We start from the raw sequence: 69,591 nt of genomic DNA on the forward strand, positions 1-69,591 counted from the left end.
TTTGCAGGAGCATAGGAAAAGCTGAAGGTGGGAGAGCAGGGGGTGAGGGCTCAGACTGACAGCAGCACATTCACCTGTGGGTAAGCAGCAAAGCTGGGCCCCGTGCATTTGGCATTGTGTCCCAGGATCCCTCGTGCAATTAGCTGTGCTATCCACAGGCAATGAGTTATTCCATTAATTATACACCCAACATTTTGCAGCCCTTAAACAAGGGCTGCCAGGGCTGTGCCTCTTTCACATTGTGCTTCCGAGGGCGCTGCAGGAAGGGAAGGATGGCTGCTTTTCTCTCTGCTAAAAATACCTTTTCCTCCCTCCATGGCCACATGCTTCCAGCCCACAATGCTTCTCGGCCCCTGCAGAAGCACTGAGCAGGGGCAAAGCTTGCAAACCCCAGCCAGGAGCGAGCCTGGGGAGTACTAAAGCTGGCATGGGAACAAACACACAGGCAGGGCTGGTGTTCTGGGATGACCCAGACGCACAGACAGCAGATTTTGTTGCTTTAAACCAAACCTAGGCAGGGAGAGGTTTTCCAGCCAGGCGTGATCTCATCTGACCCATGGCCAAGTTTTGCTTCATGGGCTCAGCCACCACCCTGCAAAGCCCAGGGCATGGATGTGTACTGCTGTGGCATTGGTTGAGCAACCCACGGCTGTTCATCAGCCCCTCACACACAGCAGAGGGAGCAGAACATTGTGGTGCAGCCACAAATCCCTGCTCACAGCACAAGAAAAGTGCAGAAAAGTGCACTGGTGCTCACAACTGTGCATTGCTGGGACACCCCACACAGTGAGGGTCACTGCCATGACCCAACACAGCCCAGTCCCACGTAACCCAGCGAGGCTTTCCCAGCAGCAACTGCCATGCTGACCCATAGGGAATATTTACCTGCATTTCTTTTGTGTTTAAAGAATATTTCTTCAACATAAGGAGAGAGGGAGAAAATTCACCCCCAAGCAGAACTTTCTGGCCATGGGATGAGTGAGAGCAGCGCCTGCTCCTCTTGCACACATCCCATGGCCTGTGTGCCCTCCCTGGGCTCCTACTTGCTAAGCTGGCACGGAGCAAACCAGCTCATTTAGGAAACCAGCTCATTAGCACCAGCCCAGGGTGGGAAGATGTGCAGCCACCCCAACTACAAGCCCTACTTTCAGCTTCCAAAATGGGGATGACGGTTGTGGCAGGATGCATAGTGAGCGGGGCACTGCCAAAACAGGATATGGTTTTGCTCCCAAATGTGGCTTTGAAATAAAAACCTTATCTGTACAGTAAGTGCTGCCCAAACATGGGCCATGCTTTCTTATAAACAGACCAGCTTCTGCGGAAATGAAAGTGTAAAGCAAAGCATCCATCACACAGCTGAGCAGGAAACAAAAGAAATACCATTTTTGGAGCCCAGGTGCTGTTTAGGTATGAGGGTTTTTTTGGTGCTGCCCCCATTCCCAGCACTTTGTTGAGTTTGAAAGCAGCACCCGAACCCACAGGATGGGGGAGTGAAACACCCTGAGCTGCAGAGCATACCAGGCAGACATGCACATGGCTGCAGGCTGGTGCTCAACCTGCCCCATTTTGGGGGTCATTTGGCAAGTCCTGGGGTCAAGAAGCCTGAGGACTGCCAGATATTGTATTGCATGGATTTAGGAAGGAGGGGATAGAAGAAAAGGGCTTTCTTACAATCGCTTGGCTGAACTCACCCTGCAGAGAGCACAGGCAGCTGCCAGGAGGCGCAGTGCACTCAGGGACATTCCTCATCACTAAAAGCAATGATGGAAACATTGTGGGACCAACAAGACCAAGGGAGCAGCTCCCCAGGGCCCCCCCAGGGCCACAGAAGCAGCAGAACCCAACCCCAGCGCTTTGATTCCAAAAGCAGTAGCAGATTGATCCAACCCTCAGCCCAAGGGACAGCACTGCGGTGAACACTCCACAGTGCTGACAGCTCCCACACAAGATTAATTATCTTGCATTAAGTAATCATCGGGCTTCAAAAGCAATGCCTGTGAGCTCTGTATATTAGGACATAGCTCTCAAGCAGCCAAGTGCCATTATGCTTTGGGAGATGCCAGCCCTGCACAGGGCTGTGCCATCACAGGGACCAGAGCGTGTCCCTGTGTCCACCAAAATGAACCTGAAGCAGTCCTCAACCCTTCAACAACCCTCAGTCCTTATTGATCTCACAGAATCACAGAATGGCAGGGTTGGAAGGAACTTTAAAGCACACTCAGCCCTAAGCCCTGCACTGTGGGCTGGGTGCCCCCCAGCTCTGGCTGCACAGGGTCCATCTGTGGCCATGGGTACTTCACAGATGGGGCACCCACACCTTCCCAAGAGATAACTGGTACAACTGCTCACCAAAATCATGACATCACGAAGCACCAGAGTAAAGCCCTCGTCCTGGTGAAGCCTTCCCAATTGATTCCAGAGAATCCACTTCTAAGGAGATGTCAATTAATGCACATGTTCGTTTTTCCACACCACTCTTCAGATCTTCCATTTCTGTATTTGCCCTCAACAGGAGGAAAGAATGCTTGAAGAAACAGAATTGAGCAAATGCTTCTGCATTTGGTATTGGAAATGTGTGAACACTCATCACCACAGGGCAGGTCTGTGCCAGGCAGTGGTGAGCAGGGAGAGCAGCCCTAACCCCCATTCCTGTGGCAGGGAGGGAATAAAGAGCAAAATCATCTCACATGAAACAGAGGGGGCACTAGTATCCCCAGTTAAAGTGCAGCCCACCCCACCATGCCCATCACTGCATCCTGCAGGGCCACATCCCCAGGGATCTGGGACACCTTGGGGACAGTGACTCCACCACTCCCTGCACAGCTTTACATACAACTCTGAGAATGATTTCTTCCTCATATCCAATGAGAACAGAGGAGAGAACGCAGCTCCCAGCCTCATTAGCCCCTTGCCCTTGCAACGAGGGGCTTTGCAAAGAGGCAACAACTCACTGCCTCCACACGGCACCGGGCAGGAACCGCTGCTTCCAAAACCCACCGAAAGCAGCAGCATTTCCGTAGAGCTTTTGACCACATACAGAAATGAGGGGAAAAAGGGGCAAAAAAAAAGACAACCACCCACCCACCATGCTGGGCTCTGCCCTGCCACCACGAGCAGCAATGAGGCGAGCCCTATGGGGAGGGCCCTGCACCGACACAGCCTCCACGCCTGCAGCAGTGGTTGCGCTTTTGCTTTGAGAATCGAGAGCGGTGAGGGCGCAGCCGGGCACTGCGGGTCTGCCAAGGTAGGAAGGCACTTGGGTCAGCCTCATTGCTGGGGTAGGTTGCGCTTTTCTTAGTGCCAGGTAGACCATGGAATGGCTTGGGTTGGAAAGGGCCTTAAAGATCAGCTAGTTCCAACCTGTGATCAAGGCAATTTTGTGCCGCTTGCAATAGGAGAGGACAGGGGACGCTGAGCAGAGGGGCACCATCAGAAATCTCCGAAGTCAAGTGACTAAAAGCAAGTAGACTGAATGGCAAAACTTAGGGGAAAAGAAGGTTTTTCTGTGCTCGCTGTGCCTCAGGGAGGCCGCTATGGGGATGGGGAGGAGTGCGCCTTGTGGGAAACCCCAGATCTGCTCAGCCAGGGGGCACACGACTGTGCCCCAACACTGTGTGCCAGCAGTTTGGGTGGAAAACTCGTGGCTCTGGTGACCAGTTAACCACTGCACATGAGGGAACTGAGACAGCACGGCTCCAGGCTGAACCCCAACACTCCCTCAACATGCATTTTCCACTTCAGATGTGGATAATTATCAACAAGGGAGGAAAAGAGCTTGGGCAAATGGCTAAGAGGCAAAAGCAGAGTATCTCATCAGGAATTGAAGTGTTTACATTTTCGTGCACATCGGTGGGATTTACCCAGCTGAAATCCCCCTGCCTACCCAGCTGCTGCTCCTGGGGCAGCCCCAGCCAGTGCTGATGGGATGGAATGTCCTGATCCACCCCAGAAGCAGTCCCGGGGGTGATGGTGGGGTTACGGTCACCCATGGGGACTCCTCACTGCTTGAATTGGCAGCCCAACCACTCCCAGCACCACAGGGATTGGGCTGGCAGCACTCACACACCTGGGGTGTGAGCAAACGAGAGGTTCATGAGGAACAGTGGAAGGAAACCTCATTCAGCTGTGCCAATGCCCCCCAGCCCTAACCTGTACAGTCTTGGCTCTCACTGCTCTTCTGTAATGAGAACTCAGCACTTGAGTGACTCATGTTTCAAGCAACCACAGTCAATGATGAACGGGCAGCTGCTCCAGAGCTCAACAACTGAATCAAACCAGAACAGCTGTATCTGCCTTGGAAACAGTTAGCAAATATTTTATGACAGCCCAAAGCAGGGTGGATGCACAGCTCAGAAGAGATGCTGCATGGGATGGGTGCTCTGGAGGCTGCTTTACCTGGGGCTGGGGCAAAAGCTCTGCTCCCAACACAACTCTGGGGTGGGGGCACAGAGGTCAGGGCTCACCTGGCTCCAAGCACAGCAACATCACCATGATGGCCAAACACATGAGGAGCTGTGGATGATGGCCAGCAAAAACACACTGGCTTCTTTGGTAGCACCTACTCACAGAAGAAGGGAAGAGAAGCATCTGCACAGCTAACACAGCGAGGTGCAGAACTGCCCTTGGAGAAGATGTAAACCCAAACAACTGCCAACAAACTGATTCCAGAGAGAGAGAACTTTTTAATTTCCAAAACCTTGAAGCAGTCTTACATAATTAGGAGATTATATTTCAATAACTTCTGCTTGTTACTCACTGAGTACCAACAAGAAGCCTCCATCCAGCACCCTAAAGTGTCCGACTGTGGGGACTGCTGGCAAAACGAAGAGGGGGCAGAAGCTTGGGAGGAAGAAGGAAGTCATGCTTCACCCCCACCACTGCCTGAGCTACTGTGAAACAGAATTTCCCCTTTCTTCAGCTCTTTTTTTTAGCCTCTGGCTGATTTGTATGCAGTGCTCTGTCTGAAGCACTGTGCTCAGCTGCTGGGATTTCCGAGGAGCAGTTTCTCACTGCATCAGGATCCCGTGGCTGTAGAGAATCTCCCCCAACTCTGGGTGGGCAGCAGGAAAATCCCTGGGCACCCACAGGGATGTGGGGGAGGGGACAAAGGGGGACAAAGCTGTTTGTCCCCTTGGCTGTCTATCCCTCTTCCACATGATGCTGAACCCCACAGGTGCTGCTGAAGCCTGGTCCTATCACCCCGCCACTACAGCAAAAAGCAACGGGAGTCCCCAGCTCCCCACCCATGGTGAGACACCTCTGTATCTCTCAGATTACTATGCTTCTGGAATTAATTGCGGCTGATGGTCAACCTCAGAGCTAATAAAATAATTGGGAAGTCTTTGCAAAACGAGCCCTCAACTCAGTGCTGGTTGCTCCTGGAGTTCATGTGAATATTGCCCATGGTTACACTGGATGTTGGATCCCTGGAAAAAAAAAAAACACCTCCATCACACTGGGCTCATTGCTTCATGGTACAAACAAAAGCGAGGCAGAAAGCTGCCCCTGGAACTGTTTCCTTTTGCAGGTTTTCTCATTTCATCACCCTACATGTCAGCTTTGTTAGCAGACATGTATTTTAGCACAGGAAGAAGCACTGCACGGCACAGCAGGATGTAGTTCTACAGCCATGTCTGCTGCACCCACATGGCACCCACACTGTTCCCAATTCAGTCCTTCACACTGAAGCAAAAGCCAAACCAGAGCAATATTGGTCAAAGGGCTGAACTCCCCCTGTATTTATAAGATTGGCTTGTTGGGGTTTTTCTGTGGTCTGATATATTTAGGTAAGTTCAGCTGCTCATCATGCAAACAAGTTTTAAATTAAGCCCACCTACTTGCTTGATGCGGAACCAATACCTGGGATTTCCAGTGGTGATGCTCACCAAGTGGCTGAAGGAAAGACTCAAAAAAGCCACAGGGAAAAAAATCAGATTCGCTGCCCTGAGTGCACTCAGGTGGCAGAAAGCACCTGATGGGGCTGTAGAACCAGCTCACACAGCCTGAATCTGTCCTGCAACACCAGGAGCTGCTGCTACCCGTGCCCCCCCCAGCAACTGAACCCCTGTTCTGCTCATTCCTCAGGGGTTTGGCACATGGTTGTGCACAGAGCTGGGTGGGTGGTGAGGGGCTGCCACCAGATGCCACTCGTTGGATTTCTGTTATGGGCAGAGATCTTCCCTGTTTTCTGCACAACCTTGCAGTGCTCTAACCACATCTCTTTGTCTTTCAGCTTCATTGAAGGAGGGTCTGCAGTGCCACCCAGTGTGAGTGCTGGGCACTGGGCTGCCCACTGCTTCAGCTGGTGATGATGAGTTTCCATGTGGGATCACACCTCGTTGAGCACTGCCAGCATCTGCAGTGACATTGGGCAGCTTCTGAGAACACAGCAGCACAGCTCAGACCAATGCACAAAGCTCCTGGCCAAGGGCATTGGGCAGTCAGGTCTCTGAGCCTCTGACACCAACACCGGTGCAGGAGGGTCTTAAACATTCTGATTTCAGCCTCAGGTCAACCTGGTGAGGATGGTGTCACCACACTGGAACATCAACCCCACACACCTACACGGCCACAGCAGTAAAATTCATGAAGAACAAAGGCAGACGGTGCCTAGTAGGAGGGGAAGCAAAGCTTTGGGGCAGGGGCAACACTGAGCTTGCAGCCCCCGACACACACTAGGATTGGGGCACCGGGGCCATGGAGAACAGCTCCAGCTGCTCCACCAGCACTGACCTGAAGCCCTACTACGCCATCACATATGCATTCATCCTCATCCCTGGACTCATAGGAAACGTGTTGGCTTTGTGGGTTTTCTATGGCTACATGAAAGAGACAAAAAGGGCCGTGATATTTATGATCAACTTGGCCATCGCCGACTTATCACAAGTGTTATCCTTACCCCTGAGGATTTTCTACTACTTGACCGGGACGTGGGAATTTGGAGGAGGCCTCTGCATGCTCTGCTTCTACCTGAAGTACGTCAACATGTACGCCAGCATCTACTTCTTGGTGTGCATCAGCGTCCGCCGCTTCTTGTTCCTGATGTACCCCTTCCGATTCAGCGACTGTAAGCGCGTCTGCGACGTGTACATCAGCATTGTGGGCTGGGTGGTGGTGTGTGTTGGCTGCCTGCCCTTCCCCTTGCTGAGGCTCACTCAGAACACTACCAATGCGTGCTTTGCAGACCTGCCCGTGCAGGAGGTGGACCTTCCCACCTCCATCATCATGATGACCATCGGGGAGCTGGCGGGCTTCGTGACACCCCTGCTGATCATCCTGTACTGCTCCTGGAAGACGGTCTTATCGCTGAAGGAAAGGAATTCTGCTTCACCTGATCTCGGGGAGAAAAAAAAGGCTCTGAAGATGATTCTCACCTGCGCTCTGGTGTTTCTGATTTGCTTTGCGCCTTACCACATCAGCTTCCCCCTGGATTTCTTCGTCAAAACCAAGAAGATTAAGAACTGCTGCATCCAGGAGGTGATCTCGGTGTTCCACGCTGTTGCCCTGTGTCTCGCCAGCCTCAACTCCTGCGTGGACCCAATCCTCTATTACTTCACCACAGATGAGTTCCGCAGGCGGCTGTCTCGGCAAGAGCTGCAGGACAGTGCCCCACTGCACAGCCATGGCCAGCAGCACGTGCAGGACACACTGCAGGACAACGTCCCTCTGAATGCTCCTGGCCAGCAGCACACCCAGGGCAGAGTGCAGGACAAGCCCACTGATGGTTAGCACAGTGCCCGTGGTTTTGGGGTTTCGCCACTGATTGCAGAAAGGATTTGAGCTTTGAGAAAGAAAAAAGACAAACTTGAAAAAGCCATTGTGCTTTAATGTTTTGGCTGAAGATTTTCCCTTGTATAAATAACTCCCTGTAGTTCCCCATTCCTGAGCTGGGCAGCCAGGAGCAGGGCAGAGAGTTATGCTGTCACCTGGCCAAATCACGGTCACGCCAGCACCACACAAGGGGCTGCAGAGATTTGGGGCATTTCCCTATGCAGAATTTGGTCCTAAAAGTGAGCGTACGGTCCAGCAGTGTATTCTCCTGTAAAAGGAGTAAAAGGCCACGGAGCAATACAACTCATTTCCGTAGGGTGCCCAGAGCCCACCTTGTGCCATGCTGACCACATCCAGGAGCCTAATGGCCTTGCTTTGCCAACAGTTACCCTGGCATCCCCCTCCTGAGGGTGCAGCAGATGACAATTCCCCAAACCACAATACCACTCGAGTGCCCAGACACTATTTCTCCACCCTCACTTTGCTTTACCACTAGTTATTTTTCTACCATCAATTTAATTTCTGGATCAGGGTAAGAAATAGCAGAACACCAACAAGCAAAGCCTGAAGTCCTCTTTGCTGCCTGTGATAAGCTTTGAGCAAAGGTTCCTGCTTTGAGGGTATTCATTCAGGCTCCAGCAAGCCTCCTGGGTCCCTTTTTTACCCCAAAGAGTGGCTCTGCAGCACTGCACTACCATCAACACAGCACTGAGCATCCAACAACTGCAATATTTGAGCAACTTCCTGTAACCTTACAGAGGCCACTCGTGAAGTTCAGGCCCTTAACCCCAGCTTGGCTGAGATGCTGTCAGAGGAACCAAAGCTGTCTGAAGCTTAAAGCAATAGGAACCCACTCTTTGCTGAGCCACATAAGAGGCACAGAGAGACTTCTAAAGAAATACTCAAGGCTGGGTGGATTTCTAACAGTCTTGCTTCCAACAAAAATCAAGCAACAGCAGCTTTGCGCTCATCTGGTGCCTTGTTTGCACCTTCTTGTCAAACTGTTATGGGAACATTTGAAATGTTACGTTTCCAAAACATAAAAATACTGTGACAATATGAAGACTTTATTTAATGGTAACGCTGTTTTGTAGATTTAACTTATGAAAACATAAATATTTTGTAGGAAAAAATGACATGAATCCCATTTTCCTTTGTCAGTTTAGAACCCTTCCATTTAATAAAAAGAGAACCCCACCGCCAGCCTGTGCACTTGCATTCACCACAAATTCACAGAGACCAACAGCAATTTGCTCGTGGCAATAAAAACAGCTCTTTATTTTCCACTACCTACTTGCATTCCCTGCAGCACGCAGTGAACACTTCCCTTTTTCCCAGCTTTCAGCACAGCCCTTGGGCTGCTCTCAGCCCAGTATGCGTCACCAGCTCACATGGCAGGGCAACACCTGCAGCACTGACACCTCACCTGCACCTGCAGAAACCCAGCTGGGTATGCAGAGCATCCCCCAGAGGATCCAGAGGCATCAGACGCACTTCACTGCAGCATTCGTGTTTTAAGCTAATGCAGACTTTAAGCTTTTTCTCCATCTTACGAACACCTACGTGTTTCAGAACAGCCCCAAATAGGTCTCTTGGCCCTAGGTCCATCAGACTCTGATTGGGCTAGTCCCATTTCAAGATGAGAATGAAAACCCCACTACTGGAAGGGATGAGCCCCTGACCCACACTGGCCGACATCAACAGCTCCGGATGTGTGGGAGGCAGGCGACGGGTATCAAAAGTTCAGAAACAGATGAGAAAAACTCACTGTGCTTTGGTTTTCCCACCTAGGAAATACCGTAGGTGGGACAGCAACCGCTCCCCTGCTGCCAGATTGGTGTGGGTTATTCATGTTAGCACCAACAGTCTCTTCAGACAGGAAGTGCTGCAATGGCCTCAGCACTCATGTGAGCTGGGTTCAGGGCTCTGCATGTTCAGTTGCCCCAGCAGTGCTCTCTGTCACGGAATCACAGAGTGATTAGGATCAGAAAAGCCCTCTCAGGTCCCCACGCACACCCCACCTTCTCATCACTGTGTCCCTCAGTGCCACATCCCCACAGTCCTGGAACGCCCCTGGGCAGCCCATGCCAGTGTATCATGGTTCTTTTGGACAGTAAGTTGTTCCTAATGTCCAGCCTGAGCCATGAGATCTCACCTTACCATCTCACCACCTCTTTATCTGATGTAGACACCCAGAGAACCGAGACACTGCCTTGTGTGGGCAAACAGCAGTGAGGCCTGTGCCCAGAGGAGAGCTCTGCACCAGCTTAGAGGGGCGCTCTGGGTTTCTTCAAGCATCCTCTGCACAGTGCATTTCTCCTGCAGTCCCCATAGAGCTGGGCTGACACCATCCCTAAGCAACACCCAGTTCAGTGCAACTGCTGCTGTGCCAAAAGGAAAGGTCTGTCCCCTTCTTATTTGCAGCGTCACATTTTAGCAGAGCTCCCCTTCATGGAGCAATGGAAGGCTCCTTTGTATTTTCCTTGCAGGGACATGCAGTTCCAGCTGCAATTGAGCCAAAGCTCCCACAGGGTAAGCTCTATTTCTGCTTCCCCACACTATATTATTTTCATATTGCTGCACAAAGTTTATTTTCAACTTTGCAGCTCTCACCATCACCCTAAAACACTTCAAACCTCAGAGGAACAGGGATTGCTTCCTGGAAAGTTCTGATCTTATCAAAAAGCCAGTTTTCCATTAATTAAGAGTCCAAATCAAGCATTTTGCCTGACCTCATTCCAACACCCCTTTTGCAGACTGACACCCATGTCACTTCCCTGATGCTGCACAGCATCTCCTCTCAGCAGCTGCATCCCACCCAATCCCATTTGTGGTGATAGCACAGAACCGAGGAAAAACAGATTATGTGGAGACCATGAGCTGCACAGCAGCAGCACCAAGGTGGGTTCTGTTTTAGGAAACAGGGGGCATGGTTGGACTGCAGGTAACAGCAAGGCTCTCAACTCACAGCCCCATTCCCAACCCCACACAGCACTGCACGCTGCCTGCCCCAGTTGCAGGTTCCATCACCAGTTCTGTCTTGCTCGGCTTCCCCTGTGTCAGGCACCAGGGCACAGGCACAGCAGGGCATGCACAGCAAGGCCTGAAGCTGCAATGGCTGCAGGAAATGGGGGAGCAGGCAGCTGGGCTATCAATAGCAGGGCTGTCATCCTCCCCATCAGAGGGCAATCCTCAGCCCAGTCCAGACGTACCCATCTGGTTACTAAGGGCTAGATCCAAAGCAGGATTGGGGTTTCAGCAGCACATAAATCTTGCTGTCGTAAAACACAGGGAAAGGATAAAGTTGTCACTGCTCCTCCCTGTAAGTATAAGACAGGAAATGGTTAAGATTACTCCTTCATCCAAGAGGGGATTTGAAACCCTGCTACCTCATGCTCTGAAAATGCCTTTGGCTATTCTTTATGAGGACTCTGCTCCTCCCATCAAAGCAGTGGAGAAATAGAAAAGCTGAGTAGCTGGTGCTGGGACCAGGAAGACACAGAAACAGCTTGTAGTAGTGGGTGCCCTCTGCTCAAAGGGGAAGGCACTTGTTCCTGCTGCAAGCTCTATTTCTGTACCTGACGTCAAACCAACACTGGTTATGACCCATGGATATCAGCAGCTGCTGGGCACAGGGCTTTTGGTAGCAGGAGATACACCCTGTTAAGGGATCTCCATCCTGCCCATGGGAAGCCAGTTTGGCACCACACACAGATGGTCCAGAGAGCCTGTGCAGCCTGCAGTGCATTTGGACGTCAAAACAGTTCTCAACCCTAAAAAGGAAAACGCCCTTAGTTGGGTGAAAGCTCGTGTTCACACAGAGAGGTGTCAGCACAAAGCCTAAGAGAGGGGAAATGAAGCCTCTTAGAGGCTGCATACCTCTAGTTTGAAACTGGTTGAGCAGTGGCTGTCGAGATTACAATTCTCGATGCAGCTCTGATGAAGTTTCCTTCTTCCCTGCTGTCCCAATCCTTTCTTTTCCCTAAGCCTAGAATTCAGGAAAAAAAGACCAACAGCAAAACAAAACATTAAAAACCAGACCAAAGCAAACAGTAAGCTTAGGGTGAACATGATAAACATAACTGTCTGCCATACTGCATTATGAGAACTAAAACCTCCCTCTCTTCCAGATGTCCTAGAAAAAAACCCTCTATGTCAGACTCTTGAGTCCCTGAAGATCTGTCTCTGCTGACAAGGTTCTGCAATCTGCTGGAAGCCCGTGTATCAGCCCTGTGATTCAGTGCCATTATCTCACACAAACCCCACTACTACGTGACACAGCCAATATTTAAAGAAACGGGGAGTCCTGTGGTCAGAGGTCTGTGAGCTAAAGGGAAAGTTCCCAGGAGACCTACATAAAACAGAAGCTAACAGTCACACAGCTTTGGGCTTCGTGTTTAAGGAGAGGTTACTTACTTAAGCAAATTAACACTAACCATCAAAGCCTCACGGCCCAGCCTGTTCCTGTTGGTTAGCAGACCTTCAGACCCATCACAAACCCACAGCAGCATCCGCTCCACCCCAAGTTTTCTCTCTAGGTTTGCTTGCCCCCAGACTCTCCTATCAAACACTCAGTGGCATCTCTTTGGCTGCACCCTGCTCTTGTGGAGCCTCCTACTGGCCTTGGACAGGGCCAAGATCTATCTATAGGATGAAGGAAGTATTTACACTCCAGCTTGCCATCATTTTGTCTTCAAAACAAGCCACGTGCTATACTAAAGGCTCCAGGAAATACAGTGGTTGCAGGACAGGGATGACCTTAGAAACACTACTACAAATCCTACCCAGTCTCTCAGAAATAAGAGTCAAGCAGTTCTCTTTTACTGGAAAAAGGGATGTGGGGCAGCTGGCACAGCCTCTGCAGGGAGCAGAGGATCCCTCTCTGTGCTTTCTCCCGAGAGCCAAGAGGCACGATGCTGATCTTGTGCCTAGAGAGGCAGGAGGTAAAGCACCACAGCTGCCTTGGATGGGGAAGCGTGATGGTGTGGGGCAAACAGCCCTGCTGCTCACAGGGGCACCTGCAGGCAACACACAGCCCCAAACTCACATCATCAGGCAGTGCCCATTCTCCTGAAGCCAGACTCACCTCCCAGGACACCCAGCCCGGTCCCCTCGGTGCTGCAGAGCCATCAGCTGGTTTGTGTGCCTGGAGCCTGGACCAGCCCTGCTCTCAGCCTCCCCCTCTGGGTTTTGCTCCTTCCTTCAAAGCCATGATGGAGCCAGGCACTGGCTTTCTGTTCCCTGAGCAGGATGCTCTGCTCTCAGCTGCTTTCTTCCTTCCTTTGGGGCACAACAATTGTCTCTATCCAGACAAAAGCAAGCCAGGCACTTCTTTTCCCATTCCAAGTCATTTGCTCCTCCAGGCTCCACACTGCATACCTGGAAGACTTTGGCAATAGACCATTTAGTACTAACTGGAAACAGCTTTGCTGTATGAATTCACAGAAGAAAATCAAACAAGGCTGGGAAAGAAAAAGAATACATTTTATAGGGGGAAACCATTTATTCCTTTAAGAAATAATGAACATTGCGAGTCACAGATATGAAGAGATTCAGTGCTTCTGCAAATAGGGTATTTATAGGAAAAATACAGTAGTGGTCGAGGTCTGGAACTCCTTCCTCCCACACTCAAGGCACTCAGCCAGACACTTTGTTCTCCATTCTGCTAGCATAAATCAGGTTGGGAGGTACAGTGAGAGCAGGAGGACACTAGGGGTCAGCAATAGGAGGAGGCAGTGCCTTTGGAGGGCCACCCCTCCTCCTCAGCCATCCATCCCATCCAGCAGAGGTTTGCAAACTGTCAGAGGTTGTTTTTAGAAGAGTAGAATTCACACACAAAGGAAAGCAGCTCATACTGCAGCACAGATGTACAAGATAAGGAGAGGTGCTTTCATTTCACTTCAGACTGCAAACTTACGCAAAAAAAACCAACACAGCAGTTACAGCTCAGATCACAGCCACAGAAGCGATGCTGTTTGCTTTGTGTGAAGCAGCCCGACTTCCTCTTCTACCATCAGATGAGCAGAGAGCTCCAACAGCTGCCGGCTGAGCTGGGTGAGGAGCCATGCTGTGAGAATAGTAGCTCATACAGAGCTCCAGTTTTACTAAGCATTAACTTAGTGGCAATGGCTAAGAACCTGCAGTGACAAAGAAGACAGTCAAGTGCAGAGCAGGTTGAGTTACAACCAATATTACTTTCCCAGCAAAAAAAGTACGCAACAAAACCCCCCTGAGAAGCCAAACACCCCCCCCACCTACCCCAAATGAGGCATTTCTGATCATCAGACCACCTGTAGGCTCCTGGTGAACCACATAGGCAGGCACTCTAACTCCAAAAGAAGACGTGGCTCTGCTCCAGAGAGGGATCAGGTTTACGGGAAGGAAGTCCCTATTCCAGAATAAGGAGTCCACATATGGGCTTAACCTGGAACGACTTCAAGTGTCAGCAAGCCTTAAAATGGAACGGCTCAGTCAAAGCTGAGCACTTCTATAACAACCAGCCCCCTGCTACAGACAGACAAAGTGATTCTGAAATATTCACTCTCACGTTTGTTGATGAGACTCCGGAGTGGTGCCACTGCACAAAGAAACAGCAAAGAAGCTGAAGTAAACAAAATAATTGGAACTGTAAGAAATAATTTCCTCTGGAGGTGGAGCACTAGACAGTGAGACTCTAATTACTCTCAAGACAGGAAATACGCCCATTTGTATTGCCTAGGCAAAATCATCAATATAAACACATAATACAGAAATCATCTGAATGAAATAGTGTGACTAATTACATGTATTTATGATCATTTTGGTTAGTCTCAAAGCTACAATCAGTGCAAGCGTTTGGGCACCCTGCCACAGCTGGCAGGCGAGCCATCCCCCACACAGCTCAAAATGAGGACAGGGAGAGCAGATTTAATCCACCCAAGCAGTCCATTACCTCAAGCAGTTCTCCCAGAGTTGTAATTTAGCCACATGGCAGCAAACATAGCAGAGGCTCCATGAACTGTACTGTGCTCATCCGGCCCTGTAAGCGCTCTCTTCCACTCCAGGATTTTAAGTTCAGTGCACACTAGGAGAAGACAAGATCAAATGCAACAGACCAGGCATGTTTTTACTTTACATTTAAGACCATGTTTTCTCTCCTTAGCCTTCCCAAGCACTTCAGAAAAGGCTGAGAAACAAAGCGATCTACCTCAAGCACTAGAACTGGCAGCTGCTGTATCACCAAGGAGGAGGCCCATCCAATTCAGCCCTCCCTGTTGCAAGCAGAGCTGTAGGAACTGGGAAAGAATGAATCCCAAGCAAAGAAGGAAGATTTTATTACATGAAAACAAATTTCCTCAGGGAAATTCAGAGCTGATTTCAGAGCTTGATTATCTCTGCCACTCACCACAAAATCCTCTGAGCGCATCTGTAGATTTGTGGTTTTTCCTGTGATGTTGATAATTAAGAGAGGTCCACAGAAGTCAGTCTGGTCTTGCTGAAGTCCCAGCAGATTCCTCTTCCGGACATGTATACAACATGACATTGGCTATGGTTACAAGGTGAGATTTTTCACACCCATGCTAACCTGACTGCGCAATAACAGCCTGTGCTACAGAGCTGAGCTTGTGGTGAAAAATAACTTCTTGCCATAGGGCTCATCAAGGCTGAACCTTATACCAGGCTGAGGCCTCTGTAAGTCTTTCAAGCATCTCCTTGCCTTAAACATACTCACCAGAAGAAGCAGCAGCTTCTGTAAAGGAGCTTGCATGCGCATCTTGGTAATGTTATCATGCAGTTCTCATACTCACTAATGAAGCTAAGTTTTACCCTGGTATTAAATAGGGCTTTTTACACTTACACAGACTACAGTTTTATTATAAAATTGTTCTATATTAAAGATAAAATTCATGCCTATAAACAAAGATGCTTAACACCAGCTGAAGAAAGCCTGCATCAAAGCCATTTTTAGGTTTAGTTACGGTAGTTCACTGGAAATCTGCATTTTAGGCTAAAAAGAACCAGCAGCAGTGTGAGTTAACTCAGAGCACAGCTGAGGCCCCAGGGGTTTCTCTGTTGCCTGTACCTCATGCCCAAGCAGCTCAGAAGCACAAGGGCTTGCTGACTGTGCCATCTGCTGGTGCAAAGGATCTTTCCAACTCACATCCTTCTCATCCCAGCTTCCTGCAGAGCAGACGAAGGCAGAAGCTGCTCAGATACAGAATTGAACCCTGAGCACATTGATTATTCTCACTGAAACAACCTTGAAACTGTGGCCCTTTGATCCCAGTACCTACCCCCAGAGTACAGTGGTTGGGGCCAGACAATAAGCCACGCACAGCACACACAGGCCTGAAACTGCAGCTACCTTCTCACTGACAGCACACAAAGTAGGTAAGGAGAACAATATGTTCCTTTGAATAGGTTGGCTTATTGCCTAGAACATCTAATACGTCTTTAAGGAACTGACTTCATTCTTCTAAAATCTTTACCAGGCAAAGGTAAGAGAAACTGCTTCAGTCTATCTGGAAGCATTTCTGGCATTCCTGGTAGGTGTTTCAAGATAGCCGGGAGGCTCAAGTCTTGTGCAGTGAGAGCTACCCACTGTACAGTCACCCCAAGCTGGAAGGGAAATTTACCTTCTCTGTTTTCAATAAAGTCAGAGCTTCGTGCTGCAAGCAGACGCTCCTTATTCTCTGCAAAGAACTGGTTTCCAGACCTCTCCACGCAAGGCTACCAAAACAAACCAGACAAGCACCCCACCCTTGATATCCTCTCAGACGATCAGGAAATTGTTGCAACAGTAACTTGTCCAAACCCACAGCAAGCAACTTGTCAGGGCAGCTACCTCCGCACAGGAACACGGCCTTCACTACCAAGTAAGAGTTTTCTTGCAATTTTACAGCCTCAGCTTTGATACTATCGTCTCCTGCATTTACTAAACTCCAGTTTAGAGACACATCCCCTGCACTGCCACACACCCAAGGAGAAGAGCTGTGTTAATTTCCAAGACAGAACTGCCTGCTGCCCAACCTCCTCAGCAATACCCACAAATACATGCTATCATTCAGACGTTTTCTTTGCTGTATTCTCACGCCAGGAAGTCTGCTCAATGAATTCAGTTTACAGCATTCAACTGTCCCATGGGGGATCAAGTGATGCATCTTTTCCTCCCCCCATTGCTTAAGCCGGCTTTGCAGCGTAACATATTTCCACTGTTAACAATATGAGGAAAGCAAGCATCGCGGGCGGAAGGGGATGAAGGAAGAAGGGAGAACAGCAGATGCTGCCCTGGAGACACCACATTCCCACCATGGGCCATCAGTGGCTGCACTGCACTCTGCTTCTGAGCACCAGGAAGTCACACAAAGACCAAGTTTTTAGAGAAACATTTATTATAGGGTCGCAGAATTTACGCCAATATAAAGTCCCTTAATAAAACTCTCATCAGCTGCAGGATGCTAACTTAGCTACCTTCATCTGACAGCTTCAAACCAAGAACAACGCGCTGACTGCAGTAGTAATGCTACTTGCTCATAAAAAGGTGATCTAAAAAGTCTGTATAAGCCAGAGTAGTTTAAAGTTTACAACTACAGTCACATTCACAAGTGAGCTATTACCAGAACAGAGCCTTGAAACAGGAAGTTACGGGATAAACCAATTCATAACCAAAATACTGACGAGCTTTAAGAGCAAATCCATCTGAATCTAAACAACTAAATACCAAAACAAAAACAAAGGGTAGAAGAATTAAACATAAGCTCGGGGAAGGGTTCCAAATATACATACGAATTCAATACAGTAATTGCACAAAAAGAAAGAGGGTAGTGTTAGAGGTCTTGTGATCACTGAGGTTGGATTTTACATGCTTCACACATGGATGTTAAAAGAAACCTTTAATGATACACATCAGGTTTTTAGCCAGAAGACCAAGTGCAGAATTCTCCTACAGAGCTACACGAGATGTGCAAACCACAGATTATTAATACATCAATCATTCTGTGAAAGTTAAGGTGAACAGAACTGGTTCCTGGTTAACATTGTTGGGTATATATGGTTTCCTCTCTGCCATTCCCAGGTTACTGTAGATCACACGCATTCAATGGATAAACTGATATCACCCTTATAGAAAAAAAAACTTACTCAAACTTAAGTTCTACGTGAGACAACTAAAAAAAGATATACCAAGGATCAAAGAAAGCTGAAATGGTGACTGTCTTTTTTGAAATACAAGCAATACACAGAAAATGCATAAGGCTTTTGATTATCACTGCACATTTTAATTTAAGAAGTCGACACCTAAAGCTCAGACTTCTCAGTGAAGGTGTGAACTGGTCACCACCCATCCAACACCTCTCACTGCTGACAGATCTTTGTTTCGACAACGAAAGAGTTTTCAAAGTGTCTGATTGAATGGCAGTTCTCCACTGAACGTTTCTGCAGACCTGGGGAGGAGAGAAGATGAGAGCCTGAGTACAGCAAGAGATCAGGAACTTTGCAGCAAGTATTTACAGACTTTTCAAATAATTCTGAACAGCAATGAGTTACATCCACTCTGTGCCTATTGATTCCACATGCATGAAATCGTGCCTTGCCATTTGAGCTGGATACCTCAGCACAAAACCTTTCCCATTTACAGAACAGTGACAACTTAAGAAACGGCCACACACAAACATGGAATAAAGCAAGCAAAGATATTGCCAGTTTTTCCTACTGTCCAGCAAACATTTCAGTGACAGAAGAGAACATTAAACTGATTCTTTATCTTTTAGCCCTTCCTAATCACAAAGGAAAAGAAAGGCAAAGCAGGCTGGAACTACAGGGAGAGAGCTGGGGAAAAAAGGCAGGAAAATGGGAAAAAAGTTAAAACAAATCAGAGCTTGTTATCAGCATTGCTCCACTCACTGCGCACATCAACAGAAAGTTTAATTCCACAGCACAGCATTTACGTGAGAAGAGAGATGTAAATCTGCACACAGCTGATCTTATGGAGTCTCTTCCTGACATTACTGGAGTGATTTTCTCTATTCTGGAACATGTCAGCACCAGAACTGATAACAGTTTACTTCTATCAGCTGTGGGTCTTTAATAGGAGATCAGAATGCAGTAGCCTCACAACCAAAGCCAGGCTAATTCCAGGATACAAGAATAAAAGAAAGCTTTACAGATTGATTAATAAGCACAGAATCGGTCAGAGCTGTCTATAATTCTACAAGTATTCTCTCTAAAACTAAGCACAGAAGGGTGCTGCTTTATTTTATGAACCCCTAAAGGCTGGACTGTGAGCTCATCCTTCAATTCATCTCCATCCCAGCTTGTACAAGCATCAGGAAGTTTCCAGTGGCTATCTAACCAGACACACACACCAGCAGATGATCTGTCCAGACTCTCATGCCTTCACTCACAGTTCTAGGAACTGCCTCAGAACCTCCGGACAGTCCAACCAAGCAAACCAATCAAGTTCTACAATAATCTGAGGGCAAAAGCAGCATCAGCTAAGTGAACAGACTTCCTTGCAGAGGTTACAGGAGTTCATCCTCTGTAGTCTAATTACGCAAGATGGTTTTGTACATGCCAGAAGGTGTGCAAACATCTTATCTGGAAGACAAGAAGTGTTTTCTTCCCACCACCAGCTTTCATCTGACTGATTTTTCTCTTCCCACCAAGGGCAAACAAGGGCAATTACAGGAAAGAAATCATCCCAAGCAGCATCATTTATTTGCTAAAATCCTTTTCTGGAAGTACTCTACAGAAGTTATTACTGTGCAGTGAAGCTGTCAGCAGCATGAACTGAAACATGTTACAGCAAGGAGATTTTAAGAAAATACCATAAATGCTCATCATTGTACTGTCAGCAGACTACAGTCACAGCAGCAGCCAGTTTAGACTTACTCACAAAAGCATGCTGGTAACAGCTAAGAAACACGTGCCTCTCCCTCCCTTAAAGGCAATATTTATTGTTTCTTCATCTCCTTTTGCTACACAGTACCACTGTTTTATGTTTCCACATACAGAGCCTTCCATCTGTTGTAAAAAAGACAGAAGTCTCTAGAATGGGGCAGATGTGGCTCCTGACACTGCAGGCTGTAACTGGGGAGAGGAAAATCTTGTCCAACAATTTGGCAGGAAAACTAGAGCAGAGAGTTCTGACAGACCCATCACTCGCATTCTGAAAGGCAGCTACAGACAAAGGATTAGTTTGCTCTGCATTTGGTGAGGGCAACAGACAACAAAATGCTTCAAGTGAACACAGAATCATGTTTATGTACTTCAGACCTTCTTCCAATGTGTCAAACCAAACTCAGTCCTACCCACAGAAGGGAAAGGGGTGGCATAAAGGAGCCATGGCAAGGCAGAAATAGAACTTGTGAACTCCTAAGAAGTTGCCCTCCTCTTTCAGAGAGGAAGCCTGGGATGTCCAGATTCAGATGTTCAATTTTTTCAGAGCAAGTTAACAAAATGATAATGCTGTCATCTTGTGCTCCCGTGACCCAGAAAGGAGAGCGAAAGAGCAAGTTACAGCTACAGTGAATCACATCCATCTGATGGACCACATGAACTCTGGCACCAAACTAACCCATGGCTCCAATCAGAAGAACTGAACAGATTACATTTAAATCTGTTTCAGCCATAGATCAACTCTGTAACTGAAATCTTCTCTTAACTCTGAGTGAAACTTGCAGTAATGCTTGAAAGTAGAGAAAAAACACACAGCAGTTCCATCAGTAATCTCAGCTCAAAAGGCAATCACCAACAGATTTACAGGTATAAAAGCACTAAATTCAGAGGTATTTACTCTTTCCCTACTCTGATAACAGTTTTGGTTTTATTTCTTACTGAAGGAAACTTACTCATGATCTGGTCTCTGCGCTGCAGTTTGAAGGTCTCTTTTCCAACACAGAGCTGGTAAATGAAGATCCCCAGATCAGATACATTATCTATCTCCTCTGTAACCACCATTTCTTCACGCACCAGGTAAGTCTGAGGCAAGTAGGAACCAGTCTAAAAAGACAAAGTGCTCTGAGTGCAACACCTGAAGAGGACAAACATCACTACATTTTATCCTTTGCTTTGGAAGGACTTGAAGACCTAGAATCCAGCTTTTCTTCTTAATATTAAAGATACACTAGTCTTGAAGAGCTGCATACCCAGCTATGTTAAAAAGCAACAAAGGCCCTGTCAATCAGTTGCAGTTACATTCAAACACAGTACAGTTAACCTTAAAACTGCCTTCACATGTTTCACACATTTCTCACTTCATACAAGCAAACATTAATATTATCTGTTCAAGTTATCTGTATGCAACAGGAAGCTCACGGTTAAAACAAGAAAAATAAGGTATTAAGAAGGTTCTCTTATTTGAGGCAATATATACCCAATACAGTAAGAAGGAGCATGAACTATAGGTTAAAAAAAAAAGTAAGAAAAATGAATTGAACTAAGTTAGATCACTGGACACAAAGTAGTTCAGTATTGCATTCAATCTGGAAATAACAGCAAGCTCTACCAGCTGGACCTGTAAGTTAAGTCCTCCTGGAACACCACTTTCAGTCGCTGAAAAGTCAAAATGCTTGCAGTGAGCTCATAACCATAGTGATAGTGGAACAGAAGAACAATTGCTCTTTTCATGAAAACTCTTGCAGAGCAAGCGAGCTTTCCAGCAGCAACTTTCAGGTTTAGGCTTTCACAAACACTTGGAGCCTCATGAATTTCCTTTATAATAGCTCAATTTGACCTTAGTTACTAGTTGCTTTCGGTTTTCATAAAGCTATGTATTAGTAAGAGCATTATGTATGAATCTGCTCAACATAATATACACTGACAGCTGGCCTTAACTTCAGCACAGTGACTGAGCCAGGAGGATTATGCACTTTGATGGCAAGAGGACTGTTCTACCAAGAGATTTTAGCTCAAGAGCTAACATCCAGCATTCTTAGCAGCACTGATCATGTCAGGATAGCTACAAGTCCCCACATACCGCCAGTTTTGCAAAGAGATCCATCAGATTTCTTGGTGGCATAACTATGGATGTGTTCAGTGGAATCACGTAGCATTTACCCAGTTGCAGGTCAAGATACGCTGTCAAAAGCTATTTTAGGAAGAAGGAAAAAAAGACAAGTTTTCAACTCATTAAGTGTGGCTTTTGATTATTAGAACACAACTCTACAAGGTCTAAAAAAGGAATTCCAATGTGCTGAAGACCACGCACAGCAAGCTGAATGCTTTGATACAAATGTCTAGCATAAGAACTTGGCAATAACTACTTTTCCTAACAAAGCTGTTACAGTAATGCTTTGCTTACGCAGGGTTCTTGAACTGCAAGTGTCACTTCCAGACACGCCATGGGCAACAATAGTCAAAACCTCACATCACTGAGATACATTCCCTCCAAAATGATACAGTACACTCAGTCTAGGTCTGAACTTTTGTAATATAATTCTAACAAAGAAGTCAGTCCGCTATTGGAGAGTTAAAAGGCAACACTGTATTCCAAGGGTCAGAAGCCCAAGCCCACAGAAATGTTTGCACTGACAGCAACCCTCAGCATCTCAACAATTAAAACCCTGGAGCTACTATAACTTCCATTTCCTCCAGCTTCCCAGGGAGCAGTGGATTAGCTCATTCCTTGCTTCCTCACATGTACTTACCCTATCAAAGTCATGAACAATCGCAGCTGGATCACTGTCAGAGAACTTTGGAACGGGCACATCAATGATGGCAATGTTATCGTCCTCACGAATGTCAGCTTCTTCAGCAATAGGGAGGAAATAAGGTTCGACAGCACGATCCCGATTCTCATTCTCAAAGTAACACATTTCACCACGGTACACCTTGTGCTGAAAGCAAGAGCAAGAGTAGGTTTGTTTTACAGTGAATGTTGCTTTAAGTCTGCATTTCCATGCAGTCACATCCACAAGACCTGGAGTTGTTAAAGCATACAACAGTTTTGAGGCAAAGGATTTACATTACAGAGATAACCCATTTATCGGTACAGTTTTTTGTTTATTGATGCTTAAAGAGAACAAACTTCCACATTACCTTCGGCATGAAGTACTTGTAGATGCAGGCTCCACCAACAACAACTCCTGCCAAGATGAATGCTAAACCCAGCAGAGTCAACAGGCATCTTCCAGACGAGTTCTCACCTCCCTGCGTGGCAACCTCTGGATCCTTTAAACAAAGAAAGATGAGAAGTGAGAAGGTGTAGCCACTCATAATTTAAAGCAAGGAGAAATGAAACACTGCTTTGACCAACAACTATCCTCAGCATGCACGCAGAAGAAACAGAAGTCAGGCATCATATAATAAGAAAACACCTGCACAAAATGCTGTTATTAAGATCAGTTTTCAAACAACACTGAAGAGAGGATATTGGCTCAGAGTAAGCTTCCCAGACTGACCTATGTTCAGGCACTGAGGTTATTTGAAAGAGGCAATTTGAGTTACAGGAAATTTAACAGAAGACACAGTGCTGCAGCTGCTACACAGTACAAGGAAAGCAAGGTTTGTAGAGCAAGGTCATTCTCAGATACACTGTGTTTTCAGCCCTGTTCCCAAAGCCTACTTTCTATACTCCTCTTTCCCTATCAGATGAAAGAAGATAGTGTTACTTTTTCCTCACAGGGATGGACTACAAAAATAAAAGAAATGCTGGGTTTTTTTCTCCCTATTAGTTGGGAAAGAGACACCCAACATAAGACTGACATTCAGGCTTCAGAACTTACTCATAACATGCACAAGTTCACCGCGAAGGAGAACCATTCATCTGCTCTAGCACAGCTTCAAATTATGGCCAACAAAAATAAACTCCTGCAGCACGTCCTACCTTGCAGCCCCAAAATACTCCTCCTTCCACAGTACCACAGAAGCTGCTTGTTTCTTTTTAATCTAGCAGCCTACTACTCCGGAGATCAGCACCTTGTTTTTTCCTGGTGTGCTCTGACAGAGCAGGACTGCAGCCAAGGGAAAGGCTGATCACCATTACATAACACAGTGATCCGGGGTGTGATACAACCACTGAGCTGGTGCTGATAGCAGAACATTCACATCTGAAGCTTACAAGCAAAAAGCCCACACTGAGCCCTTTGGAGATGAAGAAAAGCACTCTCAAATACTAAACAGTCAAAGGAGGCACTCGCATGCAAAACACCCCAGTCTTTAGGTCCTTAAAACCCCCACAAACACTGTGATAAGGTTAGGTTAGGAATGTCCCTGTAATGATTCATGACTACAGCATTTAACTTTTTATTTATCAAGACCTGCTCTTTCACTTCCACATGCAGAAAAATGATTCCACGTGTGGTGCAAGAAGTCTTTTCTTCCCTGCTATTTCTACATTCAGAGCCTAGATTCAACACAGCAGCCTCCACAGCCCTTCTTAACCCTGGTAACCTTGTTTGCACTCCTGTACAGCACATTTAAGTGACCCATGATCAGAACAAGCCACGGTACCATTACCAAAGCTGCACACATTCCCGTGCTCAGCAAGATGTGTCAGCACAGAAATCAAACGCACCAACTACACAAGCAGGGTAGTGAAAATCAGCACTCCTACATTCCACTCTCCCATCCTCCAAGCAGAAAATCGTTAGCTCAGCGAGATCTAAGCTGCTCCAATCAGCTGGTTGAGCACTTGTCAAAAACATGGAAGAGAAAACAACCCAACAACCTAATTTCAAGTCAGAACGATGCCGCATGTATATGCCACTACTCAAAAAACCATCTTTCACAGCCAGCTTTGTTTTAGGATCGCCTGCTTTTCTGTTCTCCTTGCATTCTGCCATCTTCTCCTACACCTTTCAGCCCTGCAGTTACTCATGGAGCCTGTCATTAGCTGAACACAGCAGTCTGCAGCAGGTTTTGGCACTACAGACATCCCAGCACTTACGTAACGTCAGCATGTCAGTAGCTACACTTGCACTGCATTTGTCTCAAACAAAGCCAAGCTATTTATCATATTAAGACACAATGTAGGAAGTCCGACTCTCAGAAGGCTGACAGTGCTGATAAGAGAACACAATACCAAGAGTTTGCTCCAGTACATTACGCAGCTTTTGCTCTAAAACAATAGGAGCATTAAAAAAAATTGCAATTCTAAGCCGGGCAGTAACAAGCAAAGAAAGCTGGGAGCAATAGAGGAAAGACATCACTTGCATAAAGGTCAAAAGACAATGTTGACACAGAGAGATGAGTATTCTGCACAGGGAGCACCAAGGCTTTCATGCAGGTATCCTGGTGGGCTTTTGCTGCCCTGCTCCAACCAGCATTAGACGTGAAGTTTGTTTGCTCTGCATAAATATTCCACCAAGAAAAAGAACCCAGCACTAGAGCCCGTCAGCCTTTGAGCAACACTGCGAACACACCGACTGCACGCAGTGCTGGGCACTGAAGGCAGAGTTATGGAAGAGTTAAGAGATCAGAAAGCAAAACACAGCACACGCTGACACTGAGAAAACAGCGACGGGCACAACAAAGCAGCGTGAGCTGAGGAGCTCCCGTGAGAACAGGAGGGGGCGTAGAACAACATCAGGACTCCGCCGTGAACCTGCGTGCCCAAAGGCCGCAAGAACCCGCACCAAAAAGTTGTTTCAAGAGCAGCGGCGAGTTTATCCCGCAGGGCACTGAAGGACCGTCCAACGCAGCTTGTTCTCCGCACACATTGCCCTCCAGCCCGCTCCTTCCCTGTGCTCATAACAGCCGGTCTGGCTCTACCCGCAGCCCTTAGCCACGGCCCCTCGTAGCCGACCCCCCCCCGGGCCGCTCATCGCGGTGACCTCCGGGCCCTTCCGAGCGGCACAACCGCGGTGCAGCGGATCCGTGCGGCCCGGCCTGCCCTCAGCGCTCCGCCGCGAGAAGATGGCGGCGGACTCGGCCTCCACCTCCTCCCTCACCGCTTGCTCCCCTCATCCCGCGGCCCCCGCCGCTCCCCGGCTCCCCGCAGCACCTTGTCGGCCACCAGAGCCTCGCTCGCCTCCTTCTTGGGTTCGCCCTTCTGGGCGAAGGGGGAGCTGAAGGCGATCTTCACCATGGCGCCGACGCCGCTCTTCGCCGCTCCGCTTCGCAGCCTCCGGCCGAGGGGGCGGGGCCAGCTGCTTAGACACGCCCACCGCGCGGCTCCGCCCACTGCCGGGTGTAGAGCGCCCCCTGCCGGGCGGGCGCGATCACAATGCGGGCATTATGGCGGCCTGCTCCCCTGTCCTGGCAGGTGCATGGAGCGGAGCCTGCAGCGCACAGACAGGACCTTAAAGCTCTGAGGTGCAGGGATCAGCTTCTCTTATGATCCCCATACTGAGCCTGAGACCTGCCCTGCCCTTGGTGCAGCAGCGGGAAGCTCCTAGCAACGCCACCACTGTCCCTGCTGGGTTCTTGCAGCTTTGAGGTTCACAGGTGAGGTTCTGAGCCACATTCCTGCCTTAAATGAAGGACCTGCCATCCTTCCATCAGCCAGGCCCTGCTCTGATTGCTATCCACGTGGATAATCACGCATATCCCTAATGGTGGGTGTTTGCATCACTGGTGCAACAAAAGTATCTGGGCTGTGTGGACATGGCAGCAGGATGGGATATTTCCAGTCATGAGCACCAATAGACACCCAGCTCTTGTGCAATGTGGCCTAAAGAGCCTGCAGCAGCCAAGCAGGCAGATGGGGCTTCACCACTCATTGGGGTTGGACTCGATGATCTCTAGAGGTCCCTTCCAACCCCTACAATTCTGTGATTCTGTGATTCAGTGTCTCCAAAGAAAGGGGAGAAGGAAAGGTTGTGTCTATTGGACTGCCTGAAACCATCTTCTCACTCATATATGAAAGTCCATATCAGCCCCGCTGGAGTTTGGCTTTATGGCTCTAGGAAGGAATCTGGTTTGAACCTGGTGCCTGCCCTACTGAGCTCGTCCTCACAGACAGCTGTAATTAAACAGAACTGAACACTATGCAAATATTGCAGTAATTCTAAGTATAAACAAAATGCAGAGTGTATTCCAGCATTCAAAGCATGTTCCTCCTATTCTACAGATGCAGCATCGCTGTTATTTCCTTTCAAGATCACAAGTTTAGTGTTGCTGGCTTTTGTATTAATAGGAAGTTTGACTTTGGTCAGAGAAGAACACAGCCTTTATATCTATTTCACCTGATTTTGTCTACTAATAGAGAACTTTTACCTCCCTTCCCAATAAACCAGCTAAAAATTAATGTTCATACTAAACAGATGCAGCATGTTAGAAAGGAGTCAATCCATACCGTCAACATAGTCCCTAAAACACAGATTTAAGAAGAGATTACATACATTTCCTGCATGGCCAATGCAATATCTGTGCTCTACAAGCTGACAAGAAGAATAATTTCCAGTGTCTTAATGTAGCATCACTGCTTTGTGCTTGAACATATTGAGTTTAGCACCAGTTACCCAACACCTTTACTAGAAACAGCACAGAAATAAGACTGGCATAGATGCTCACTATTTACTAAGGCTGGTGCCTGTACATCCTGGTTGCTTTGTCTGTGTCCTGTGAGGTGACGCGATGGATGAGCACATCTTGAAATACTCGGATTAAAATGCAAAAACATGAAGTTCTGTGGTGTTTATCATCACTCACTAAATCTGCAAAGCTGGAATTCTCAGAAGACTTGCCTGGTTGGTTGGTTGGTTGGTTGGTTGGGGTTATTTTTTGCATTTCCTCTTGCTACACCTGTGAAAACCTACATGTGAAAAATAATCTTCATGGGTTCCAGACTTCTCTAACATGCAGTGTGCAGGAGGAGGTTATGGTGACATCAAACATTTTTTGCACACCTGATAACATCTGTAAATGTGTTCACTAACTACACCTCCCATATACAGCACCTTATGAAATAACCTGGCTGTTTTGTAGAGCAGTGCTAATTTGAAGTAATGGGTCTGGGAGGACGAATTCCACTCTGAGATGAACAGATGTAGGGAAGTTTGATTTTTCTGCCATCCTGAAGTCATCAGGCCTGTTTTACCATGTAAATGTTAGAGATTTCCAGGGGTGACTGAGCCACTCTGTCTGTGAAATGCAACGTATCGTCCTCATAGCACTGGCCAAGATTTCTTTCATGCATTTTCCACATGTTGGCTCCAGTTTAGGTTTGGAAATTCCAACACTTCCACATGAGTAATATCACTTATTATTTGAATTCAGTAATATCTGTAATTTTCCTTCTACTAAAATATCCTGGGTTTAGTATCATTGGTATTTACTCCGAGATCATCTTTATTGCCTTGAAAGGCAGGAGATAATCTCCTTATTCTTAATTATCCTTTTAATCCTTCTGGTATTTGTAACGTTAAAGCCACACTGCTCTAAAATACAACAAATAGAGAGGTAGGATTGTGTTATAGACCAGAAGAGTCTGGCCAAAGAAAAGGTGAATGATGTGCACAGTGACTGTGCTACCTTTAAGCCTGTTCCTGAAAGTGGCTGTTCATAAAGTGATGTTAAACATGGACACCTCTCATTTCAGTGGCAGTGATGATGAAAGCAGCCCAGGCAGCCTGTGAACTGCAATGTGAGATAGATAGCATTTCTGCTGAAGCACTCATGGGCTCAGTGGGTAATGTCACTTGAAGCATCTTTCTGAGCAAGCCTTCCATAGCACTGGAACTAATCTTTAACATGTAGGAATATTTGGACTATGTGGTTTTTTAAGCATGCGAACATTATGAAATTTGCCTGTGTTATGAAATTATGAAATTCTGCCTCCTTCCCCTGCATGCCAGGAAAATGGTTCCTTACCTTTTGGGAGCAGTGTGGTATTCCATCTGTCATAGCTTATATTCTCAGACTTTGACATGGAAGGCACTGCATGTGTGCCAGGTACATTGCTCCAGTTCAAACAAAACTATGAGCGAGGGGGCTGCAGTCTGGCAAGACACAGAAGCACATGCTTTACATTTCAATGGTTGCTCATAGCTGAATGCTGAGCAAGTGTCTAAGGACTTTGTTAGACCCAAATCCACGAACATAGCCAAGTGCTGAAGTGCATGTTCAGTCAGCGTGGTCTTGCAGCTCTTCCTGCCCATCACACGGGTTCACATGGATGGCGACTGTCCCTTATGAAACATATGTAAGGAGCATTGCGCTGTTGAGCCCCAGCCTGGAACCACACTGGCACACATAGAGAAACAGTAATTACTACAAGTAATTGATTATAGTTTTAAATATACACCACATCTGTCAGTTGAAATGCACTATGAGTAGCATAATTACTGAAAGAAGGGCAGCAAAAAGTAAACAACAAGTACTCATGTAAGACTTAAAAGTGAAAGTACAGGGGTGGCAGCATTTGCAAAAGGAGACCTTCCCTAATTTTGAATACTTATGGTTATGCAGATACCCAGAGTTCTGCTTTTGAACTTCATTTCTTTCCATCCCTTTTTCTAAACCTTCCTCATCTCCTCAGCCCATTTTCTTCACTCTCTAACTCTGACATTCAACGTCTTCATTACTTCTCAAAGCGGCGATCGCTGTTCTTTCCTCCTTCAGTCCCTCCATGTGCACCTCACAGCTGTTGATCAGGAATCTATCTGCATTTCATACTATGAAACTGTTGTGCTGACAGCTGACAGTGCAAATGTTCACAGGAGAAAAGTGTTTCCCGTGGGTTGTGATGAATTTGGGCCTTTGACTGAGAGGATGATTCCAGACAGCAGTGACTGTGTTTGCGCCACCGGTTCCCATGCTGCCCGCAGTGCTTTTCCTTACAGTGTAGTTGCAGCAATATTAGATTAATATCTGTGGCCAAACCAGCAAGCATTACTCACATTGCCAGCGACCGTAACAAGAATATTAGTTACATGCAAAGTAGCCCATCTGCATTCAAGAGAAAATCACAAGTCCATTTTCTCCTTGGTGACAAACTGCAAGGAGCACAAAAAGTGAGCCTGAAGGAGACAGAGATGGAGGGGTGACTCCAACTCAGCAGCAGCATCACCAGCACGTCCCCTAACAGCTGTGCACAGGCTGAGCTGAGGGCCCAGCTGCCCACACAGCAGTTGCCTCACCGAGCAGAACCCCACCAGAAATTCCAGTCCTCCATAAAATGTGCAGTGCAAGCAGCATGCTCAGAGCACCCAGCGAGCCCCAGCAACTGCAGGACCGCCTCCACCTCTGGGGTGGCTGTGGTGAAACAAGCAGGATTCCACCGGAGAGATATGAGGGAGCCAGGTCTGAAAGAGCACTGCTTATCTCAGTTACAGGAGGAAAACCAACAAACACTTAAAGCTCAAGCTATCTCCCACTGAGCTTAACAGCAACGTCCAGCCTCGCTTATCAGTGGCAGCAAAACAACCATGTGTTGGATGGGTGTGAAGAGCCTTACCGTGAGCTTCATTTCACACAGAGCACAGCACAGGAGCTTTGCTATGTTGTCTGATACTGCACTGAATGCTGCCTGTGCTTCCCTACAAATACTGTTAAGCTGCAGCCATTCACACACTGCAGCTGTGTGATGATCTTCCCAGACCAGCAGTGCTGTGTTGGCAGAGGTCCCCACTGTACTGTCAAACCATGCATTGGCTGCTGCAGCTCGTTGGACTCGCTGTGTGCTGTTTTATTTTGCAATGTGCTGATATGGCAGTGTGCACAGGGGCAGCTCTTGTCTGGCATGATGGAAATAGAGTTAGGATACCTCTAAACCATGCAGATGGTTGTTGTGGAGGCGTATGATCAGCTTAACATTCATTAAGGCTCTCAGTGAGGAGGCAGTTCTGACAGAAGCTGGGGAAACAAAAGCTGTCCTCTGCTCTGATTGTTTACATCCATGTTTGTTGCATGCGTGCTGTTTGCATATTGAACAGCTGTGTCTGTTAATATGACATTAATAAGGGATGTATAGCTAAACAGCTTTTCAGGTGAAGGCTCTTCCTATTTTCAGGGTGATGCAATCAGGTGCTCAGTCTGAGCACTGTGCCAGGAAACTATGGGAGGCTATGGGAGACTATGGGAGGCCATGGGAGAATATGGGAGACTATGGAAGACTGTAGGAGACTATGGGAGAATATGGGAGGCTATGGGAGACTATGGGAGACTATAGGAGACTATAGGAGGCTTTGGGAGACTATGGAAGACTATAGAAGATGATGGAAGACTGTGGGACACTATGGAAGACTATGGGAGACAATGGGAGATGATGGGAGACTGTGGGAGGCTATGGGAGGCTGTGAGAGTCTGTGGGAGACTGTGGGAGACTATTGGAGCTGGCATGAAAAATCCCAGGTAAATCTTTCAGAGGCCTTGACAAAGTTTCATTCATTATGCAGTGGTATATCGAATTTGAAACTTATTGTGCATAGTAGGAAAGCTATGCTGCAGTGATAGAGACACTTTGCCTACACTTTGTCACTTTTGTAGTCTTTTAACTAGTGAAATAATATGATTTTTCAGCACTTATGGAAAATGAACCTGCCCTCACCCTCGTCAGCTCCTCTGGGTGTTTTATGAGAGTACATGTGTCCTTTTTCATCTGCATGGAGCTTACACTGTCAAAAATAGCAGTACTGCAGAACACCTGTCCTAACAGCAGCTCTGAGTGCAAATATTATCAGTCAAAGAGATTTGTTGACGGGTTTTTTTCCTGCAGATTGGAGGAGAAGTTGTGCAACGGGCAGAGCAGGTGACAGCGGTATCCTGTTATGGCCTTTATCTCTGAGCAAGGGCACTCACAGCCCTGAGGGGCAAAGCCTCATCAAGGTTGTGGTGTCTGCTCCAGGTGAAGATGAAAGCAGCTCTGTAAGATGCAGGCTGTGAAGCTCAGCTTGAGTTTCCTCGTTACAGTGCAGAGAGGAAGAAGCACAAAGATAGGAAGACAACATACACACTCATACAAAAATGCCTACTTACACATGCTAAGTTTGATGCTTATACCAAATATGATGGTATCCAAACATCCCAGTAGAATTATTCTTGGTTTTAGTAGTATTAACTCAGAAAAGGTGGCTTTTCATGTTCGCAGAAGGGAAATCTATTGCCTGCATCATTTTTGCAGACAAGTTTTACTGCAGATGTTTTCTGTACATCCGATACCACATCAGGACACAGGAACTCGCTTGCGGTACTTTATTTTCCTCTTCCATGAAATCTCTTCAAAGAGTTTGTTTTCATGCTGAGGAGACACCTGGTGATGTTAGAAGGCTTTGATGGGACCCCATGCAATGCTATATTTGAACGTGTTGGATCTCCAGCAGACTGCAGAATAAACAACACTCAGATTCTGAAGGAGTGGAATTAAGAAATGCTTTAAAACAGTGTACTTTTTTCTACTGCACTTCTGTGTGAAACTGCCCAGTTCTGGAAGCAGTTCAAAGTCCATTGAAATCTCACACACTAATGCTAAGGGCGTGTATATTGGCCTGAATTTAAGATCATAGAAATATGGACATGTTTGCTGGAGAGGAATCCTGTTGGGTGTTTAGTCCAACCTCCCTCCCACAGAAGGACTTCCACCAGTGCTCAGCGGGGTTTTGTGTAGCTGAACCTTGAAAATCCCTAAGGATGGAGAGTCTCCAACTGGCCTTAGTGACCTGTTCCAGTACTGCACCACCTTATCACAGGATCATAGAATTGCTCAGGTTGGAAAAGACCTTCAAGATCATCAAGTCCAACCTCAACCTAACCATACTACTGAACCCACAGCTAAACCTTGCTACCAGTCTTTTTATTCCTAATGTTCAGTTGGGTCTCCCAAGACACAGTTAGTTGTTGCACACATTTCTGCCTCCTGGCCCCACACGTTGTGTCTCAATGACCTTGGCCTGCCTGAGGCCCAGCAGCAGTTGCAGTAAAGCCAAATGAAAGACCACAATGAGAAGAAGGAAGTAATGGTTTCCCTCACCCTACCATAGGCCAACATGTGGTTTTCGCTGTTGGAGACAAAAGCATGTTAATGGTTCATGGTCAGCCTGGAATCTGCTGTAATCCCCAGGTGATTAAGTAAAATATTCTGAGATTCTGGTTCATATGCTCAGTAATGCAAAACAGTGACAACACCACCACAAATAAACCCAAACCAACCGACAGACCCAAATCTACAAACCAACAAAGCCACAACTCACCAAGGTCTTATTGAAACATTCATACCCTAACCAGTGTTGGGATGCGAGCTCAGGCAGAACCCTGGGGAGTGGTGGGAACAGCTTTGGGACACAGGGGAATTGTGGCTTTGCTCCATGACACCACGGCCTTTTCCTTCATAACCTCAGGTCACTTGACTATAGTGATGTGAAGGAGGTCATGTTCCCTATGCCCTGTTTCTAACTCCCTGCTCTTCTTCCGTCATACAGCTGACGATGAAGAGTTTCCATGAACCTGACCGTTCTGTCCAATCAAGCACAACTCTGTTCTTCTGGAATTTAACAGCTCCTTAGAATTTTAGTAGCCCTTTGCAGTGCAGATCATTTCAGGGCTTGGTGTTGCATTTACTGGGGATGATAATGCCCCTACAGGAAGAACTGCACAGAGCCAGCAGAGTGTTTACTTCCTCTTCTTCCAGGATTGCATCACAGAGAAATACAGTTCCTGACAGTTATGTTGCAATGTTTTATTCTTTGGTAACGCTCATATAAACTAGGATCCAAACCGTTTCCCAGCTTCGTGCAACAGTAAATTAATGTGCTGGGTGTTCACATGGGACCATTTACCCATAGGGTTAAGGGCTCTTCATGGTCTCCTGGGGTTTCTAGTATTTTCTAGTATTTTCCAAAGCCCGTGCTGCTCGTGTTTCCCCATGATGGGTGCCCACATGCCTGTTGCACTCAGCAGGAAAATTACTTCAGTCTCAGCACTTGGGTTTCCCATGGGGCTGTCTGGAGACCAATGACCTTATTTCTAGGTTATTTTCTCCTACTGCTTCCCAAGTGAATATTCCCATTAGTGAAGGACATGATCTCCCCTGCTGTGTCCTGCTTCCACCACCTCATTTGCCAGAGGTCTGGAGATGATGCTGTATTTAGCCCAAATTTAACCCTGTGTCATGTGTGCACTACCACCTTCCTGAAATTCAACAGCTTTCAATAGGTAAAGGTGGGCGGTGATTCCTAGTACAAAAAATTGCCACCAAAAATAATGAGAGCTTTAGAAATTCTCCCACTTGCATCCTGTATGACCTACTGGGGATAACAGCTACACATGATGTAACAAACAGAAGTGTCTTTGGAAGTGCTTTCTGACGAAAGTTATTTGGACGAGCTTCTTTTCCACCTTAATTAGCGGAACTGTGTCTGCTTCGTTTCAAGATTTACTGGGACTTGTTATTAACCAAGGGCAGTATCTGCTCAATTACTGCACCAGAAGGGTAAGGAGCAGCCTCACTGCTGGTTTCCATCCTGCAGACAGTGCAAGTGGACATTCCGCTGAAGATATCGTACAGATCGTTGCTTTCATAACCATGTTTCTCACTGTTTTAATCACTGGGATGAGCAAGAAAGGAGGGACTGGAAAGTGCTGTGCAGGGCGAAGAGCTGGGCAGGAAAAAACAAGAGGCAGGAGTGGGAAAAGGAGCTGAGGAGCACCAAAGAAGGAAGAATTGGGAAGGAAATGCTTGCTGAAATACAAAATTCAGTGCTGATTGTGAACACTGTACCATTTACACACACACCGATCCTCTGCAAAGCACTGCAGCCATCAGGCAGCACTGGTCTGAGGGTGGTTTTGGAGCTCTGTTCATGTGAGGAAGCACTGAGCCCATCCATGTATCCTTGAGTCCATGACTTACAGAGGAAGCACCATTTGCAGACAGAAACAGATAAAGGGAAATAAATGATTTCCAACACCTGAAAATGAAAGTTTGGCACCAGCACCAGAGGACCTGCAGCAAACTCAGCAGAAATACAGGCATGTGTGTCTGTTCGTGTGCTACAAATGCATTATGGACCCCATGGGTGCTGCCCCAGCGCTGCTCTTTGCTGTGACCCTATAAAATAGAGACAGATGGAGAGAAGAAAGGAGCTGGTACAGGAAAGCACTCACGAAGGCATTAGTCTTCTGTCTGCTAAGAGAAGGGCTTCCCAGGGCAGAGCTGCCCACGCAGGGCAGAGGCAACAGAGCAGAGGCCAGGTGAGCTCACCGCCTTCTCCTCACTGAGCTGATCACTTTCCTTGTCACTGTGTGCCTAAAAAGGTGCACTGAGAGCCCAGCAGGCTTTATCAGCCCTTGCCTTCTGGCAAACACTGAATTGCATTCAGACTTTGGGGTTCTGCTCCAACCTGTCCTGCCCCAGTCCCAGCAGGGTGGGGTGCAGGCGCTGACGCCCAAGCACAGGAGGTGGTTCCTGCCAGCAGCACAATGCTCTGCTGTCAGCTTTCAGACACCTCTCCAGAGCCCGAGTGCTGTCAGAGGAGCACCAGTGCCACATTACTTTTCCCAGCTTCTTCACAATAGCTTCAAATAGAGGATAAAAAAATCAACACGGAAATGCACTGTGCAAAACAAAACGTTCAGCCCCTCAGGGCTGAAAAGCAGTGAAATCAAAGGGAAATGAGATCTCTGGGTATTTAGGAATGTGTCTGTGGGCAGAGGCTGGGGAGGAATGTGGCAGATGGGTGCACAGCGGGCAGGGCAGGAGCAGCTCTGTTGGTGCCAAATAGCAGAGCCCAGGGACATCTTTCCAGCCATCCTTTTCCATTGCCCTTCAGAAATAACAGTAGGATATGGAACGGGGGCAGATTTCAGAAGTAGAATTGAGGTGAACAAGAGAGAAGGACAGCATGATGCCATCCGAGTGTCCATTTTAGCCCCCACTCGTGCCCCAGCTTTTGCACAACACACTCTTTCTGCAGCTGCTTTATCCCTGTAGTTTGGCATCAAGGAATGCATCAACCAGGACAAGGGGAAATGGTTTTAAGTTGAAAGAGGGAAGATTTCGGCTGGATGTCAGGGGCAAGTTCTTTACTATGAGAGCAGTGAGGTGCTGGAACAGCTGCCCAGAGAGGCTGTGGATGCCCCGTCCACCCGTGGAGGTGTTCAAGGCCAGGTTGGATGGGGCCCTGGGCAGCCTGGGGTTGTGTTAATTGTGGAGGTTGGTGGCCCTGCAAGCAGCACAGGGGCTGGAGCTTCGTGACCCTTGAGGTCCCTTCCAACTCAAGCCATGCTTAAGCAATGCTTCTCTAAGAAAAAGAGCTGCAATTGTTCACTGTCCTCCTCTGCAGAGCTGGGATGGAGCAGTGCCTATTTTGGCAGTCTTTGCAGTTTCCTCGTATCAGACAAACGAGAGATGAAAAATATGATTCATTAAGAAAAATAAATTCACACGGATAGTAATCTGAGAAAATTAAACACGTGCGGTCTCTAAATGCGGCTTAATTGCCATAAATAACAATCAACCTTACGGCGAAGAGCTCAATCTGAAGGCTCCATCTCGCGGCAAAGAGCAGCAAGTTCACTTCTGGTGAAGAAATACTGGGGGGGGGAGCGAGCAGGAGTTGCTCACTCTTTGGCAGAAGATCGCTTTAACACCACGGAGAGCCCCGAGGTGACAGTGACAACGTGTCCCAATGGGCAGTGTGTGCTCGGAAGGCAGAAGGTCTGCTGTCTCCTTCCACCCAGCGCTGAGTGCTCTGCCTGCCACCCCACTGAGCTTTCCGCTCCCAAACTGCAGCACGGTTCTTTAAAGCCCTTCCCCAGCGCTGGAATGAGGAGCCGGGCAGTGCTGCCTTCAGGTTTCTTCTGGGCAGCCCAGAGGAAGAGCAGCAGCTGCCGCCTTATCAGCCTTCCACCAGCACCACGCTGCCGTGCGTCGTCTTTCTTTTTCTATTCCTTTGTTTTCTTTGGCTATGATTCTATGACTCTAATGTAAAATAAGGCTGGCTTGCACCGTGCCTGGTCATCCCCTCCTTCCTCCCATACCCAGCAAGAAAGGCAGCACACAGCCATCAGCTGCCTTGCAGGACACGTGGAGAGCTCTGCCACTTGGGGCTAATCACACTGCTCCAGATGTATTCGGTACCCCAAGGCATCACCCTGCTCCATGCCTTCCTATGTTTTTCCCTGTCCCAGCTACAGTGCCAAGTGACAAACAAAAGCACCGTGATGTAGCATTAGGTTTAGAGCAGTGTTTTCCTCTTGCTGTTCCCCAAGAGTTGGTCCTTAATGTCCTTCATAGGAAATATTTACTTTGAGGACTTTGGTTCTGAGCACACCAAGTGATCAAAACCAGACAGCTCAGTTGTTCTTTTTTGTCCTGGAAAAAGAAAGGGGGAACAAAAAAAAATAATAATCTCACTTTTCAAATTAACACAAATCAGCTCGAAGATCAGCTTGTCCCAATAAATGAACACGATGTTCTTTCTCAGTCACGGGCCTTCCTTGTGGGAACTGCAGAGAAAACACTTTTCAGTTAACCTTGTGGCACTGCAGCATTTCTCCTTCTCCAGATTTCCTCCCTGCAGACACACCAAGCAGAACTCACGCTTCTCTCCATGCAGCTGCCCTTCAAACAGGTGACCTTGCTGATCCCAGGGCTCTGCCCTGCTGATTCCTTGCCTGCTGCTCCCCATGTGAAGCTTCCTGCTATTCTTTAGTGCTGCACGAAGCCGTCTGAGAGATCCTCGTGCTGTCTGAAGCACAGTTTGCCATTTAATTCTATGAGGTTTGGTCCATAAAGCAGCAGGGTGTAATTATACCCTCCGACCATCCCGACTTGAAAGCGCCGTGATCTCTCCCTTGTTCTCCACCAGCTGTAACTCAACGCAAAGCCCTCTGTCGGTTCCCATTTTCCAGTTCTTTCATTCATTCCCGCTGAGTAATTAAAAATGGCTCATAAATAAACACAGGGGATGATTTCCGAAATGTTCTGTATTTACTTGCAGGGCTGGTTCTTCTGTCATTGGCCCACTTAAGTGATTTTGAAGGGTTGTATACGGGTTCCTTTTACAGCGTATTTGAAGTTTGTAATCCTGCTTAAATACACAAAAATAGGAAGGATTAACAAACTGCCACACTGAGGCCAAAAGAAGACAGAACTAAAAGCAATCAAGGAACAGCCTATCGGATACGTGAAATAAATTGGGGGGAAAGTGGAAAACTGTCAACAAAAATAATACGTTATGGATCCTCAAGCCTTTGTGTTTATGCTAGAGGAAGCCTAAAATAATCTGTGGTTTCTGGTGCTTGATTTAGTTTTCCACAAGCCTAATTAACACCAGATTAAGCTTGCTGCCACTATGGTTTATTACTGATTGACAAATACTTGCTGTTTATTTGTTTTCTATAAAAAACGACTGGAGGCAATAACAGCATGACACAGCTAATAAGCTTGAAAACAATGCTGTAATATTCATTCCTATAAACTTCATCCTTTGGAAACACCCCGTGACTTTCCATATGTTCTGTGGTCCTTTTGAAGGAAAAAGTCCCATTGATGGGTCATCCCATCATTTGGGTGTGCTATTGATTGGAAGTCTCACTGACTGCATGGCTGGAAGGTGCATTGATTTGGTTGTCCCATTGATTTGGGATACATCTCTGGATGTGCCCAAGGCCAGGCTGGGGGGATGCTGGGCAACCTGATTTGGTGGGAGGCAAGCAGCCCACAGCAGGGTTTGTGGCTGAGAGGGCTTTGGGATCCCTTAGAAGCCAACTATTCTATGATTCTGGGATTCAATGATGCTGTGAAATGAACACATATATATGAATAAAACCAAGGCAGGGCACAGGGGGGTGAGCAGGTCAGATGAACACTCACTTCATGGCAGATCAGGGCCAGCCCTGCAGCTGGGATTTCCCTCTGTAGTCTTCACCTCTCCCCAAAGCCAAAGCTGAAACGCATAGCAGAGCCCCAGCAATTTCTGGAAAGCGTGAAGGGATCAGCCAGTGCCAGTGCGTGATGAGAAGGGGCAAATGTCAGGATTTAGTGGCTTTCTGCTGTTTGCATTTCTTCTCTTTCTCTCCAGCCATGCAATTCAGAGCTGACACCTCTGTGCACTCTACCCAGAGCTACAGCCCTATCCCAGGTGTACATGGCAGCAGCTATAGCCACACAGCAGTCCATCATGCCCCACAGTGTTGTTAATTTTGCTGAGAAGCAGAGTGGACAGTCCTTGGCCATGGAGCCATTTGGATTTAATAATTCACTTCCATTCCTTCTTAGCCCAGATTTCTCAACCAACTGCATGAGAATTTATCATTTGTGAACTATAAGTGAATTACTGCAGGGTAACCCAACCCCGAGGAGGGGGTGATATCCTGCATATGGCTACAGAGTGGAGGTTGGGGCTGCAGTATGGGGGAGGTCCCAGTGCCCTCCATGGGGTGTGATTTCCTTCAGCAAGGGTGGGGAAAAGTGAAGGATGGAGGCATGGGTCAACACCTGAGAGCAATGGGATGGAGGTCTGCTGGGTGGCATTGCCCCTGCTGGCTCTGGCTGAGCCCAGAAAGCAGCATCTCAGCCAAAAGTGCCATTTTCTAGTTGAAAACTTGTGCTTTCATTATGGGGAGCAATGCTGGGCTCAGGATTCAATCCATAGGGAGACTTCTTTTTTCTCCTCCCTTTGTATTTTGTGTTCAACATCTGATGTTCCTCACATATATCACAGTAATCAGCCTCAGAAATGGTGTGGCAGTGAAATCCAGTGGGTAATTAAGCTCTTCACCTCATCACCATGGATGTTACCTTGGTTGGCTCTTCCTTTGCTCAAGTGGAAGAGCAGCCATGACTCACGGGCTGCATGGTGAAGGTGTGGCACACAGGGACACAGCATAGTGGGCATGGTGGGGTGGGTGGACAGTTGGACCTGGTGAGCTTCCTGCTGCTCCTGAGCCATTGGCAGGCTTTGCAGGGACCAATCCTGATTTTGCAAGTAGCAGAGAGACCCAGGCAGTGCAGAGCACAGTAAGGAATCAACCCTCTATCAGCAGGGCAGCACTACGTGCAGCACACATGCACACATCACCGAGCATCTGCTTGACTCAGGGCTGAGCAGGACCAAGGCTCAGCCTTTTTGCTCTCTCCCTTATTGCACACTGGGTGTTTTGCATTGAGGGAAAGGCAAGAAGTGCTGCAGCAGCTTGCAGCTTGTTGCAAGGGTTGGCTGGCCCTGCAGCAGCCGTGAAAATCCTCTTCCCTTCTCCTCTATCCACTTGTTCCCCATCAGCCATTCATTGTACAGGGCGATCTGCCTGCTTTCAGCTTTCTCCTTTAATTGCCATGGAAATCTGATAATTTCATTCTACAGGAGAGCTGAGCAAAACTCAGGAAGAGCTTCGATTACTGAAAACTGGAAAAAATTAATCTTGATTAAAGCACTTCCCCCCTGAAAATAAGGACCTCCTGAACCCCGCGGAGCTGATTGCTCAGGAGCTGCTCTTTGGGCAGCGTCTGACTGTACTTGTGCTGTATTTGTCCCACAGCAGTGTGCAGGCTGCAACCACTTCAAGGCAGAAAGGATAAAACCCCCAAAGGTGTGACTGAGTGGGATGTTGGCAAGAAGTTGCTTCAGTTCCCTTCCAAGGCAAAGAGCCAAAACACACGTTACCTTCCCAAGCCATAAAGGCTGCACAAGTACCCATCAGCTGTCAGTGCCCATAGAACTTCTCCAGCAAAAAAAGAATAGGGTTTGAGCATCAAAGGTGTTTTGTCAGCTCAGAACATTATTTTTTATGTGGTCTTTATTATTTTTCTATATTTTAACCCTTCATCCCCCCCTGCAATGAGGCTCTCCCATGCTGCAGGACCCCAACAGCCCACCCCATGCAGCCCCATTCCCAGAGAGGGGCTTTGCCCTCACCCTCCCACCCCCACTCACTCAGCCCCACAGATGCTTGCAATTATCCGCAGATGCAGAATGTGAATGCAGATTTGGTGGTTACAATTTGTACCCCCCAAAATTGTCCTTTTGAAGAATTGTCTCCGAATTTCTCCGGGCTTTCAACACTGTATTTATTCAGCAATTGACTCCTGCAGAAGAGAGCAAACGTTACCCTCACACTGAATCCCCTTCAGCAAGGGAGATCTATGGCACAATTATGCAGAAATGGGCCGGATTTGCTCGGAGGAAGGCATGTGCAGGGCAGGAGCAGCCTGGTTTTCCTTCAAACCCTTTATATTTGGTTTTCATTCCATCTTGCTTGATAGCTGCTTCCAGCGCCTGCATGACGTGGATGAAACCCCAGCAGGCACCGACACGGAGCTCAGCAATGCAGCCCTGCCAGCACTGCTCACATTCTGTCAAATCCCCACTAAAGATAAAGGAAATCACAGCAAAAGAGAAAGCTTAGAGCAACAAGGCATGCATCCAGGGTAGGAAACACCATTTGCTCCTAGCAGCCAGCCATACCAGCTATGCTCAAGCAACTGAATGCTATTCTGTTTGGAATTTGATTTGGTTGCTATGAAATAGACATCAAAGAGACAGTAAAACCCAGTGCTGCCATCTTGTTAGGGGCAATGAGTGCTTGAAGCTCACTGTTAAATGAGGAGATGGAAACAGAAGGCAGCAGAACACCACAGGGCTGAGATGTGCACGTCGGCAGATTTTGCAGTTTCCTTATCCCAGGGGAAGCTCAGCAGAACAACTCTGCATTTCCCTTGTGCAACACTTTGCTGTGTAACACCCAAGTCGGTCTGTGGATGCATATTTGTGCCCTTGCCTGCACTGACAAGGTCCGCATTACATAAAGACACCAAAACTCAATAGCTGCCAAATCATATCCTGCAGCATCAGGTCTTCTTGCATGAAGCTGTGGGCCTGAGGGTGGTTTTTAGCATCCTGGAGAGCAAGGAGGGGCTATGAGGGGAGCAGATCTGTCTGCATGGGAAGGCTGAGACCTTCTGCCCCCCTGGGCAGGATCTTGAGGCCCTCTCTGATCACCTCCTCCAACATTTCCCCCTAGATATTTGAATTGTGGAATCATTAAAGTTAGAAAAGACCTCTAAGATCATTAAGTCCAACCACTGACCCCACAGTAGAAGATCCCACGAGGCACAAACCCACGACTGAGTCCATCCCTTTCCCATCCATCACATCACTCACAGCCCACGCTATTGTCCCCAAGGGTGGTTTGAGGTGACCCTCCCATGTGCAGCTCCTCTTCTCCCCTCAAATCCCCTGTACTGGGAGCTCCATCAGTCCCACATCTCTACAGGACAGCCCCGAGGGGCTGCAGCCACTTCCCCTGGACCTCATTATTCCATTGACAGCAGTCAATATCTCCCTGCATAGGAATGTATTTACTTACAGGCACATAAGTAATTCATTTATGAAATTGAATTATCTGACTAGGGAGATTGTGTGTTTTGATTGTGTAGCTGTACTTCTGAAACCGACTTAGGATTGATAAAAGCCAGATGGAAAGCGGAAACCGTCCATTTCATGACTCTTTAAACATTTAAGTTGGTTAACCCTTGTACTGCACGAGTTTTGATGTCGGGCCAGAGTGTGGAAGCAATTTGTTGGTGAGTTCTCAGGATGCAAAGGGGCTGCGAGCACTCAGTGTGTTGGGTGCTGAGGGGAAACAAGCGGTCGGCCTCCAGCTATAGAGACTTGGGGGAAAAAACACTGCAAAGCAAGAGGTGTCACCATGAGGATTGCTGCAGCCAAGGATCTAAAGGACGAGGCAAAATCCCAATGAGCAGAAGAGGTGCTGAGCCGTGCAGAGCAGGGCCGGCTCTCCACACTGCACTTCCCTTCTTATTTTTGGAGTTTGCTCTTCCCCAGGGCCACACGGTGCTAAATTTCCATTACTTCTCCAATTACCCCAACCTGTCCAAAATACACGCTGGTGGTATTACAAACCAGCATTGCATTCCCTTAATAACCGAGGCAGAACGTGACCCGACGGCCCTAGTGCAGTGCCCACGGCACATCTGGGAACATCTGCACAGGTGCCGGGCTTTGTGCACTGCCAGAGCTCTTCCTTCCGTGAGAAGGCCCTGAGGTTAAATGGGCCTAAATTGGCTTACAGCCCTGCTGGTGCCGATCACAAAAAAGAAAACAGGCCAGAGCCAAAATGCTTTACGATCTCAGTTTCCATTTTGGCAATATTTTCCAAGATGGTTTTCTTGCTTTCCTGTTGCCAAAAACACATATCATGAAAGAGGAACATAACTCACATAGCAGAAAACTGAAATAATCATTGCTGCTCACAGAAGAGCACAATCCTGGTGCTGCCCTGCTCAGATGGATCTGTGCCACCACCTCAGAGGTTTTGGGGTCAACCTTCCAAAACGGGGTTGTTCTGCTGGGAGATATATTTTGTGGATCCCCACAGAGGTGGGCACTCTGTCCTTATCAGTTCCATGTTCTCCTGTGTTGGGCAAAGAAAGCAGTGAGGCTGCAGTGGGGCTGCCAGGGGATCTGTGAGAGGAAAGCTTCCCTCTGCCTGGAGTTACACTTTGCAGGGCTAAAAGAAACTAAAAGTTGTGGTAATCTGAAAGAAAAAACCCTTGTAGCAGAGCATGAAGCAAAGGAGCAGAACAACTACTCCATATCAGGTTACTTCATCAGGAAAATTAGGTAAATTGTGATTCATTATTATTATTATTATCATTCTTTAAATATGGAGGGGGGGGAATGTTAATTCTTCAGACTTGCTTGGTGGGGGCAAGGATTGCCAGGGAGAGCAATGTCAGCTTTCCTAGCACTGTCCTACCAAAAGCTTCCAGTGACCACCCCCACCACAGGACGGGGGGCTGATTCTGGGCAGATACAGCCCCAAATGGGTCCTTGGATCCCATCCACTCCTGCAGCTCTTGCTGCTTGCAGGGATGCTGAAACACTTTGGGAACTGGATTTGGGATTGTATTTTTCCCTGTCGTTTTCTCTGGGGAATCAGACTGGAGATGGATTTTTCCCCCACGATTTTCTAACACCGGGTTTACAAAATCTGATCTTATAAATAACACCCTTTTATTTTTAGTTTATCAAAAAAAAAGACACATTGATTGCTTTTACAGGTCATGAATTAAGTTACAGCTGGAGTAAAGCAGACCTACACAGCCAGCAGTTCTTAGGGGCAAACATTTTCCACCTCTCCTTCAGGAACAGTGATAATTATCCCTATTTTCCAACATAAAACCGGGACAAAAACCCTCACGGGGATTCAGCAGCTGCCTCAGCGACAGCGATCACATCCCGGCTCCGTGCAAATGGCGCTGAGAATCACATTGCTTCAACTCAAAACTTGCAAAGCTGCTTACTACGGCACTTCGCAGGAGGATAATTACTTTACAAAGGGAAGCGGGGTGGGGGGGGGGAACAAAGAAGGTTCATTTCCTTCCCTCTGCTCGAGTTTCAGAGGAAATTCCGCATTGTCGCCCCCGGGAGAACACGCAGGAAGAAAAAAAACGGGGAGGAAAAACCTTTTGGTGCGATGATGGGGAACAAGGAGAGCGCTGCGCGCTGCTGCCCAGTAGGAGCGCGCTGCTGGGAAGGAGAACGGCTGGGATGGGATACCGGGGGGCTGCATCCAGAACGTGCCCGTATGCTGCGTGCACAACGAGGGGGGCTGCAGGAAAAGCTGTTTGCAGGCTCCGGCCTCCAGGTGGCAGGCAGAGGCCGGGGTGCTTCGGGCGCTGCGTCCTCCAACGAGAGCCCGAGGTGATGTCGGTGCGGCTAAATAACCCGCAAATATAATCGGCCTGGCTTTGCTCCCATTATCGCCGTACATTTCAGTTCGCATTTGGTGACACCCGGATGGTTTTGGTTTTTTTCCATCTCCATGCCGGCATTTTTCTGCTACTTCAGCATTTCCAGAGGCCCGTTCCTTGTTCCCATCCCACAGTTCCTATCACAGCGCTGGAAGTGCCTCCCATCCTTCTGAAGAGACCGTGAACTGATCCTCAGCATCACGCTGAGATGAGAGGAGGGGTCTGGGATGAATGAGCTGAGAACAGGGAACCCCATTGCTGCCCCTTAGAGCACCTTCTGCTGAGATCCTAGTACCGAAGGAAGGAGGTGGGGCTGCCAGGCAGGAGGTGCCCCCGCAAGGCACCACTGGGACAGAGCCAGCTCACCTTTCCAGGGTGAGCAAATTACCCCAGGGAAGCAAATTGCATACGACAAGTATTTGATTAGAGTTCATAGCCAAGAAAAAATATATATAAATCACAGAATAAACGTCTCCTCTGCTTGAAGGGCTCACTTCAAGCGTCAGAAACTGGAAATGGAGCAGGATGATTCGCACTCGTATCCTGGAGTCCCATTGCTGAGCTCAGCTAGATGAGACCCCATTCCCCTCCAGGTCACCTCTGTGTTTTTGGGGTTGGCCTTGGGACAGAGCCATTGGCGAAGACAGAGGTGGTTTATTCCCTCAGGGAGATGCAGCGCTGCACCATCTGTTATTAGTAACACCCATCTCATTCTCAGTGCTGTTTGGGCACTGAGTGCCATGGAGCACATGGGGCTCATTTGAAACCCTCCAGATTGTAGGGGTCCATGTGCAACTGATAAAGACCCATTTATGGGGTGGTGGGGGGGGTGATCTCCAGGCAAGTCCAAGCAGGACGCCCTATATGTTTTCTAAGTGCTAAACTCAAGGGAAATTACTTCATCAAAACCTGATCCAGACCACAGTAATGAAGACTGTGATGTAGCCAGTGTTCAACCATGTTGACTTTGCAGCACTGGAATTAATCCATCTGCATTGCAGCTCGGTGAAATCACTTCCAGCCCGCAGCAGCTCCGGGGCTGACTTCATCCTCACAGCCCCAGATGCAAAGCCTTGGGGACTGGGGGGGGGGCAAAAGAGGGGGGGAATCACAGCATGGTGACAGCTCCCCATCCTCAGGAGCACTGGGTTCCTCTTGGGGATAGGAGGGTTTTGGTGGCTGGAAGCTGGCATGGGCAGCATCGTGGTGCTTTGTGTCCCTGGGCAGGTTGGCTGCTTTGTTCTACCAGGTGAAAAAACATCATATAGGAAAACTGATAGCCCAGTTTTGATGGGTTTTCTGCAGCCAAACCTTGGGAACTGCTGGATTCTGACCTTGGGGAAGGCTGTCACAAGCCCTGGGATGACCAACGCAGGTCACCACCAAAGGTGCACAGCCTTCCTGCTATTGCACAGCTTATAGAGACAGCCTGCTCAAAGCACTAAAATTCAGAAGTTCTCAGCTTTCTGAGGGGCTCCTTGCTTTATCTGCCAGCAAAGGCAGCATTTAAAGTACATAGAAGGGGAAGAAACAAAACAGAAAGCTCATGCAGTGCTGCAGGCAATGGGATGCACCTCCAGAAACCATCCTAGAAGGACACGGCTTTAAAGGAACGTCTGGATACATCTAAAGGCGTTTTTCAGCCCCTGTGCTCTTGCTGGGTTTTTTTGCAGTCTTACCTAACCTCCAAGTGTAATTTAATTAAGTTTGTTTAATTTTTTTAATTATTTTTTAAATGCATGTGGGACTGGTAAACTTAATTAAAAAGAAACATTGTTAAGCAGTCTGATACAGTTATAATTTGATTTAAAGCGCTGGATGATACCAACATTAGAATCGTAAACCGATACATTACAGAAAAAATAAAAGGCTCTAAGTGGAATTTTACAGTCTCCCCTCATTCATGGCAGGTTTTGGGGATGGGATGAACTGCAAAGATTTCTCCCTCCTGTTCATTGCTGTCAGTGGGGGGTATTTCTTACCCAGCACAGCACTGCTGGCTCATTGCACTGAATGCAGGAGGGTACCTTTGTTTTTGTAGTCCCGTCTGCACAGCAATCTGAACCAGAGCACCCCAGGATTTCAGGGGCTCAAGGGGAGATTTGGGTTTGCTCATGGAGCAACCAGTGGGGTTTCAGAGGGAGAAGATTCTACCCAGCATGAAGGAAGCAGCTTCCATCCACCCCGGCTGTAACACTGCTATAGATAAGCAGTGCAATACACCCCGTTACACGACATGCTCAAACTCACCTCTGCTCACGATGCTCTTTGTTACTGCTTTGCTCAAGTTGTGCCTTACAGCTCATCCAGGCATCCACAGCTCCACACTCAAAACCTGCCCAGAGCTCTCTGCTGTGCCAGGCTGGGCACCGGGCAGACACTGAGGCTGCAAGAGAGAGAAAGGGGGGCACAGCTCTCCTCCAGAACCACAAACCCCTCCTCAGAGGGAGCTGCAGACAGGCACTAAGGCTGAGCAGCCCCAGCTCTGTACCAGCAGTATGCAGAACTATTTTCTGATTGAATGCAAGAGCAAAAGGTCTTTGCATTTGCATCAGTGTTGAGCTCCAGAGTGATTTTCATCAGCCCTGCAGTATCTGGGAGAGCCTGAAGTCTGCGGGATGTGGGATGCAGGATGAGGGTGAGGAAGGGAACATTCATTGTGCAGGGCAGGGAGTGGGTGCAGGCTGATGCTGTGCACCAAGGGCTGTTTGAGATCCTTGGAGCCATTGTGCCCATAAGTCTTGAGAGTATTTTGGGGCTCTTCCGGTGGTATTACCTCTTTATTCCTACTTTATAAACCTTATCTTAGCTAAAACAATCCAGCAGTGCAGGGGAGGAGCTCAGACCAAAGCATTGCACAGAGCACTGGAACTGGCACTTCCCTGCAGCTCCCCATTCCATGCCAGGGGTTCCCACACAGAGTCCAAAGCTGTGTGCAGATCACTGACCCCACAATGCTCAGCTGAACCCTGCAGATTCCAACAGCCATCCCACCCCATCCTGCCTTATTTTCCCATTATTCTGGGTTTTTTTTCAGAGCAAATCCCCTGTTAACATTGCAGGGCTGTGGATTTATGGCCACGGAAGGCGCTGAGCCACCAGGCCAGATGGTTGTTTGCTAATTTTGAAGGTTTGGAGTGGTTTTTGGATCTCATCAGAAATGTCCCCATTTGCAAACAGAAAGGAACCAGCGAGTTGAACTGCTTTGTCTCTTAAATCCCCGCCTGCTTTCTTTCTTTCCCTATTGAAAAAGACCACTGGATATTTTGCCATATAATTCACTGTGTGCATTCTACGACCCTGTGCAGCCAGAAGGACATTTTGGATGCAGAGATAAGACAGATTTCCCTGCTCTCTGACCTGCCCCTTGCCCAGTTCACCTGGCACCTCTTTCCTTTCTGATGGCAGCACCAGCAGTAGGGATACACCTTTGGCACCACTTCTGCAGCACTCCCTGCACTGAGCTGTGCGCAGCTCCACAGCCGCCATTGGGTGGCAAATCCATCACGCTTATTTATTACTCCCAAATTAAAACCAGAGAATAACATCCCTCATCCCTAAGGGGAAACGTGGAAAAGCAGAGTTTCACCCAGCTCTGCATGGAGAGTTCACGTGGTTTCAATTTCAGATACAAAGAATATATATAGCTTGGTTTGGGGCTGACATCACTCTCCTTCGGAAACGTAATTCATTTTCCTTTTATTTTGAAGCTATTCTCTTACATATCTGCTGATAGATATTTGTATTGGCAGCTCCCATGGAATATTAAGATTGTATCTTTCCTGTTTAATTCCAATAATCACTTCCTAACCAAAGTGCAAGCTCACAGTTCACCAGCAGTTCGGTGCCGAGAAGAGTGAAAGCTTCCTCGTGCACTTTCTGACTTGTTGCCCTTCTCGCAGACTCACACCCCCCACCCCGAGCTGCTCCTCTTCCCTCTCATGTTTGCTATCACTCCAACAAATGCTGCAGTAACACAATGGAGAACGTCAACAAAGTGCTCCGGCACAGCAGCTTTGGGAAGAGTGTCACCCTCCCTGCCAGGCTCAGCTGAAGCCCAGTTCTCACGCTTACCTTGCAGACACACGGGGTCAGAAGTCTCCAGTCTGTCCTCAAAGAACCACCAGGTCAGACTGCAGGGTGTGCACATCCCCTTCTGCACCATAGGGCACCATGAGGAGCACAGCCCCTCCGTCCCCTCCTACTCAGGGCTATAGGATAACCCTTCCCCAGCACTATTTTTAACTTCCCTTCTCCTGTGCAGTTCCCCTGGCATTAAACTGACAGTGCTCTCTTCCCCCACAAAGAAATCCCTGAGCAAAGGGAGTCCCTGAGCTCATCCCCACCCCAACCCCCGAGGCACAGTGGGACAGGACATGCACTGGTGCCATTCTGAATGTTTTCTGCTCTGGCTGTGCAGTGCAGTTTGCTCTCCCCAAATCCTTTATGATTTCACATTCTTGGAGTGTTTTCTCTAAGTATTAAGAGGAAAGTTCACCACAGCAGGGCTTCTCCCCTTTGCTCAGTGGTGGAAGGAGCTGTTTGTTGGGTGAATTTTGTGCTGGGGAAGGAAAGCCCAGCAGGACAGGACCTCATTCCCACCAGGCAGAGACACCTCTCCCAGCCCCATCAACGTGCCTGAATGTCTGGCAGAGCTTGGAAAATGCCTTGCCCTGTTGTTTGTCAATGGGGCTAATAACCAAGCAGTGCATGCACTCTGCACAGCCCTCAGCTGCAATCACCGACACCAACCAGAAGGCAGAAGATGGGCTGGGAAAAGGGACCCAAAATACATCCTTTGCAGCTTTTTGCTTTTCCCCCAAATACTTTGGGTTGCAGTGGGATGTGGGTACTCTGCAGCATCCCAATAGCTCTGCCCTGGCCATGGCAGTGGGCTCAGGTGGTAGCAGGTGGACACGGACCTGCTGGGACAACAAAATGACCCCCAGCACCGAATTCGGCTTAACTTTCCCCCACATACTGTTCAGATTGTTTTTGCTTCACTGAATCATTTCCTCAGGGCTTAATCCTCCTCCCTGTACAACCTTCCCTTGTGCTGATGGATAAAATAACATGACAGAGGTTTATTTTAATATATCCTTAGTTAATGCCGCTCATGTGGCAGGAGGGGAGGAAGGCAAATCCAATTGCAAAGTGCCGTGTTCCCATTCTCCAAATAGAAGGGGACGGCTCCCTGCCCCTCAGCCACAGGCACCAGCTGTGTGCCCTCCCATGCCCACCCAGTGGGCTGACCTGGGCTCAGCGCTGCCCCTTCCTGCACCCACAGGTCCTTCAGAGTTCATGATGGGCAAACTGGGAAGGGGAGTGAAATAGAAGCTACGCTGTGGGACCTGACATCCGAGAACGCAAGGGGAAGCAGTCTCAGCAGCGCCGTGCTAAGCCGCTGTGTCCCTGCCCATTTTTGCTTAGTCTTTAGGAGTGTCATTTCAAACCTTTGTTTGCTGGAAATAGTCGTTAATCTGCTGAGGAGCAATGGCTCAATGATTCAGATGAAGCGGCCGTGCTTAGAGAAATGGAAGGTCGGTGCAGCAGTACCCAGCACGGAGCCGCTCCGAGCCGCCCTTAGCTCAGCTGTAAAGCGGCTCCAGAGCAAACTCCCGCTCCTCCCTGCGGCCGAGAGCGGCGGTGCGCAGGGATGCAGCTCTTCCAGCAAGAAAACAGCGCGATTTGCGCTGTGCACCGTCAGCTTCTCGCTCGCCTTTCTCCCGCAGCACAACGGAATGAGCTGAGCAGCGCGCTCCCAGCCCTGCCCTGTGGCTGTGTCTGATACCCGTGGGCACGGATTCAGTCTCAAGGTTTCTATCCCGTAATTCCATAACGAGATAAAAACAACTTTTCCATCCACATTGTGAGTGGAGATTTTCCAGAGTCAGCAAACAGGGCTTTGTTTCACATGACATGCAAAGAAAGGTTTTCTTGCTCACGGTTCTCAAAACGGAGACTGAATGGCCCTCCGCCCTCCTCTGTTAGACCTGACAGTGCCAAATTTGTCAGCACGGTGTTACATAAGCTCAGGACATTCAGGTGCAGGCACAGAGGATGAACGGCACCGGTGCGTAACGGAGCACAGAGGATCTCTGTCTTCCCAGCGTCGGCTGTGCGTCCTTTCCTTCGGTTTGGTTTCGTTTTGTTTTCAATTTGAAGTGAATCTGGGCAAAACCGAGCGCTGCTGCAGCGCAGTGAAATGCCTCATGGCAGCCCCAGCACGGCCAGCAATGCCAGGCTTTGGCATCTACCTGTGTGCCTCAATGCTTTAATGGGCGCTATCCAGGATCTTGGAGAGCAAACTTGGATAGCAAACGTTCCGCACAAGACTTGCTTCAAAACGGAGTTAGTTCATCTGAACTTTATGCCAAGGGATTCTCCACTCCGTTTTCTGATGATGGAAACATATGACATCCCACCCCGCAATTTGTTAAGGACAATAAGCTGACAAAGCCCAGGGAGGGGTTCTGAGTTGGTCTCGGATGAATGAAAGCAGCCCCTGGATACACAGCCCTGCCACCTTCATCTGACCTAAACCCACAAAATGTTCCTGATTATGTCGTCTCAATTGTGCTTTATTTTTGTTTTATTTCTCCTTGTAGGAAATTAAAAAGGGGCCGCTTGATCCCACTCCAAGTTCTTGCAATGTGTTGCAATGCTGAGGAAATCAAAGATTACTTGAAATACTTCTTAATAATCTGTCATGTCAGCAGAGATAAAGGTTCACGGCCCGTGAGCTCAGCTGGCTTCTATCAGTGCTGGGAAAGGAGGGACCCCACAAACCCCCTTCCAATTACCAACATGCTTAAGGAGTGGTCCATTTCTCTGGGTAGAGAAGTACAGATGGGTATAGACAAGTATAAATGAGGATCAATGTGCTGAGCCCGCTCTCAGCAAAGTAATGAGCATCTTCAGTAACGAAAATCCTCAGTAACAGGCAACCTCAGTGACAAGCATCCTCAGTATTGTGCATCCCCAGTAATGTGCATCCTCAGCAATGTGCATCCTCAGTATTGTGCATCCTCAGTATTGTACATCCTCAATATTGTGCATCCACACGTGGGCTGTGAGGCCAGCAGCAGCTTGTGGCACTGACACATATTGGATACATCAGCAGAGGGCTGACATTCAGTGCTCCCACCGCCCCATCCCCACCTGCACCTCACCAACTCAACGCATTCCCTCCTGAAGGCTCACCTGCCTCAGTTGATACTTTACCAACACTGTCCACAGATTGAACTTCCTCTATTTTTTTCCAAGCCCCTGGCTGCAGCCCCCATCTGCTTTGGGATGTGGGTGCCACTGGAGTACAACAGCACTGCAGGGATACTGCAGTGGGAGCGCAGCATAGAAACGGGACTGGGATGTGTGAGTGGGATCAGGATGCTGGAGCAGGACTGGTGTGCATGAATGGAATTGGGACACTGAGGGGGACTGGGAGACACAAGTGAGATTGTGATGCTGGAGTGGGAACAGGATTCTGGGATACAAGAGCAGAACCTGGGTGCAGGAGCGGGATTGGGATGCTGGAGTGGGACTGGATTCTGGAGTGTACCTGCAGAACGGATGTGGGGATGCAGGAGTCGTGTGGTGGAGCGGGACCTTAGGCTTCCCTGACCCACCGAGGCTCCGTTTCCGAGCCGCTGCCGCCGCCGGACGTGTAAAGACGGAGCTCTGGCAGCACCCGGAGTCGGTGCGGAGAAAAAACCCGACGGAGACAAAACCGGCACTCAGCGCCGACACACGGCGCGGGGACACCGAGGTCCGCCGGGAGCGGCCCCGTCGGGACAGCAGGAGCCCGGAGCCGGCATCGGGGGAAGCCAAAGCGTGGGGGTTTCTCCCCACTTTCCCTCTGCTCCCCCCCCCCCAACATCCTCACCTCCCCTTTCTTTCCCGTCCTTCGTTCTTTTTTCATTTCTTTCCTTTTTTTGTGCTGGTTCTGGTTAAACGTTATTTGCACTTTTGTTGGGAAAGTGGCCCCTGGTGTGCAATTATGTCAAATTTCTTTGAGTTTTACAATTTAATGGAGAACAGTAACTCTTTTATTGATCCTAGACGGGGCCGGCTCCTCTTCCCCCATCTTCCCCTCGCCTCTCCCTTTCCCCTCCCACCCCTCCTCCCCCCGTCCCAGTCCTACCAAATGTCACTCAATGTTTCTTACGCTCCCATCAGTTTCCAAAACAAACAGTGAGAGCCGCAGCCTCCTCTCGCCTCACTTGGAGCACCTCGCCGTGCCCGCTGCCCCCCGACGGCCGCCGACTGCGGGCCCCCACCGCGCCCTCATGGAGCCGCCGCCCGGAGCTTCGCCTCCCGCCTGAGCCCCGCGGCCGCCCGGGGGGAGCCCGGCCCGGGCTGTGGGGGGCGGGGGGGGATGGCGCTCAGCTCCCGGGCTCACGCCTTCTCGGTGGAAGCTCTCGTGGGCCGCTCGGCCAAGAGAAAGGGACCCGACGGCCGCGACGAGGAGAGCGGGGCGGGCTGCAGGCAGAGCCGCAGAGCCGCAGAGCCCGGTTGGTAGCGGCGGGGCAGAGCGGGGGGAGTCCCGGAGAGCTGTCCCGGCAGCCGCCCCAGCACTCCCTCCGCTTTCTCTTCCCCGCAGAAAAGCGGCCCAAGGCCGGCGCCGAGAGCCGGGAGGTGGGGGACGAGGTGCAGGTGGAGCTGCAGGGCTCTGAGCTCTGGAAGAGGTTCCACGAGATCGGCACCGAGATGATCATCACCAAGGCCGGCAGGTAGCAGCCCCGGCCCCCCGGCCTCGTTCCTGCCTTCAGCCTTTCCCGCTCAGTTTTCCCTTTTGCATCTCACCCATTCCTTTTTTTGTTTCTTTTCTCAGCTCTCCCTCACTGTTTTCATCTTCTTCTTCTTTTATTTACTTACTTTTGCTACGTTTGTGGGACTTTTTGTTGTTGTAATTTCATTATTATTATTATTATTATTATTATTATTATTATTATTATTATTATTATTATTATTATTATTATTATTATTATTATTTTCTCCAGTATCTGTTTAACCTTTCAATCCATTTTCACCTCTTTAAAACAACCCCCGCTATGGGCACTCCCTAACTGCTGCCCCGTGCCCCATGCAGGCGGATGTTCCCATCGGTCAGGGTGAAGGTGAAGGGGTTGGAGCCACTGCAGCAGTATTACATCGCCATCGACGTTGTGCCAGTGGACTCCAAACGGTACAGGTATGGTGAGTTCCAATGGTGGATGCGGAGATGGACCCTTCTGCATGGCCAACAGCTGCACTGTGGTGTGGGAATGGAGGGATGGATGGGGGATGGATGGATGAATAGATGGAGGGATGGATGGAAGGGTGGATGGATGGATGGATGGATGGATGGATGGATGGATGGATGGATGGATGGATGACGCACTCATGGGTGGAGGGATGGAGGTACGAGTAGACCGATGGGTGGGTGGTGGATGGATGGATGGACATACCAATGTATGGATGGATGTAGGAATGGAATGATGGATGGATGGATGTAGGAATGGGCCGAGGGACAGACATACAGATGGATGGAAATACTGGAACAATGTATGGATAGATGGTTGGACACAGGAGTGGATGGGGAGATGGACTGGCGCATCAGGAGTACAGTGTGTTGATGGTGTCCCACTTGGTGCAGGTACGTCTACCACAGCTCACAGTGGATGGTGGCTGGGAACACGGACCACTCCTGCATCACACCACGGCTCTACATCCACCCTGACTCGCCCTGCTCGGGGGAAACATGGATGAGGCAAATCATCAGCTTCGACCGGGTGAAGCTCACCAACAACGAGATGGATGACAAGGGTCACGTAGGTGTGGGGCAGCCGTGCAGTGGGGCTACAGTGGGACTTCGGGCAGCAGCTCAGCCTGGCCCTCTCTGCCCACACAGATCATCCTGCAGTCCATGCACAAATACAAGCCCCGTGTCCATGTTATCGCCCAGGACTCCCGCTTCGACCTGGCGCAGATTCAGTCTCTGCCGGCTGAGGGGGTGCACACCTTCTCCTTCCAGGAGACCGAGTTCACCACGGTGACAGCCTACCAGAACCAGCAGGTACCCACGGGGCTGCGGCCACCCAGCCTCCCGCTTCCCAGTGGCCCCATTGAGATGTTACTTCCACCCACAGATCACCAAGCTGAAGATCGATAGGAACCCCTTCGCCAAAGGCTTTCGGGACCCTGGCAGGAACAGGTAATGGCTCAGTCACCCCCCATTACAGCCTGAGGCCTGGCCCTGGCTCTCAGCCCCATATCACCTGCAGGGGAGTGCTGGATGGGCTCCTGGAGCCCTTCCCATGGCGGCCACCACTCGCTCTGGACCTGAAGACCTTCAGTGCGGACAGCCAGGGTGAGTCTGAGGATGCAGGGCCGGGTTGGAGCTGTGGGCAGGAGGACAAGGCTGTAGGGTTGAGTGGGGTAATGGGTGTGGGGTTGAGGCTGTGAAAGCGTGAGTGTATGGGATTCTGTGGTTTTATATGATTTTTTGCCACAAGTCCCATTGAATTCAGTGTGAGCGCTCTGGGGGAAGCAGTGATGGACATGGCAGAAGCCGGAGGAAGATTCAGACTAACAGGAAAAAAGATATATATATATATATCTTATATATATAAGTATGAATATATGTAAATATATGCAAATATGCAAGAGGTTATTTTGGAGTAGGGTTGTTGTGCCCTTTGGCCTGCGGTGCCGTTGGTTCCCAAACCATTGGAGGATACTGTTTAGAATAAGAATAGCGAGTCACAGAAAGGAGACTTGGGAGAAATTAAGAGGTCTAACAGATTGTAAAGGCAGACTGGCTTTGTTCCTTTTTTTCCTTTCATTTTTGTTCTTTTTTTCCTGTTTTTCCCAATTTTTTAACTTTTTTTTGCCTATTATTTTTTTAATAGAAAAAAAAAACCCAAAACAAACTGTTTCTAACATAAAAAGCTGCTCTGGAACCAGGCTGGCATGCTGCAGTGTGAGAGCAGGGAGAGGGGCAGCAGTGGGGGCTGAGAGAACATGGGCAATTTGCAGTTATCGGCGCACAGACACTGAAACGTTACGACCTGGTTTGGTTTATTTTTTAACTAATTGTCACACGATGCCTATTTTTCCTAAGGGCCAATATTTGAGGTGGTCTTAAAGCTTCCTTCTAACCCAAAGCGTTCTATGATTCTGGAAAGATGGAAATAGAATTCTTATCTCTGCTGATAAGAAAAGTGTATTTCTGGGATGGGGGGGGGAAGAAATATCAATTTTGGAGCCTGAAAGCCAGGAGAGAAATTAAAAATGATAAGCTAAATATAATAATTGGTCATCAGCTGGGATTTTAAAGGCTGATAGGGACAGCAAAAAGAATTTGCTCGTTGAGTTGCTCTGTTCTTCCCACTGTCATGCCCAGATTTGTATGGGGGTTGAGTGATGCGCTGCTTTGGGCACAGGCTGCACCCAGAGAGCTCATCTTTCTGGATGGGAAAGTGCTCGTTCATTTCTTTCCTAAAAGAGAATGTCAAAATGCTGTGTGCATTTACGGCTTCAGGAGACACCTACAGTATTCGAGGGTACGTCTCAAATTGCATGGGGATCCAAGGAAAATGAGTCAATTCCTGTGAGCTGGAAGGTACAAGAAACTCTTCATTGGGCTGAATGTATCTTTTTGTTCTCACGTAGAAGGGGGGAAAGCTGCTTGTGACTTGCACAGAAAACTGGGAACCTGAAATAACGGTGCTGCTGTCATGGGAGGCGGTTATCGCTGGCACAGCGGGCACAGAGCTGGTGTGGGGCTGTCCCAGGCACACTGATGGGGTCTGACACACATGGGTAATTCTTAGACAAGTGGGAGCAGCTTTCTGATGACTGATGAATCTCCCTTTTGCCCAGTTGGTGACATTGGGATGCATGGTGGCACGGAGCTGCCTGCTGGCGCACCTGCTGACCCACTGCAGGCTATTCCTCTTCTTCCCTCCAGGAAGCAGCTCCAGCTCTTCCCCAGTGACCTCCAGTGCTGGGACACCTTCTCCTCTCAACCCACTGCTGTCCCCTCCGTGCTCACCTCCCACCTTCCACCTGGCTGTGAGTGGTGCCGGAGCGCCGTGCCCTGAGCCCCACCTGCCTGGCCTTGGCGTGCCTCTCTGCTACCGGCTGTGCCCTGCCAACCTCCTCCGCCAGCAGCCCCTCATCCTACCCAGCCACCAGAAGCCAGGTGGCCCTGGTCCCCCAATCCTGCCCCACTTTGTGGTCGATGTACCCAAGCTCTCCTCCCTCGGCATCGCCAGCCTGAAGAGCACTAAGTCTGAAGACCTGAGCGGGCCGTGTCTGCAGGTCCCCAACTCCACCAGCCAAATGCTGTATGGATTACACGCATCTGGAAACATTTTCCCATCGAGTCCCATTGCTCGGGAAGCACTTAATTGTTCCTTACATCCTCCATATGGTTTGTACGGCTACAGCTTCTCCGTGCCATCCAGACTGACGAGTGCAGCGAGCCATTTCGGAGTGAGTGACAGCCTGCCCGCTGCCTTCAGAGACGGCCGATGCAATCACCCCAGCTGGCACTCAGCAATTAACCACTGCCTTTAGCGGGACGTTGTCATGTTTCCAAGCATCGGTATGTAACGCTGACCCGTTCCCCAGCAGGACGCAGGGTCTTGTTAATTGCTGAGTATGAAACACGGTGCGGTGCAGGAGCGGTCTGGAGGGCCTTTAATTTGGTGGTAAACGTGCAGTATTGTATGCAGCACAGAGGTTTCTGTTTTCCTGAAACCATCGAGTTTCCCTGCAGTCAGCCCCGAGCCCCACCAGCTCCTGCTCATCCCTCCTGCAGATTTCCCCTAATTCCAAAGGGACCCTCAAAGAATGTGGGTGAGCAGAGGAGCTGCACGCAGCCGGGGGCTGGAGCGCACTCCTGCATTGACTTGGAGCTGCTCAACCCCATGGAAGTGCCTTGGTGCCACAGGACCCACATCGTAGTGCAGACATAGATCGAAGGTTCTGGTGCTGCATTAAAGACACAGGGCCCTATGCAGGGCTTCCCAGAGCCGTCTCCATGCATCCCATCCCCACGCAGTGCTAGGGGTGAGGAGAGCAGGAACTGCAGAGGATGAGGATTGAGCAGAGTTATGGACACCCATCCCACGGTCTCATTTGTTTTATTTTCACCTGTGATAATTGTGTTATTCCTGTAAATAATCTCTGGCTCTGGGGGCACACTGCAGCTCACTGTAAGTTGGGGCACAGCTTATATTCACTCCCCAAAGCCACTTCTGTTACCTATGACAGATGTGATACAAAGTGCCTGATGGGGACCTGCCATATTTTGGGATTAAGTAAAGAGAATTCTGTATCTACAAACATAACAGCAATATATAAGGATTAAAAGTAGGTTTAAAAATAAAAGCTGGTCGCGCTACTTTTTATTTAAATGCATGAGATACTTTTTTTTCCCTATAGGAGCCCCTACTTCCAAGCAGGTGGGCTGGGCTGGGTGCTGAAGAGCACTGCTCATGGCCATGCTTTTGGGGGCTCTTTGAATTTGGGATGAGGGTGGTGGGCAAACACCCATCTTCCAGTTAGTGAAGCTGCATGGAATATCCCCGAGCTGTTGGGCATGAGCTGGGGATCACAGCACACTACGGCTTCTCAGCCCTTTCTACCACTCACTGTGTTTGGAGACTGGTGATGACTTCAGGAGTTCTCACTTCTATAGACATAGGGGTGAATAAGAACACAAACCCAGCACTACTGTGCTGTTGTTAATGGGAACAAGGATAAAATAACCTGAGGTTTCGGAAAGGTTGAGGCACTTTAGCCACTGAGCTCTCCCAGGAGGAGCCCAAAGTGACTCAGAACCATCCACCCATGCTCCAAAACAGCAAACTGAGCCAACGGCACCAAAGGCACCATGTGGTCCCCATAGGGTGGGGTGGGCTGGGGGTGTCCCAGCAGCAGAATGAGGGCTTAAAAACCACGGAGACACAAAAACACTCATCATGTTACCACCAAAGGGGTGTTCTGCCATCACCCGTGCACTGGGAAGGGAGGGTTGGCCAAACTGGAGCCATGCCGGGAGGAGTGCCTTCAATCCCATTTGATCTCCTGAGGTTTGGGCCATAATTAGATGATAATTTGTACTGCAATTACACAAAACAAAGGAGGGCTGGTTAGCAATATGCAGAAGGACAAATAAGAGCACAGAGCATTTGAAATGTATCCAGTATTGAAACCATCCACAGCTGCGGCTCCGCCACATCAGACATGCTGTTCCAATAAAGGGGCAAGAAGGGAACAAGGCATCGGCTCCCACCAGAGCTTCAAACGTCCATGTTTACAAATTTGTATTGTGCATTAATATGTAAACACACACGATAGGAAACAGATGAGCCCGCAGCACCAACGTCTCCTTTCTCCTTCTATTTATGTGTGTGCAGAGCGCATAGAGATGGGGTGACTTTTGCAGAGGAACGCTGAGCAAAAGGTGCAGGGGAGCATTGGAAATTCGTGCTTCCCATTTTAAACCTTTGCATCCCCTTTTAAACCCAGGCTTCCCAGTTGTACATGGGTTGGAGCATGCGAGCAATGCTGCCTGCCCTGCCTTGCATGCAAGGAGCGCGCTGCAGCAAGAACCAACTGTTAGCAGGTAAATAGAAGGGATTTTGGATAAAGCTGTGATGAGACAAAGAAGAAAAGTGGAAAAGTCACTTTCCTTGTAATTTACAGACAAAACTGAGAACCACCAGCCACTCATTCCCCCCCCCCCCCAACCTGTGTTTTATGGTGCAAACCTCACTCTGTTAGAGCAGTTTAAGCATCTGAGGGTTAAATAATTTTGGAGAAGAGAAGGGGAGACCTCATTGTGGCCTTCCAGTGCTTGAAGGGAGCGTATGAACAGGAGGGGGAATGGCTGTTTATGAGGGTGGACAGCAATAGGACAAGGGGGAATGGTTTTAGACTGAGATAAGAGAAGTTTATGTTGGATCTTAGGAGGAATTTTTTCACCCAGATGGTGGTGATGCACTGGAACAGGTTGCCCAAGGAGGCTGTGGATGCCCCATCCCTGGAGACATTCAAGGCCAGGCTGGATGTGGCTCTGGGCAGCTGGGGGGACCACATGGAGCAGCCCCTGGATGGGCTCAGAGCTCAGCATTCATTTCCTAACAGCACTTGGGAGGAGGGCTTAAAGCACAATGGGCCTTTTAAAGACAATTTGTCCATTGAAGAAATATAATCACCACGAACACGGGGAAGGGAAAAGCATTCAGAGAGCTCCATGTGCTGACACCAGGCTCAGTCAGCTCTCATCTCCTCCCTTCTACTTTGACAGCCACACTCAACCCATAGCAGCCCCAATCCCGCAGCCTTTCTTCCTAAAATAGGGCACACCTGCGAGGAAGGCGCTTTTTCTTCAGGACATTCCTGATCTGGAGAGCATTATGTTGATGTTTTTGTTTTGTATTTTTGATGATTTGCTCCAGTGATAACATAACAGTGTGATGTTCTGCCTGGGACTGATTAGAACGGCGCTTTTGATCAGCGCAGTGGATTGAAACCGTTGTTTATTTCTGGACACGGCTTCAAGACCAAAAAAAAAAAAAAAAAAAGAAGGAACAAAAAAGAGAAAGGAAAGAAGCTCTGAGCCGCTGTGAATGCTGGGGTGGGGTGGTTTTTTGCCAGGGGAATTTACTTTGCCTTTGGAAGTAGTGGAAAATTCCTCTATTCAGCTTCAGCGCTGCAATGGGTAGAGTGGGGCAGTCCAGCTGCTGTCCCTTCTGTATAGGAGGAAGGGAAGAAAAGGGGGAGGGAAAAAAAAAAGGAGGGGAAGGGGGGGAGAAAGAAAAAGAAAAAGGAGAAATAAGGGGGGAAATAAATGGGGGAAACGAAAGGGAAGAAAAAGAAAGAAAATATACAAAGAAGGGGAAAGAGGGGAGGGGGAGGGAATGGGGCGGGAAGGGGAAGGAAGGGGAGAAATAAGAAATAGAAAATGGAAAAAGAAGGTGAGAGGGAAGGGAAAAGGAAAAGACAATGGAGAAAGAAGGGGGAAAACTGCAGGGAATAAAGGGGAAAGAAGGAGGAAAAGAAGCTCTTTTCCCAGACTCAGAGCACGCCGTGCCCCCAGGCACAGGAAACATATAAACTCCTATGATCACACTCAGCATTTCCTACAGAGATCCTCTCGGAGCATTCATTCAAATCCCCGCACAGCTGGCAGCCACCTACATCCCAAACATCGTGCTGCAGATAAAAAAGGCTTTTCCTTTCAGCTTTATAAACCAAAGCCAACATCCTTCTGCTGCAAAACTTGGCTGTGAACGCACTCTTTTGGTTTACCTCCAGCTTGTATACAGACCTCTGGGAATGTAAATTTCAATTGCACAAACGTTTTTAACTAAACCCTGCATGTAAAGGCTGGCAGGGCTGCCACCCCATCCCACCCCATCACCATGTGCTCACACCAGCCCATTCCTTGGCATTTATTGTGGTTTTGTTTGCTTCATCCCCCATCCCCCCAGAGGATGCTCAGAGCCACATGTCAACGCATTGATCACATCCTTTGCTATTTCTCACCACAAATCAGAGCCCAGGGCACCCAACCAGCAGAACACACCTCCTGCTCATCAGCTCCAACACAGGGAGACAAAGCACACCATTTCAGGGCTCTCATTCTGCCTGCGTTCACTTTGGAGGCAGATCCCCATTCCTGGGACAGCTCAGAGCTCAGCAGATGGTGACCTGCAGGCAGTGTGCACTCCCTGCCCTCCCCCAGACCTCCCAGCACAGGGAAGGAGCAGCAGCAGTGGTTATGGAGGCACTACTCTGCACTGAGCTCATTGCAGTACAGCCACAAATGAGTCTGTTTTGTTCAGAGGGTTAAAGCAGAAGCAGCTCCAACAGAAATCCTGAACTGGGCCTGTATTGATTTCTAGTTTTCAGCACTGATTTTTCCAATAGGATTTGTACCTCCCATCACACACAACCAGGAGGTGAACGTTTCCCTGATTTCCATGTTTTACAGCCATAACCTTCAAAGACTTTCATGCAAAAAGGAGCAGTGCCAGCACCAGGTGGAGGATGAGGGGCAGCCCAAGCCCCTTTTCAGCTCTGCCCCCTCTCACTGAGAGCTGTGCAAAGGGAAAACCCAAAACCCAGGTTGGGAAATGCCTCGTGCCCCGCTCTGCCCCATGTCAGAAATGGGATGGCCGCGATGTCAGCCTGGGCAGTGCAGGCCAGGAATGAGCTGTCAGCAGCTCCCCGGGATCTGACAGCACCCAACAAATGCTTCCACTCCCCTTGCCAGTCCCTTACATCAATCAGAACCCAGCACTGCCCACCCCACACTGCTGGTCACAATGGTAGTAGAGCCCACTAAGCCCAGCCCTCTGGGCTGTTCAAGGAGAGGGTGAAATTCAGTCTCACTTCCTTCTTGGGGGCACAGAGTATAAATCAACACTACTAAATGTTTCAATGCAGAGTTATGCTCATGATGTGGGAGATGATCTCCCCTGGACTCACATCTCAGCAGTGCACTGAGCAACATGAACTTGCTGAAGAAACCACAGCAGAACAAGGGCAGGGTGCAGAGATACCACTGTTAGGATCTGCACAGAAGCCAATCGTGCATCTCCTCACACTAAGCTCTGGCTCCCCAGCTCTGTTGGCTGCACACATGGCTGCTTATCAGCATGGTTCTGGTGGCATCTCAGTAGAGTTCTCCTTGGGGGTGGTATCCAAAATACATCGGAAAAAAGTGATGCCAAGCAGCATTGTCATCTTCTACACCTATATATAATGGCCCCACAACAGCAAACGTTTTATGTTGTTGTAAGCAACCTAAAGCAGAATTGGAAGCACTTTGTTGGCACCGTGCTTTGAAAACACATTGAAGCAACTCTAAGCTTTCCATAAGCTCACTAAGATCGGAAAAGGCCTTCAAGATCACCGGTCATATCTCATCCTACCCCCCCATGCCCATCCCCACATCCCTCAGTGCCACACCACCAGGGATGGGGACCCCACCGCCCCCTGGGCATCCTGAACCCAGCAAGCTGGGCAGATCACAGGTCTGCACAAACAGGAGTGATGCTGTGCCCTCACACAAGAAGCTGTCCATGAGCATTCCCACCTTGCTGCTGGGTTAAGGCAACCCTTGCCCACCCCGTGAAGGCTGCAGAGCACGATGCTGCTGCAGTAGCAGAGGCAAAGGGGTGGCTGTGAGCAGGGCTGAGCACACATCTGCCACTAGTTTGGCCACACGTTGCCATCAGACCACAGCACTGAGTTGCCTGTAGAAATAAATAGCAGGTGGGGCCGTATCCTGTTACCACTCCTGGGGCGAGCTGCTCCTCTTTGACGTGATGATGAAGTTCACCTGTGACCAACGAGGACTTTGTGTTCAATTAATTAAGATGCCGTGCTCTGCAAATGATGCCTTTCATTCATTCAGTCCTGACGGCGCTTGGGATGTCTCTATCACCACCAGGCTGCTGCCAGCACAGTGTGCAGGGAAGGGAGAATGGCAGAAAAGAATTGCAATCATCCCAGTCGGTGTTATTACGTTAATGGTAAATTACACAAGGAACGAGCATGAGGTGGCCCTTGAGGTCCCTTCCAGTCCAAAGCCACTCTAAAATATTGCCTAAAGAACATCTTTCCCTTTCGTCAGGTCAGTCTTCACCTCTGGGATTGCCATTGTGCAACGCCAAGAACTAGAAAGCATCCAAAACTTCAGAAAGAGTTTCAGATCTGCTTTGTCCAGCCCAGAGAATTGATCTGCTCTGTAGGAATTACCCCCAGTCTGCTGCAGGAATCCTTTCTTTGTCACGGATCCGTCTGTAATTATCTCCTGGAGAACACTTTGTTGGTGCATCAGTTTTCAAACACAACATTCGTTTCTATTGGCCGTGTTTATTTAATTTGAGCTGATTAGCACAGGGCCCAACAAGTGGCTTAGACTAACAGCATGTCACTGCTGAAGCATTCTGTAGGTAACGAGAAGACACGGGACAGCACACATGTTGCTTTGTCTGCATTAATCTATTTACATTGTAATTCTTCAACTGGTTTTAATGGCTGCTTCAGCTGGAAGCGATTAGTCACCCAAATGAAAGCCACGTTTCTCACTCTGCACGCTGTGAGGTTTGTGGCTGTTGTCTTTTCATTGCTTTTTGTTTTCCAATTTGTGGTGGATACCCCTTGAAAACACCTCAGATCCTATGGAGGGGCTGATCCCGCTGCTCAGCTCCGTGCTCCCAGTCATTTATTTTTCAGCCACAACCTCAGATGGGCCACAGAAGTGCATCTGAAGCGCAGGGCTCTGCGCTGTGTCTCCCTGCATCTCCCCGAGGTTCTTCCAGCCCTGTGCTTCCCCTCAGCCCATGGCTGCATCTCACAATGAGAGGTGATGCTCCCACGTTGTGCTTAGGTTGGATGGTAGGACAGATTTCTTCTCCAAGGAGCAGCATTGCACCAGCACAGCTGCTCAGGGAGTGGTGGGGTCACCATCTCAGAGCTGTTCCAGATCCTCAGAGATGTGGCACTGAGGGATAAGGACAGTGAGGATGGGTTGGGGCTGATGGACACAGCTTTCTGCCCATCTCAGTTGCCACAAGCCAAAAGTCCTTGTGTTGTATATGCAATTCCATCTTCAGCACCTGCAGCTGTACTGGGGCACAAGATTAGGGCAGCCCCCACCCAGCACCAGTGCTTCTCAGGGCTGCAGACAGAGCCCATCCACAAGCACTGTAGCAGCAATAGAGGATCCCTCCTCGGGCAGCTAAAAGCCCAAGAGCTGCCAGCTGTTCTCCCTCGCTGTGTCTCAGCAGCCTCCATGTTCCACCACATCTTGTTTCAGCATACAGCCCAGCGTTAATCAAGCGGGTTGGAAGCATGCTGTATCAGCTCTGCAGAACAGAGCTTCAGTGATTTACTGGCGGATTCCTCCAGCTCCTGTTTTGCTTTCATGCTGGAGCAGAGGTCAGCAGAGGCAGATGCATGATTTCACTTTGTCTCACATTTGCTGCTGTCAGTCCGGCCCCACTCATTCCCTGCAGAGCAGCAGGATGTGCTCGTGCTCTCAGCCCTGTGTGCTAATTGATTTTCGGGAGCCCATTCATCAGTATAATTTAGTGGATCACCCACCAGGTTTGCTGTTCACTGTCAAAGGTAATTCAATTAAAACTCCCAAAGTGTGACTGACTGCTCTATGTTAAATGTGCTCAGCAGCTGTGCTGCCGCATCTCCATCCCACTGTGCCTGCAAACAGACCCAGCCCGGGAGCAGGCCATACCTTGGCCGATTAACACACACAGCAGTGCCAAAGATTAAGTCCAAATGCCTCCTTCTGTATGCAACAGAATGCAAATGTGTCAGTGCAGTAACTCCTGCAAAGGAAAAAGCTTCAAAAGTGGAGAAAGTCAACAGCGGATAGAATGGCTGAATTCAATCTGTGCATCTTACTCAAACAGAACCACACCGGGCCAATAGCTATTAATAATTCTCACCACACAAACATTTGTGATGCAGAAATGGATGTAAGCATGTTCTCTACAGACATATCAAGTTCTTAAGTGCTTGCAGTGGGGTAAGTTGGTCAGGGAGCACTGTGATATACGGCTGCTGCCAGGAGCCCTCCTCTCGTTGCCATCAAATCCCTCTCTTCTCTTGGCATTAATAAATTAAGGCACCTGCTACACCAATCAGCAGAAATCTGGAAAATCATTATCAATCCGGAAACGACGTCCATCACGAGGGAACAAATGAGGGATGTCGTCTACACGGGACTTGAAAAAGGAGGAAAAAAAAAAGATTGTGTTTGTCAAATTACTGAAGGAAAAGTCGATCTCGCTGTGATGGCCTTAATCCACTTCCAGGTCACAGCAATTGGTCACGGCCGGCTCCGGGAGACTGGAACTAATTTACAACACTCCAAAGGGGACTGGCAGCTTTCCTACAGCCTGCAGTCAGCGCTGGGCTCCATCCGGGGTCAGAACTGATGTGTCACAAGTGAGCAGAGCGGCGCTCAGCAGCCAACGTGGACCCACTCTGCAGTGAGAGGAGAGAAATGAAGCACTGCCATTTCCGCCAAAGCAAACATCCCAGCTGCATGGCAGCGTTATGTCTGGAATAAAATAAGAGTTCTTAGAAACAGGGGAGAGAGTGAGTGGGGAGAGAGTATCCTTATGGAATGCTTCAAAAGGTTTTCCTGTCCCTGCCAGCTCCTTTTGACAGAAATTGGTGGTAACAAAGTATTACAAAGCAGATAGCGGGGCAATTAAATTAAGCTGATTGTTATCTTGTTGGATAAGCTTGCATGTCTGATTTATGACCTCAGACAGTTATTTCATTGGGAGCGAACAACTTCAGGCTCTCCTTACCAACACACACAGTCTGAGCAGAAAGGCTCAGAAGGATGAGTAACAAACAGGGAGCAGTGAGTCTGCCTCAGCCCACTGGAGGACACTGCAGGGCTTCCCAAAGAGCTCCCATCCCACAGCACAGTGACTGCCTGCCTGGAGCAGCTGACTACATCTTCTTCCACATCAAACAGGCTCAAATGGCACTTGGAATCAGCTGCAGATTGTTCACGTCGATCTTTTCCTTTATCTGAATGGTAACAAAGAGAGCTGTTTCTGATACATGTACCCCCACTGACCCTGCTGACCACTGATCCTTCATGGAGAAAACAAAGCTTGACAAGACAAGCCAACACTGACAGCAGAAAACCTCTGATGTGCCCTATAGGAGTCCTGAACCAAAGCCATCATGTTCTCCATCAAAATCTCAACACACACAACACTCTGAAAACAGAAATGAGCAGTGATGCTCTCCAGAAATCAATGGGTCCCTATGAGATGAAGCTGCCCGAAGCAGCTTGCATGGCATCCCCTCTAAGAATGAAATGCTGATTCCTCTGCAAAAGCAGAGCTCGAGGCTCCCTCTGCTGGGTCCCAAATAATGATAGAAGGAGAAAATAAACTTTTTTAGCTCCATGGAGGACTAACTCAGCCACCAGCTGCTGCCAGTCTTCCCACCGTATGCATTAAGGACAGCACACCAACAGCATGCTGCCCACCTGTCCCCACACAGAGCCATGCCAGAAACCATCCACACAGCCTGGGAAAACACCCGGAGTCATTTGGCTGTACAGTTTTATTTACCAGTTGCACTTACAGTTACAAATTGTCCCACACAAGTGAAGCCGTTCCCACCACCAACACTGCCAAGCTACAAAAACTATTCTCTTCTCTATACAACGTCACCAACTGCAGGATTTGTTTCTGTACATTGTTGCTGACCATATATAACAAAAATTCTCAATGTTTTTGGCTCTGAGAGTCTCCACAAAGGCAAGGTGATGATCTTATCCCATTGGAACTGAGATTTCTTTTCCTTCCTTTCCTCTCCCCTCCTTTCAGCAGCATCTTTTCATGGCTTTGTTGTGGAATCCAAATGAATGAAGACTGCCTGGACACAAGCAGTTGGAAGCATAACACAAAGATACCACTGTCTATAAGTAATCCAGGAAATAAACAGTGAGCAAAACCATCCTGAAGCATTTCAAGCAATGTTTCACCTTAGATGTGCCTGCTCGTAAGTACAAATACCCAAGTACTATTTGGTAAAGAGGTTGCATAAATGCTCATAACAATTTATTTAACATAAAGCAGACTTCTACAGAAGTACACCATCACCTTACAAGAGACACCAGAAATGTAAAAGCAAGGAGCCACAGTGGATCAGAAAAGAGTAAATGTTTCCAGGAGAACCCCAAGGGAAGAACTATACCAAAATCAAATATTGCTTTAAGGGTAACTTCCAATGTTCAGCAGTTCCAAAACACTGGAGAAAGATATATACATTACAAATGCAACTCTTGCAACGTGGTTAAGGGCAGCTCACACACAAAGGCTCCTTCCCCAGGAGAAGGCAGATCTACACGCAGAAGCAACTGGTGCATGATGCTGGCAACACACACAGAGCAACGCTCAGAGTGAAAGCAGCAGGGAAAAGATTCCTTCTAGTCCCAACCTTCTTTTATTTATCAACAGTCTGCCCAGCTCTGTGCAACACAACACTGCAGAGGTAACATGGATTGACAAACACAAGCAAGACTGAGCAGCTTACAGTACAGCCCTACCAACAACCAGCTGCAAAGCAAGTTCAGATGTGCATTTATTACACAGCAGCAGCTTTCCAGTCCTGTTGTGAGATAGGAAGTAACTGAGTGTCAAAAAAGTACACTAAGTTTGCCAGGACAAAGGCACACACACCAGCAGCCTCCACAGCTGTGGGTAACTTGGTTGCATAGATACATCTTTACCATTTTGTTATGCTGTTCAGGAAAAAAGGGGCAGCATAACTCACATTTAAAAGCAATCACTTCAGTTCAGGCTGCCAGCCTGGGTGATACGACTTCACTTCTCAGGCTGCTTTGTTAATCTTGCGTTCCACATTTTATGCCCTGAATACCTCAGTGCATAACATCCTGCTACACCTCCAAAGCAATGCTGGAAAGTCTGCATGGTCCTCAGCACCGGTGAATTAAGAACTAATTCTAAGCCTTCACATCTTTCTCACCCCTACAAGAACAAAAACTGAGTCCAAAAAAGTCAGGAAGAGATTTTTAACATCACCACTTACCACAACACACCCTGCGTAGTTTCTGCTATGAATTTCTACCTCCATTTCTCTACTTCACAACCACAGGAGTCTGAAGCTCCTGAAGGCAGTCTGATTCTCTCACTGTGCGGAAGTGTAAGGACATGAACTAAAACAAACCACCATCTCCATAGATGACTTCAATATTACAAATCACATTACTCCACCTGCTGAGAGCAATATTACACCTCCCAAAACAAGGTAGCTGTTCTTAACCCAACAGAACCAATGCATTCATCCAGCAGCTGAGCGGGGGCACAGCAGGTATGCCCTCCTTGCTCACCCAGTTCTCATTTTGCTCTCTCCAATAAATACCAGATCAACTGCAATGAGCAGAGAAAACAAGCTGACCTACGAGTGTGCCCTGGTTGGAGAGGACAAGGTTGAGACCTTGGCTTATGAAGGATGACTGTGAGGATGTAAACCTGAGGAAAAGCACTTTGGTGTTTCTTATATGGCAGAAGTATGGGATAGGATCACTGCTTTTCCTTGCATATAAATAAAAAAGAAATGAGTAGATGAAAAGAAAGCATGACAAGGAATGGAGAAAAGCAGGTTTCAGTTATCTCATATGAGGTTTCTCAGCTTGAGCCTAAGGAGAACAGAGAGCAGGAGCACCCTGAGAGCAGGAGCTGCACACCACGTTGGTCGAAACAGAGATAAATGTGGCATTACTGGCTGCACCACAGGATATTGAGAAAAAAGCAGAACGGAGAAGCTACAGCATTCAACATTGAACAACATGCAAGCTAAAATATTCAACAGAACCAACCAAGTTGAAAAATATATTTTATTCCTCCTGGACTAAAGTGATCAAACCGTACAAGTTCCCAATTACATGAAAATAGCTTCAGGTAACTTTTTAACTGAACCAGAACATTCGCTGTAGCTTTAAAATATTAAAACCATCACAGACTGAAGTCCACTCTTTCATTTCAACAAGTGTACTTGCATGAAGTCCACACTGTTCACCTCTAAGGTTCCAGGAGCTTGGCTATATAAGAAAGTTGGCTATTACGATCATCAGAACTGAATATATCAGTTCTCCTACCACAAATAGTTCTCATAATTAAAAAAAAAAAAAAAAATCACTTCATAATTTAAAATATATATCAATACCACTCTGCTTTTCTTTCAGCTAGAATGTTCCGACATTACTGGTTGACTTTGAATATCAACTTGATTTAGTGAAAAAAACTTGCAAAAAATATATCAACTTCAAAATGTACAGAAAAAGACCTTAAGAGAGCTGATGCTTCTGGATTACTTAATGTATTAGAAAGCAGAACAAGCTCGGAGTGAAGAACCCTATGTTACAAGTATTTGAACACCTACGCCACACTGTGCACACCTTTCGAGTGCAGTGGAGGGGTAACCTCAGAGTATTCTGAAAGCACATACAGAGGGCTGCAGCTCTGTTTAACTTAAACTTGATCACGAAGGCGGGCCAGTCTCTGTGACAGCTCATCCTGCAAACATGTAAAGCAAAGAAACCATCAGTAAAATGAACATCAATTCTTGGGAAGTGCACAATCTGAAGTACAAGCCCTAACAAGAAATTCTAAGCTATCTAGAGCAAACGTAGAACACTTTACACTCATCTTTTAAGGCTTTTC

General features: G+C 48.3%; 5 protein-coding genes across 10 annotated transcripts in view; 2 read left to right on the plus strand and 3 right to left on the minus strand.

Annotated features, from left to right (window-relative positions):
• The first annotated feature begins 3,135 nt into the window (after nucleotides 1-3,135).
• On the plus strand, nucleotides 3,136-8,973 carry GPR174 (G protein-coupled receptor 174). Its single transcript, XM_015860152.3, has 2 exons — nucleotides 3,136-3,244; nucleotides 6,233-8,973. The coding sequence occupies exon 2, from the start codon at nucleotides 6,697-6,699 to the stop codon at nucleotides 7,726-7,728; it is 1,032 nt and encodes a 343-aa protein (XP_015715638.1). The 5' UTR covers nucleotides 3,136-3,244; nucleotides 6,233-6,696; the 3' UTR covers nucleotides 7,729-8,973.
• Nucleotides 8,974-17,123: 8,150 nt separating this feature from the next.
• Nucleotides 17,124-25,819, minus strand: ITM2A (integral membrane protein 2A). Of its 2 annotated transcripts, none has more exons than XR_014945094.1 (6): nucleotides 25,691-25,819; nucleotides 22,786-22,917; nucleotides 22,395-22,583; nucleotides 21,725-21,835; nucleotides 20,598-20,779; nucleotides 17,124-18,191 (listed from the first exon to the last, which is right to left on the minus strand). XR_014945094.1 is itself a non-coding variant. In XM_015860153.3 (6 exons), exons 1-6 carry the CDS (start codon nucleotides 25,772-25,774, stop codon nucleotides 18,103-18,105), a joined length of 756 nt encoding a protein of 251 aa, XP_015715639.1. In that variant the 5' UTR covers nucleotides 25,775-25,819; the 3' UTR covers nucleotides 17,124-18,102. The 2 variants fall into 2 exon arrangements, 1 of the variants encoding a protein (XP_015715639.1); XM_015860153.3 differs by having other exon boundaries at nucleotides 20,598-20,748.
• Nucleotides 25,820-35,984: 10,165 nt separating this feature from the next.
• On the minus strand, nucleotides 35,985-48,936 carry LOC107312487 (uncharacterized). 2 transcript variants are annotated; one of them, XR_014945095.1, is made up of 3 exons: nucleotides 48,416-48,931; nucleotides 46,592-46,727; nucleotides 35,985-37,652 (listed from the first exon to the last, which is right to left on the minus strand). XR_014945095.1 is itself a non-coding variant. In XM_085544451.1 (3 exons), the coding sequence occupies exons 1-3, from the start codon at nucleotides 48,504-48,506 to the stop codon at nucleotides 44,430-44,432; spliced, it is 342 nt and encodes a 113-aa protein (XP_085400577.1). In that variant the 5' UTR covers nucleotides 48,507-48,936; the 3' UTR covers nucleotides 40,327-44,429. The 2 variants fall into 2 exon arrangements, 1 of the variants encoding a protein (XP_085400577.1); XM_085544451.1 differs by lacking the exon at nucleotides 35,985-37,652 and adding an exon at nucleotides 40,327-44,544 and having other exon boundaries at nucleotides 48,416-48,936.
• Nucleotides 48,937-52,559: 3,623 nt separating this feature from the next.
• TBX22 (T-box transcription factor 22) lies at nucleotides 52,560-57,721 on the plus strand. 3 transcript variants are annotated; one of them, XM_085544453.1, is made up of 9 exons: nucleotides 52,575-52,854; nucleotides 52,944-53,073; nucleotides 53,433-53,534; nucleotides 53,979-54,153; nucleotides 54,234-54,398; nucleotides 54,472-54,536; nucleotides 54,607-54,692; nucleotides 55,866-55,946; nucleotides 56,295-57,721. In XM_085544453.1, the coding sequence occupies exons 1-8, from the start codon at nucleotides 52,719-52,721 to the stop codon at nucleotides 55,922-55,924; spliced, it is 918 nt and encodes a 305-aa protein (XP_085400579.1). In that variant the 5' UTR covers nucleotides 52,575-52,718; the 3' UTR covers nucleotides 55,925-55,946; nucleotides 56,295-57,721. The 3 variants fall into 3 exon arrangements, with proteins under 3 accessions (XP_085400578.1, XP_085400579.1, XP_015715433.2); XM_085544452.1 differs by lacking the exon at nucleotides 55,866-55,946 and having other exon boundaries at nucleotides 52,560-52,854; nucleotides 54,288-54,398; XM_015859947.3 differs by lacking the exon at nucleotides 55,866-55,946.
• An 11,030-nt stretch (nucleotides 57,722-68,751) lies between these two features.
• CHMP1B (charged multivesicular body protein 1B) overlaps nucleotides 68,752-69,591 on the minus strand; it is a 6,122-nt gene continuing 5,282 nt past the window's right edge. For both annotated transcript variants that reach the window (XM_015860005.2, XM_085544461.1), the window contains exon 8: nucleotides 68,752-69,444. In XM_015860005.2, the coding sequence (XP_015715491.1) occupies nucleotides 69,400-69,444 (45 nt within the window). In that variant the 3' untranslated portion in view covers nucleotides 68,752-69,399. The remainder of the gene's footprint in view (nucleotides 69,445-69,591) is intronic.

This window comes from Coturnix japonica, chromosome 4 (assembly GCF_054131305.1).
Source record: "Coturnix japonica strain WE chromosome 4, WE-NBRP24, whole genome shotgun sequence".
NCBI lineage: Eukaryota > Metazoa > Chordata > Aves > Galliformes > Phasianidae > Coturnix > Coturnix japonica.

Bases quoted from the DNA above. Each gene is read 5' to 3' on its own strand.
- ITM2A (XM_015860153.3), bottom strand. From the start codon at position 25,774: ATGGTGAAGATCGCCTTCAGCTCCCCCTTCGCCCAGAAGGGCGAACCC. The intron at 21,836-22,394 runs GTAAGTACATGT...TTCCTAAAATAG, and splicing joins TTGTTCATGACTTTGATAGG to CTTTTGACAGCGTATCTTGA. The intron at 20,749-21,724 runs GTATGTGGGGAC...TTGTCTTTTTAG, and splicing joins ATCTCTTTGCAAAACTGGCG to ACTGGTTCCTACTTGCCTCA.
- LOC107312487 (XM_085544451.1), bottom strand. From the start codon at position 48,506: ATGGTGCAGAAGGGGATGTGCACACCCTGCAGTCTGACCTGGTGGTTC. The intron at 46,728-48,415 runs GTAAGCGTGAGA...TCTCTCTTGCAG, and splicing joins TGACCCCGTGTGTCTGCAAG to CCTCAGTGTCTGCCCGGTGC. The intron at 44,545-46,591 runs GTGAGTTTGAGC...CTCTCATCTCAG, and splicing joins AAAGAGCATCGTGAGCAGAG to CGTGATGCTGAGGATCAGTT.
- GPR174 (XM_015860152.3), top strand. From the start codon at position 6,697: ATGGAGAACAGCTCCAGCTGCTCCACCAGCACTGACCTGAAGCCCTAC.
- TBX22 (XM_015859947.3), top strand. From the start codon at position 52,719: ATGGCGCTCAGCTCCCGGGCTCACGCCTTCTCGGTGGAAGCTCTCGTG. The intron at 53,074-53,432 runs GTAGCAGCCCCG...TGCCCCATGCAG, and splicing joins ATCATCACCAAGGCCGGCAG to GCGGATGTTCCCATCGGTCA. The intron at 54,693-56,294 runs GTGAGTCTGAGG...TCTTCCCTCCAG, and splicing joins CTTCAGTGCGGACAGCCAGG to GAAGCAGCTCCAGCTCTTCC.